We start from the raw sequence: 72089 nt of genomic DNA on the forward strand, positions 1-72089 counted from the left end.
TGAGGAGGTCAGTCGGACACCATGGAGGGACTTACGGTGGGGCAGGGAGGGAGGGAGGGGGAGGTGTAGGGTGGAGAGATCTAAAATGTAATGTATAGATAAATGTAGGAAAGTATACAATTCAATTAATAAAATTAATTTTTTAGTGTACACAGCATCGCATTTTGGAATGCAGTGCACACTGCACAATTCATTTTAATAATTAAATTATGTATTTACTGCAAATTATCTATATGCTGGTTTTTAGGTCCCTCCACCCTAGACCTCCCCCTCCTCGTCTTTCTGCCCCACCATAATTCCTTCCACGAGTCGCGGCTGAATATGGTTTCATATGGTTAGGATGAAATGTTTTCCATTAGATGAAATTCACATGTTGAGTATGCTGTTAAAGGTAAAAGCAACTGCCTCTGTGGGAAGTAGCAATCTGTTTAGTGAATGTTTAATTGGTATATTGTGAGTCACTCCTTCAGTTTGCATATAGTTTGAATCACAGTTTGTAGTGGTGAAGTTAGAAAATAGATCTCTACAATTAAATTAGAAAGTGTATACATTTTCCAGCACAATTTCAATTAAAGAAATTAAAAGTGATAGTGTTAATGTCTAGGATCAAAGTATCAGTTTCTTTCTAAAATAAAGAGGAAGGTCCTATATTAATCAATGTAGTTAATGTCTTAAAAAGTATCAAAATGTATGTAGTTCAAAGATTACTTAAGGTAATTTTTGGTTAACTTATCATAAAAAAGATGTAATTTAGTCTTTATATTTTTTTAAAAGGACACAGAAGATAGAAAATAAAAAATAAAATGGAAGATTACTCAGTAAATATGAATGTCCATTTTGAAATGGCAACTGAACTGATTGAAGAATTAATAGAAGGACTATTTGAAGAGGAAAATACAACAGAAAATGAGGAGTTTTTGAACTGCACTTTTGATAGTGCATATTTAGAAATGGTGGAAGAAGAAGAGAATTTGGAAGAGGAAAATAATAATGAAGTATCTGATGAAATGATGCTACATGTGCTTCTGGAACATGAATTATTAAATGAATAAAATTATTTTTGTTTAAAAAAAACAACCTTGAAAACATTATTGTTGTACTATTAATCGGTATTCTCTTTTTTGAGAATGACAGTACAAGTTGTGATGAGGTGCATAAAAGATTAAAGTTATAAAAATAAAAAGCATTAGGAACAACTACAATGCTTGAAAGTTAGAATAGTAATTATATGCCTGAAAAATTACATTCATACAATACATGTGTAATGATAACACAGATATGGAGTGTCATAAATTTAGAAACAATATTCACTATAGGATCTTCTACTCTGACTAGAGACTGTTTCTTTGTCTTTATTCAAGTTATAAAATCAAGCAGTGGTTATAATTTATATGTTATATAGTAGTTGGGGTCTATAATATTTTTTAACTTTTTTTCCAAACAGATTGTCATTTATATCACAAACATCAATCACTATGCCAACGAGAAATGAAAAAAGAAAGCTGTATAAAAAGACATACAATTTGAAGAGAAAAGAGGCACAAAATTTACCAAATCAACAAAGGACGGAGAAAACCAAAAGTGCTCCTGGTAAGAGCAGCAAGGATTTTTTTTAAAAATTGTGTCAAAGGAAAAGTCAATTGGATAATGTTGAAAAGGAAAAACAGTTTTCAGTATCTACAAGGAGAAATGGAAGAAAAAAGAAAACTGTGTCTGAAAACAGTGGTGAGGAAAGTATGTACAGTAAAAGACGTACAAATCAGTTTGCGGAAATAAGGAAACGTATGTTTCATAAGAGAGTTGTTATGAATTTATTACAAAAGGAAAACATTTCTAGAAGGAAATCTGCTTTTTATAAGAAAAAGAAATATATAGAGGAAGTTGTGGATGATGCGTTCGAGACAAAAAAAAATTGTTTATTTTAGTGCTTAAAAGAATAAATACACTAAATAAGGCAATCAGAGTTTTAAAAGCTAAGAGTAAATGGAAGAGACACATAAATAGAACTAATTTTTGTAAAAAATAATTCTTGTAAATGGATGCATACTTCAAATTCTGAGTCATTTTGTAATGAAGAGAGTTACTTTCAAAGTAACGATTTGTTGCATGCAGTTGACACCAGTGGTCGAGCGTATGAAGTGAAGGATGGCTGTCCTATTGAGAAAGAGAAAATTGAGGTCAGAAATACAGAAGGGGAAATAGGTGGAGAAGTTTTACAGGGACGTGTTCATGCTCCTGTTTATTGTTGGAATTGTAGCAGTATTTGCAGTGTACGACATGATTCAATTGATTTCTTTCGCAATTTCTTACGTAAGTACAGTAAGGAAAGTCTAAAAAAAATTATAATGTTGCAAGAATTAGATCATTGCAAAGTGAGAGAAAAAATGGTTTGCAAGGCCATTCTCTGGCTTGTCTGTCAAAACAAATATGCCAGAGTGTTTTTCATCACTTTAGGATGTTAGCAGTGCATCATACCAAAATGTGAAAATTAGTCAGAAATATGTATTATGCAAAAAGTCCAGCACCTAAACTTAAAGAGTTAAATAGTGCTCTTTTGCATGGATGTGCATTAGATGTGAAGAATATTTGTGCAGAAATTGAGGTAAGTTATTTTGGTCGAGATGAAGAGAATGTAGAAACTGATATAGTTATAGAAGGAAATGTGTTAGAATATGTTGGACATTTTAATACTGAAGAATTTGAACAGGAAATAACAAAATTTAAGGTGATTGCAGGTGAAAAACCAAATTTAACTTGTGTGTGTTGTCGACGCATTTATTACAAAAGTCAAACTAGGTTAGTTGATTTATATTTAAAAAGTGAAGATGAAGATGATACTCAGTGGAGAGAGTTTGCAACTTATTTGCTGGTAGAAAAGTATTTTGATTTGGGTTTTGAGCAACGTATTTGTAAATATTGTTATAATAAATTAAATGAAAATAAAATGCCTGCTAGAGCTGTTCATAATAATCTTGAGTTGATAAATATTCCATCGGAACTGAAGGATTTAAATACTTATGAGACTATTTTGATTCAATGTGTACATCCTTTTCAGGCTATTGTTCGTATGGAGCCTAAGACTGGGAAATTAAATCCTACAGATTTACAAAGAGGATTAAAGGGTAGAGTTGTATATTTGCCACTTGATTTAAAAAAAATATGGAGACAATTGGTATTGAAAATGTAGAAGAGGAACCTCTTGTTATTCTAGTTAATGGTGTACCTACAAAGAGTAAGAAAATCTGGCAAGATTTAGTGGATGTTAGGAAAGTGAAAAAAGCAATGTTGTATTTAGTCAAAAATAATAAATACTATAAAAATGTGTATGTAGAAGAAGAAGATGTAAGTGATGAAGAGGATAATGATTTGTCTATTGGACAAATTGAAAAAGTCGACATGTCCAGAACTGAAGAAATTTATTAACATTACAGTGTTCATCCACTGCATTCAAAAGAAGAAATGGGGAATGCTATTGAGTTATTTCAGATGAAAAAAGCAGGAAGGAAGTCCTATTAGTGTATGGGAAAAAAGTTTGGAAGGTCGTTGTTTCCCACAGTTATTCCCAACAGGTGAAGGTGCGCGATATGATGATCGACCTATGCAGATTCCTGCATCTGAGTACCGGACAACAAGATTATATGCAGAAGATCCCAGATTTCGTCAATGTATTCCATATTTGTTTCATCTTCTGTTTGAGAGTGACATATCTGGTCTTTCTTATGCAGTAAACCATATCTTAAAAAGTGGAGTGCATCTGCAAAATGTTTCAGCAAAGGATTTTATGGATAAAGTGCAACAGAAAGATAGTGTTTTGGATTCTCACCTAATTAATTTAATGGCATGTCAGCGGGGTACTAATGAATATTGGTACCGTCGTCATGGAGATTTAAAATGCATGCTAAGAAACTTGGGAGCACCAACATGGTTTTTAACTCTAAGCTGTGCAGAGTATGCCTGGGAAGATTTACTTGAATATCTTCGAGAGGCGAATGTAAATATTGAAAATATAAACTACAAGACACCAGTAGAATTGTGTTCGTTGGATCCGGTTAATGTTTGCAGATATTTTAATCATAGATTTGAAGCAATGATGTCGTTTATTACAAACAAGAAGAATCCGCCGCTTGGTGCTCCTCATATTCATATGTTACTATGGATCAAGGATGTTCCCAAATTTGGAAAAGACTCCGATGACACTGTACTGTCTTTTATTGAACAATATGCCACTTGTGACATACCTAACAGTACAACTGATAAAGACTTAAAAGGAAAAGTGTTACGGTTTCAAAGACATCGTTGTGGAAAATATTGTCTGCGAAAATTCAAATCAAAGTATAAGTTCTATACAAAATGTCGTTTTGGATTTGCACGACCGGTGCTTTCAAAAGGAAGAGTCAACAATTTGATGTCATCTTTGCGACATAATAGCACAAGAAGATCACCCAAAAATACATACAATTTAAGAAGAGGAGAAGAGTCCATATATATAAATGACTACAACCCTGTCATTTTGACCATATGGAATGCTAACATGGATATACAATATGTTGCGGACAACTCTATTGCTGTGGCTCGATATGTAACGTCTTACATCACGAAATCTGAAAAGACGGAACTGAAGGAGATGTGGGAAGATATTTCTCATGAAAAGAGCCTAAGCAAGAAATTGTATACATACAGTTTGAAGATGTTATCACATCGAGAAATTGGAGCATATGAATGTTGTGATCGATTATCATCAGCAAGTCTTTATGCGAAATCTCGAAGTATCCTGTGGGTGAGTTTAGGTCTAGCAGGAACACGAAACCATGTTTTGAAAACTGTGCAAGAAATTGAATATTTAGCACAGAAAGAACCAAACAGTACAGACATTCTGAAAACAAATATGTTGGATACATACTATCCAAATAGAAGTACTCTGATTGAAAATATTTGTCTGTATGAAGTACTTGAAAAATACACTTTTAAAAGGAATATTAGAGAGAATGTTGAAAAAGGTATATACGCTGTAATTGGACAGGAAGGATGTCTGGTGAAACAAACAAAAGGACACTTGATTAATCACCGAAAACTGAGTTGCGAAAATCCAGACAAAAGAGAATTTTACTGTTTAGCTCTTTTGCAACTCTTTAAACCATGGCGTACTGAAGAGGAACCACTTGGAGACTTTGTTAGTTATGAAGATTCCTTTAAAGCATCTAAGAGTAGTATAGAATGTCCTGTTTTTAGTAATTATCTCAAAATGTTGAACGACGAAATAGAGCAAGAAGCAACAATTGCAGCGGAGATTGCTAGAGAAAGTTCACAAGACACTCAAAGTTCAGCATCGTTGAGTCAGGATCCACTGGGAGAACCAATTATCCGAAATGAAGCAGCCCCTGCCATGGATGAGGTGGAAAGAGCAATGCAGCAAGCTCAAGAGGATATAATAAACTTAGAAGAATTGGAGAAGGAATTTAATCTTGAGCAAAGACAGATATATGACGAAGTGACAGAGCATATTGAGCATGGTTTTCGTCATGACAAAAAGGAATGCTCATGTATGTCATTTGAACCTATTCGACTATATGTAAGTGGAGAAGCTGAAACAGGGAAAAGTTTTCTTATAAAAGGAATTACTACATATCTACAGCAAAGAACTCAGTCACCATTGTCTGGTGTTGTAACAGCACCAACTGGATTGGCAGCACATAATATTAAAGGTATTACTTTACATCGTTTACTGATGCTGCCAGTTGAACATGAAAATAAATTACAATATCACAAGCTATCCGGAGACGCTTGTTATGAAGTTTCTAGAGTTCTTAAAGAAATTAAACTTCTTATTATTGATGAAGTAAGCATGGTATCCAATTTAATGCTTGCTTTTGTACATTTAAGAATGCAGCAGATACTTAAAACTGACTATGATGTTTTATTTGGAGGGAAACATGTCATAGTTTTTGAAGATCTACTGCAACTAACTCCTGTGAAAGGACAATCTGTATTTGAAACTGTTACACATGAAGACACCAGAAAGCGCCTTGGCAGTATTGGAAATGTTAATATATGGTCACATTTCAAATATACTGAACTGATACAAAATATGCGACAGGCAAAGGATACTAAATATGGAAATATTCTTCAAGATATAAGGATTGGAAGACTAACTGAAGATGCAAAAGAAACTCTACAAACTCGAATACTTTGTAAGTTGTTTCCCAATGAAGATAATGTACCAGAGAAAATATATAGTAAAGAGGTAAAAGATAAGTCAGTCATATGCTTGATGCCAACTCTAAAAGAATGCTCAGTTTTCAATGAGAAAATTTTGAAGTTGGAAAATGAAGAAATTAAGAAACTGGAAGCAAAAGATAAAATAGAGCATGAAGGAAGTACTATTGTTTTGTCTGATAAATTAAAGTTAAAATTGGATAGTCTACAGAAATCTATATCTAAAACTGCTGGTTTAGAGAAGAATCTGTATGTATGTTTAAATTGTCAGATTATTTTACGCAGAAATTTACTTGTAGAAAGAGGTCTGGTGAATGGAGCAATGGGTAATGTTGTTGGTTTTGTAAATTAACCAAATAGATATGAGATTGAATTTTTACGAATAAAATTTGATGGAATTGAGGAAGTTCAACAAATCAGTCGCTGCTCAAGTCGTTTTTTACTTGTGAAAGACTTGTATGTCCGTCGGAAACAATTTCCAATTTGTTTGGCATATGCAGTGACTATTCACAAATCGCAAGGTTTAAGTGTAGATTGTGCTTTGGTCAATATTGGAAATAGTGTATTCAAAGAGGGTATGGGATATGTTGCTTTATCACGAGTTAGAACTTTATCTGGGCTTTATCTAATTGATTTTGATGAGACAAAGATCAGTGCAGATTTAAAATGTGTGAAGGAGTATAATAGGTTAAGAAGAGAATATGCTCCAAGTTTACTTCAATATCCTTTAATTAAAAAGAGTATAGTTGGTCAGAAAAGGAGAAATGAGGAACAATGTACTGAAGTAGTAGAGAAACAAAGAAAAAAAGATGAGACTGTCATTGGTAGGAGTAAGAAAAAGGTTAGTACTACAGAGATTGTTGGATTTAAATTTGAAAATAGGTCTGGTGTCAACTGCTATGCAAATGTAGTGGTTAATGTGTTTTTTTTCTAAAAAGTTTACAGCAACAGATTAGAGAAAATCAGGAGCAAACATTTTGTTGTTCTTTAAATTCTGTGTTTGAAAAATGTACCAGTGGTAATAGTGAAGTAGGAAGTGTTTCAGAAGTAAGGAATGTTTTAGACATATGTGCAGGACTAAATCAATTTTCTCAGAATATTCAGCAGGATTGACAGGAATTGATTATGTATATGCTTACAGTTTTGGAAGAAGAAGGTGTAGGTATTGATAGTCTTTTTGGCCTTTCTTATAAATAGGAACATATTTGCGATAATTGCTCATGTACAAGTAGTACTGACATACACACAGAAAGATTTCTATATTAACATTAGCTGATTGTAAAACAGTGTCCTTTAATAAACTAGTTAAAGATGCGTATCAGAACATGGTTTGTTCTCAATGTAATTCAGAAATGTTATCAACCTTATTTATCCATAGATATGGACAGTATGTAATTTTAATGCTTCAACGATGCAGAGCTGATGGAAGTAAATTGTCAACTTTAATTAAAAATTATGTGGCTTCTCAAATATCTATTTCTAGAAGAACATTTGTAACTGTAGCAATTATTTTTCCTGAAGGGCCAGCAATATCATCAGGACATTACATAGCTTATTTGAAGTGTCCAACTGGTTGGACGCTCTGCAATGATAGTCAATTAAGTTTTAAGAATCGTTTGCCTTCTGAGTTAAGAAATTCTTATCTGATATTTTTGCAACCAAAATTTCAGTGAAATTACTTGGTCTAGTCAGAGTAATACTGTAAAGATATGAAAATGTGTTGTTTAGAAATATCATGTGTTTAAGGGTGTTCAAATATAGTAATGAAACTTTTATGTGCCAAAGTGATAGCATCAGGTAAGGTTTCCTTAATGTTGATAGTACAGGACATGTTGGAATTAACTTATACTATTTGGCCACGCGGAAAACAATGAGATATGAAAATGTGGACTTAAGATAAATGTTTTTAGGGTATACTTACTTGGAAGTTTGTTGAGAGGTACTCAAAAAAAACGAATTAGCTCATACTATTTGGCCATGCGGAAAAGTATGAGATATCTAAATCTGGACTTGAGATAAATGCTTCTAGAACATACTTACTCGCAAGTTTGTTGAGAGGTACTCAAAAAATAGCGACTTAACTCATAGTATTTGGCCATGCGGAAAAAAATGAGATATCAAAATGTTGACTTGAGATAAATGTTTTAAGAACATAGTTGCACGGTTATTTGTGGAGAGGTATTTAAAAGTAACTGGTATACTTTAATTAGTTTGTAATTGTGGAGTATGTGCTGTGCTTACTCAAGAAATTGCGATTTAGAGAAAAACATTTTAGACATGTTTTTTTCTAGGTATTTATAGTATGTATAGAGATCTTGTACGGGTTTTTAAAATACAATCATTTTGATTGTGTTTTTTTTCCCCGCTGTCACATGATGATCACTATTGAAATCACTGTTTATAGTGAAAATCTATTTATCTGAGGACAGCAAAAATAAACCAGTAAATATGTTGTCTAAGTTATTTTGTTACATTGGATTTAGAAATATGTATTATAACAGATTTCTTTATTGTCTTCCACAGATATTACATTTTTAAGGTAAGAACAACTAATCATATCTGAGAGTTTCGTGTACCTGTGTCTTATCCTTATTTTTTCATCCTCTTCCTTTGTTAGTGGTGTTTAGATATGGTTATTCCCTTTAACTCATGCTTTTTCTCTTACATCTTTTCTATTAGTATTCTATTCAGTCTTTCCTACTCTTCAGTTTGTTACTTACGTTGCTTTATAGAGAGTCACTTTTATTGATCCTTTATCACCTTTGTTTCCTGAACGTTAACTTCTTTGTCTTACTGTACCTTACAATTTGTTCCCTTACTCTGCTTTCTTTAATTATACTCAATTTCCAAACTAAAATCTATAGTTTAGTTCTCTCACCCTACTTCTTTTCCCTTTACCTGTCTCTCTTACACTCCATGTCTGTTTGTATTCCATTCATCTTCTGTTACTCAACCTTTTTCACTCTTTTTCTCTTAGTGTTGTTTCTTTATTGTATCTATCTCTTTAAGACATTTAGGTACTCTTAGTCTGTTTAGTTCACAGACTGTTTGTTTCGTGTATTATCACTGATCATACTCTCATTTTGTCTCTCACTTTACTTTCCTTTAGACAGTCATTCTTTGAGTGCTATTATTTCTTTCAAATTATTCTGTCTCAGTCTTTTTCTGTCCCTCAGTCTTCTTTTCTTTCACTTTCTGTTTCATTCACTTCTACTTTGTTTTGTTTTATAAAATAACACCATAACCATATTTTTACTTTTCTTCCACAGATACCATGTTTTTTAAAGATTTTAAGTTTTTCTTTATTACTATTTCTTAGGTAAGTATAAATAATAAAAATACTTTTTCAACACTGTGTCATTTCTTTGAGTATCCTGGTAATACTAGTGTTGTGTTTTATGTGAGCACTTCCATGGAGGATTGGCTGCATGGTCACAAGGAGCCTCTTAAAAATTAATTTAAGAAATCAGCAACATTTCAGTGAGTTAGTTCACTAATGCAGATGTGTCAAAACATTGCAGGTAAATGATATGTGTTACAGAACTTTGGAGCATATTATCAATGGGGTTTTATTCTGCAATTTTGAATTTAAAAGCCAAGATAGCGGAGATAAAATTATCTCTCTAGTATGTAGCAGATGCTAACACCAGTTAGCGACATCTAATAACAGATAATGCCTATATTGGGATTTGCTTTGTTTGTCTGTGAAATTTAATATACTTGACATACAAAGTTAGCATTGCAAGATGTTAGTGACTGGAAACAGTTCCTAACATTGCTATCTGCTTTTACCCACTTTGGAACATATTTGTGCCATGTTCCAAAATCTCAAAAGTCTAATAGCTGCCCCTGAGCAGTTCTTACGTATGTCATGTAATGGTAGGTAGATAACATGACTAAGACAAATAGCTTGGTAATGGATGAATATTGCTGACTTTACAACAATATTTATTTATTTGGACCGATTTTTATCACTTAGGACAGTGGTTCGCATACAATGTTCACCTGTGGGTTTCTTGACCTACTCAGCAGTTTACAGTGGTTCCACACCCTTTTATCTAAGAGTTGGTAGGTGCTTTGTACATCCTGTTACCTTTATTAAAGTAATTGGGACACTTTCTATCACTCATTCAATCATCTGTTCACTGATCCAGCAATCCGCTCTCTTAACTATCCACCCTTTTACTTCACTGATGTATCTATGTTTTTGTCCATCTACCCCCTTTCACTTACTAATTAATCTTTATAATCACCCTTTCAGTTAACCATTCTTTTACCTTTTCACATATCAATTTATCTATCAACGCATTTACTTCACCATCATCTACCTTTTCATTTATTTATCTATGTATCCTTTCACACATCCATTCACTAAATCACTGATCCATCACGTGCTCTTTTACTCATGCATCCATCCTTTAACATATCTATCCATCCTTCTAGCCATTCAAGCAGCCTTCCAGCCATACATCCATCTATTTATCTTTTCTCTGATCTATACTTGCTCTCATTCATTTATTCATCCATGTTTTCTGAGATTATATAACTATTCTCTTTTCATTCATCCTTTCAGTAATCGATCCAGCCATTTAGACATTCCAAACTTATTTACTCACCCACCTTTGTACTTTATGACTAAGCATGGGCGGATCTCGCGTACGCGAACTTGCGGATTTACGGATTCGCAATCCGCAAAGATCCGCGAACTCTAGCGGATTTGCGGATTTTCCCGTTTTTTGTGTTGGCGCGCGTTCGCGCCGATTTTGGGACAAGTTCGCAATTGCGAACTTACTTTTCGGCTCGCAACGGCCGCGACTATGTTGTTTCTACGTCTGGTTTATCATCACAGGTTCACAGCACCCTCTGTTTCACCACTGCCACCCTCTGGGACACCCATGCCACCCTCTGGTACATCCTCACTGCCACCCATTAGGTTTATTTATCACTGTAGATTATGGTGGTTGAAAAAAGCAAGCACACCTGCCCTTCTTCAACTGCCATCAATTAATTTGTGTTTCATTAATGTGTCAGTAATTTTGAAAGTTCCAGTCTGGCTGGCACCTGCTTCCTTCCTTATCTGTAATTTGCTTTTTGTTGCAGTGAATTTTTTTTTTCACAGGACCTTTATGGTGTACTTGTAGCTATTCTATGAGCCTGCTGTTTGGGTCATAGCAGGGTCATAGAATAGTTGCAAACTCTGGAGGGGCCCATCAGGAAGCACTACCTTGAATGTTACTAATGTTAAGTTTGAACTTTTGCACCTGCTCATTGCTTTCAGTTTAGCTAAAATCGTTTTTTTCTGCAATTTCGCGCGTTTTTTGGGGCGCGAATCCGTGCGAGATCGATTTCGGAAGCCGCGAATACGTGCGAATACAAACTTGGTTTTTTTGCGACGTGTATGTTCGCGTGATCTTGCGCGTGTTCGCGAGGCGCTTCTAGCTATACATTTGCCAAGTTACCCTATCGGTCGTACACGGGCGCGGCCATCTTGTTGGCGTGACGTAATTCCGTTTCCGCCCGCTATGTGTAATCTCGCAAAGTGTGCTGCTCGCTAGTACAATTTCGCGCGTACTCGCAAGGAAAATCTCGTGCGAACTTACCCACGCGGTCGTGAACGGGCGCGGCCATCTTGTTTCTCATTCATTGCTATGGTTCTGGGCATGCTTTCTCTATCCTCTCTCAATCTCTGCCATCCTTTGCTTGTTTGAAGTTTTTTTGATCTAATTTTACTTATTATCTATCCCTCTATTTTTCTAGCTCTATATTTTTGTGTTTTCTGCAGCTTTTAGTTACTTTTAAACTACTTTTTTAAACTCTTTTCTTTTCTTCTTCACTATTCTATTTCTTGTTTATCATTTAACTCTATTTCTGCCCAGACCATGGTAAAGGGAGCCGGGAAGCACCCTGAGAAGGGGAAGGGTCCCGCACCCCGTGCCCGGCTCCCGTGTGGGCGTTTAAGGGGGGAGCAAGTGGTCCCGAGGGAGATCTTCAGCGCGGAGGAAGTGGCGGCACTGATCTTCCACGTCCAGCGCCGCCTCCCCAAGACGATCCTGGGAGGTGGCAAGATCGCGACTGGCTATGGCATCCGGGAGCGTCGCAAGCGGTGGGAGAAGGTGTGCCGGGCAATGTACAAGATCTCTGGGGTCCGGCGCACATATAACCAGGCCACCCACCGCTGGACCGATGTCATGGACCGGGAGCGGGACTTGCTGGACGCGCTCGGCGTAGAGGTCCCCGGGCTTGGTGAGTAGTAGTAGTAGTACATTTACTACTCTGTTTTATCCTGCTCTGTTATTTGCAAATCTTTGTTCTTTACCAAGAGCAATAATGCTGCCGATTACATTGAGGTAAATTATATTTCAAAATCTTCTATGCATTTCAGGTGCACTGCTCTCCTTCTCAGTAGCCTTGCTTGCTACTATGCTTCTTTGTTTTGTATGTTGTGTTCAGAAGCATTTCATTGGCCTGAGAAATTATGTATGAGTGTAGTGTAAAGAAAAGAACTGCGTAATGCTAGACAGTAAGGGTCATATTTTCAATTACCGGCGCATCCCTGCAAAGTAGCAGGGATGCGGCAGTAATTGTGTGCCATGCCACCACCACCCATTGGCCCAAAACGTCACAGAAGCCTTACGCATCTGTGCCGTAAAGGCAGCGCATTGCTGGAGTTGCGTGCCAACGATGGCGCAGCTCCAGCAATGCTCTGGGGTACCCTATCTCCCCAATGCTGCATCAAGCCGTACGTCGGCTTCAAGCGCGCAGGGTTTGAGTCATGCATCATTGTCCTAAAAGTGACTGATTGATATCTTGTAGATTTCCCTCAGCCACTTTTAGGATTCGTTCCTGCGCAGGTACGCCCTCCCTTGCGCCGGAACGCCCCCTGATGGCGCAGGGCTTTACAACGTGATGCATCGCCCATATGCCCATATGTGGTTTTTTTTTATATATACGCCACACCAACACCATGGCGAGTCTTTTGTTCTGCCGCTGCGTCACAAAAGGCACGCAACAATGGAGGAAAATGAGCCGCAACTTCCGCAAGGGACTTCTAAATCAGCCCCAACAGACTGAAGTCCAGTCCTTCCTTTAGACACATGGCTATAAGAAGAAATAGTGGCGGTGGTGGCGGGTGGATTGATAGTTTGAGTATTCACTGATCTGCAAGCAGGATGGACTTTGTCTGTCACTTCGCGTGCTGCGCACTGCTGCCTGCAGTGCCAGGCCTAGGCAAACCTCTTTAGTAGTCTGTTTATTGAGTTACATAGGAACTTTCTAAGTCAACGTTCCGCAAATCAGGCAATACGAATAACGTAGTATACCACATGAGATAGATCCCGTGGAATAGTGGTCTATCTATTTGCTATTTTTCCAAAATATTTTGTTATTGTTCTTTTGAAATGTTTGATTTGGTTGAAAAATCTCATCCATGTTTTCTGGTTTTTCTTTCTTTCATGTTGTACATCAGCTCCCCCCAAGGGCAAGAGGACACAGGAGGAGGGTGCTGAGGATGCAGGCCAGGATCGGGCAGGCGAGGGCTCCTTTGCTGGCCCCAGTAAGTTTACATTTTAATAAACAGTACCTATTTTTTCCTAGCGTTCCTCATTCGATTTTTTCTAAATCGTCTTTGATCTTCTTGTAGACTGGATATAAATTCTTATCCTGCCTCGAATATGACTCCCTGTGGTATTACTAGACTATTCTTATTAGTCTGTCTGTGTAGCTAACTAAGATTGGACATTTGGCAATTCCATTGGACTCCCATTATATTCAGCAATACCTCTATGCACTGTCTCCTTACTGACTAGATAGTGTGGCAGAGTCATTCAGCTCCCGAAGTCACCGATTATAGATCCCCAATGATCTCTAGATTATCGTACGCAGGACAAGAGAGTAGTACGGAGTCACAGCACAGTCAAGAAGTGTCAGAGGCACTCATGCTTGCAAAAATTCCAAAACCTTTAGCTCATCCACTCTAGTCTAGAGGAACAAAAACCACAGAGTCTATTTAAGTTTAAAAGCTTTATTAAAAGTAAACACATTTATTAAAATCTACTTTGTCATAAAACTATTTAACTGAAAACGGAAAAGTGGTTAGTGCTGACGATTAATTGGACACATTTCTTGTGGTCGAGCCGAGCTCTCACCTTGTTTGAACTTGATCCTGGTCGTGTTCTTAGGAGTCAAGCTTCTGTCTGTTAGGAGAAAAAGTGGTGCGTGTTAAAAATCAAAAGCAAGCATTCATCAGTTGTGCATAAAAGTGCAGCAAGACAACAGCCTTCCCTGGAAAATGGGACATTTTTACTATGGAGTAGACAGTCACAAATTATTACATTGTATTCTGTTTTTTTAACATTTCTCCTCGACCAAATATTATATAGTAGTGAGTGGTGTATTCTAACATTCTTAAATGTACTTTGTAGGTGTAACATCTGGTGACGGGGCCAGCGCGGAGGTGGCTGTGTTGGGCGAGGACTCGGAGGCCTCTGGGGAGGAGGCGGTGCAAGAGCCGGCGGACGGTCCTGTGGGGGATCAAACGGTGGTGGCGGAAACAGGTAAGCTATATATTCCTTACTTATTGAGATTGAAGACTGCATAGTGTGCTTTCTGCACGGGTGTATTACAAATCAACCAGGTAGTAGCCTCCTCGAAATGTACTCCGACTTAGCTGTGAAGTTTTTGGTGAGAAGAATCCCAATAAGTTCTTAGACGAACGTGATGGATGGGATGAACGAAAAGCGAAAGAAGGGTGTAAGTAAGTGGGACGCGAACTTGTATGATGGCTGGCAAAGAAGAACGATATGTGTTTGCTTGGCCCCCGAGGGGGCTGGGAAGGAAAGAATATGGTATGGTGCATGGCTGGGTCAATGATGAAGCAAGGATGGGTGGAAGGACAGCAGCCTGGGTGGGTGAAACAGAAACTGTATGTGTGCGTATACTTTGACTGAATGGATGCCTGGAGCATGGTATTCTCTGACTCTTAGATAGCACATGTGTATCTAGAGAGAGTAGATGGTCGCCAGGTGAAGTAAGTGTTACCTTGAAGAGCATGTACCACCGCACCTGCACGTCCGTTCCAGTGCAGGGAAGGCAAGGAAAAGAAATTGTAAATGTGTCCAATACTACCATGAATAGTAGCAGTACTTTGTATTGCGTTTGCAATCACAGCATATATCTGGTTATTACGGTGGACACTCCGTACCTCTCTTAATAACTTTAGTTTACTTGTAGTACGTCATTCATGTGTGGGTGTATCACTGTTCACTCAATATTAAGCAAAGCACCTAAAGTCATCTCATCTGTCATTAAATACGTCCCATGTGAAGTGATAGATAATCAAATTAGTTAGCTTCTTCATTTTCCTTTTCTAGTACTCATTTGCACTGTAGGGTGAAAGGTAAATTAATTAAGCAGTAGCCCTTGTAACAGAGTATTCTCAGTCCCACCCGTGATAGAAAAGTAATAGCTTCACCACCTGCATGTACTGGACCGGTACAGTAACGCAAGTCTGTCTCACTCATCATGGTGTGCAACTTTTTTTCTCGGGTGCAAGTTCACTGTGCTGTCCATGTCATTCTGCTGGCTTGCATAAGATAACGTACCAATTTCCCTAAACAAGAGAGAAGAAGAAGAATAAGACTGGTGTACTGTCATAGTCGACTGTAATGGAAGTCCATAGTGGTCGTAGAATTTGTTCATTAAACTACCACTAATAATAGAGCAAGGATGCAGAAGTGGGAGGTTACATAGATACTGTCCTCAATAGTTATGTACTGTGCTTTCAATTTGCTACTCGTACTCTGTGACCCAACTTTCGGCTCAATCACTTTGTGTTATTAATAAGGAGCATTGGTTACAGACTATGTCTTTCTTTCTTCATATAGTTGCTCCTTCCAAATCAACAACAAGGAGGGAGCAGGCTAGATTGGCCCGGCAACGGAGGCTGGAGGCCACTGTCGCCGAATATCGGTGGCTGGTGGCCCTGGAGGAGGAGGAGGACACGCAGTCGAGCGGGGCAACAACGACATCCTCGACTGTGACCACTGCATCCTCCTCCGTGACTAAGCCAGTGGGACCGAGCCGGGCTAAGAAAGACGACCGCCACCGCCAAGCAACCGAAATACCAGCTGCCCCCCACAGGAGCTGCAAGGACCGCCAACGCCGCCTACGAGTCCGCATGTCCAACCTGGAGCAGGAGGTCCTGAGGTATAAGAACTTGGTTAAGGGCCTCCGCTCCGAGCTTGCCACCCTCCGCAAGGAGTATGATGCCCATGCCGCATCATGCACCAGCACCAGCACCCTCCAGTAGTGGAGTGTCCCTTGCCCTTTTTTTATAGACTTTTGGGGGATGGGATTTGGGAGTTGGGATCGTTTTGGGACGTTTCAAAGACAATCGTTGGGGTTAGGGTGGGTGAGGGAGATTATTTTGTTAGGGCTAAATAAATATATTTTTAAACTTTATCTGACCATACCTGTTTTTTACTGCTTTTCAGTCTGGTGGGTGGGGGGCGGGGGTGTAACAGTAACTTTGTTTTCCTGAACAGTCGTAGGACTTTAGTAGTACAACCGTCAATCTCTTGTCTACTCCGAAATAATACTCCATTATACTACCTCCCACCAAACGCTTATCTTACCTGTAATTTGTGTTAGAAATTAGGGCTAGGCCCAGGGCTGGCTCCAGGTGAAATGGGGATTAACGTTGTCAATCCTGGGCGGGTGACATTTCCTCATTGCGGTGGTACTAGTGGTGTGACACAGTGGCAGTTGCATGCCTATGGAAAAAAAGAAAACGAAACCTTGTTTGTCCTCCTTACTGTAGCATTACAACGGTTACGGTACGATCGAGAAAATAGCAGGTGACAGTACACTAGAACAGTGCCATAATGTAGCCTAACAAATGGTAAAGTATTTGCTTGCAAGTATAACTAGTACTTGCGTTGAATTTATTTGACATTGGCTACTACTACTAGAAGATATAGTACTGAAGCTGAGTAGGTCTAGAAGATATCCTCGTATTCCTTCACCAGCCTGTTGCTATGACCTTATCCTCCCCAGCAAGTGTGTGGAATTATTGATGTCATTTTAGTCAGACATCAAGCAAAACAACACAGCCCGGGGGAAGAGGGTTAGGGTTTGTAAAATGGATGGGAATGGGGGTTTCTTTTTGGGTAGGTTTTGTTGAGAGAAGAAAAAAAAAGCAGAGCATGGACAAACAATAATTGAAGATACAGACAATCTTTGGTTACAAACTAAAGGTAAGCACATGCAGTCACACTCATAGAATAAAAGACAACAATGGATACTGTATCTGTATTGCGTATGTTGTTGGAGTTGTCCTGTTGAATTTGGTAAGTAAGTTGCATGCAGCAAACAATTCCTCTTATTGGCGGCACTCCTCCATTCCAGCTGACGCTTCGTCCATCAATGTGGTGACCACTGACAGAAGACACCCTGTCCACTGCCTGCCTGGCGGATGTTGACTGAAACCCGGCCTGTAATTATTGAACGGAAAACAGGAAGTGCTATTACAATACCACTGATAAATAAATAAAAGGTATGTACGCTGTGTGGTTCAAAAAGTGACACTTTGATTTCCCTAATAGACAGTACAATATTTTTGAAATTGCGTGCTCTGTCTGAGTCACCTTTTTAAGGATCAATAAGTATGGCCAAAATATTATAGCGGATCTTTCCCCTCAAGGTAGGTGTACTACTGTGTTTTAGAACAAAATTTGACCTTCCCAGCAATGCTCCCACCAAGACCCTTACTAAAGCCAGTCGCAAAAATGTAGAAGAACCCCAATCATATCTCCAAAAACGATGCCTAGCAGAAAAAAGGTTACAAAACGTACTTTGAAAGTAACAGTAGGCCCAAATACAGACCGTGGATTGTATTCAAACCACTTGCAAGCAAGCAAAAGTATCCATAGCCAGCATCGCTCCAACAGTGCTCTACAACAACAGAACTGCGTTGCAATAGAACCCCCCGAAACACATGCAATCCTGCTGCTAGGGCTAACCCTAACGAACCCTAACTTACAAAACGTGCCAAAACTGGTGTTTCCTTATGGATTTTGTCCAACAAACTTCTAGCCGGTATTAGACCTTCCCAGGAATGCCCCAGGCAAGACCCGCCAACCCACCCGCAAAAAAACACCCGACACAACACCCCCAAACAGCGAAAAAGCTAAATCTCATACTTGCAATGTCTCTCGGCCTTCGGTCCAAATGCGGCGCTGTGCAGCTAGGTCATCATCATCATCAATCATCATAACTCCTGTTTTCCACCACGGATTTCCTGAAAAGCAAATGCAATCAAGATTAGACTGTCGCAGCAGTGCTTCGACAGAGACCCCGGCCGCAACCCACCCACGAACAGCAGGAAGCCCCCCAAAACGTTACATTGAGCAAGATGTCAGAAGAAATAGCAAAAAAAAGGCTGTTCCTTATGGATTTTGTCCAAAACACTTCTATCCGGTATTAGACCTTCCCAGGAATGCCCCAGGCAAGACCCGCCAACCCACCCGCAAAAAAACACCCGACAACACCCCCAAACAGCGAAAAAGCTAAATCTCATACTTACAATGTCTCTCGGCCTTCGGTCCAAACGCGGCGCTGTGCAGCTAGGTCATCATCATCATCAATCATCATAACTCCTGTTCTCCACCACGGATTTCCTGAAAAGCAAATGCAATCAAGATTAGACTGTCGCAGCAGTGCTTCGACAGAGACCCCAGCCGCAACCCACCCACGAACAGCAGAAAGCCCCCCAAAACGCTACATTGAGCAAGATGTCAGAAGAAATAGCAAAAAAAAGGCTGTTCCTTATGGATTTTGTCCAAAACACTTCTATCCGGTATTAGACCTTCCCAGGAATGCCCCAGGCAAGACCCGCCAACCCACCCGCAAAAAACGACCCGACAACACCCCCAAACAGCGAAAAAGCTAAATCTCATACTTACAATATCTCTCGGCCTTCGTTCCAAATGCGGCGCTGTTCAGCTAGGTCATCATCATCAATCATCATAACTCCTGTTTTCCACCACGGATTTCCTGAAAAGCAAATGCAATCAAGATTAGACTGTCGCAGCAGTGCTTCGACAGACACCAAAAATTACCCACAAACACACGGAACCCCGCCAAAGAGCACCTCAAAGGCAAGCAAGTCAGCAAAAACGGCAAGAAATTTCCACCTCATATTTGGTCCAAAACACTTTTGTCCATTATTAGAGCTTCACAGCAATGGGCCCAAATCCGTCAACTCACCCGCAAAGAAGTACAACACCCCCACAAGTGCTGAGTCTTTCTTCATTGGGCGTAATCCAGCACTCTGCTTGGAGGGAAATCGCAGTCTGGAGGAGGAGGATAGAGGAGCATGTTCTTCAGAACTTGTGAACCTGAGGAATGTAGACTGCGGCACCTTCAAATCAATAAGCAAACAAGTGAAGACAGTTCTGATGATGGTCTTGTTTTTGGGATTAGGTGATTAAAGTTTGAATTAAATTAACTGTGCAAAACAAAGAAAGAGAGACACAAAGCACACAGGAATAAAAGTGAATAAGGACGAAAAAGAAAGTTCTTGATTGATTGTCTCATTTTCAGGGCTCGGTGTCAGGGAATAAGAACAAGATTTCGTCATCATACTCTGCGAATTCAGGCTGGATGAGGTCAGTGCCACCGAACAGAGAAAAAATCCCCTCATCTACGTTGCTGTCCTCCTCGTCTTCATGCGGCGTGCTTTCTCGTACTTTGTAATCTGGTGGTATGAGGTGCTGATTCATCTTGATCATTGTCAGCCGCTCCACATTTTTGGGCGAGAGGCGGCTCCGTTTGGGAGTTACAATGCCACCAGCAGCACTGAAAACACGTTCAGAAGACACACTTGCGAGTGGGCAAGACAAATAGTTTATAGCAGGTTGAAGAGCTGTGGCCACAATTGTTTTTTGCCATGCCAATACTGCAATGGCTCATCATTAAGGAAGACCTCTGTTGAGTCATTCAGATAGTCCTGCACCATCGACTCAAGGTCATCAACTGTTCCTCCACTTTGCTTACTTTTTGCTGTGCCTGTGACATTTTTTCGAGAACCATACCCCATCAAACTTAGCCAATCCTCCTCCGCAGCCACTGTTAGTGTTGTCATTGTGTGTGGTGCAGATGATCCAGTTGCCGGTGTCTTTAACGGCTGAGAGGTCACTTGTGCCCCAGCCACAGGTGCAGAAGTGGATTCTTGTGACTGCGGATGGCCTGCTGATGCTGATGCTGATGTACTGGCTTCTCCTTCAATAACCTGCCGTTCTTTTTCAAACCTCTTGGCTGACCAGGCTAACCAATGTTTGTACTTTTGAACATCTGCATCAGCAAAAGGAAAGAATGCTTCGCCTGCCAGCGCCTTTTTGTAGCGTGGATCCAGAATAGTAGCACAAATGTAATGCTGATCTGACTTGATGTTTTGAAGACGTTCATCACCACGTAGGCGATCTAATAATTTCTCAGACAAAATGAAATTTTTTTTTTTTTTTCATCTTTTTCAAACTCAGAAGACACCGCCATCAGTTGGTGCTCCAGCATGCACAACAATGGGATAGCTTTTCCCAAATTACAGTCCTCCTGGCTGACTGCACGCGTGAAGAACTCAAAAGGACGAAGCATGTCTGTCAGGCTTTTAACTATGTCCCATTGCGCCGCACTCATCCGCAGGTCCTCCTTCTGAGATGTAGCCTCTGTGAAGAAATAGTGATCGAGTACCGTATACTGCTCATACAGACGCTCAAGCATGTAGAAGGTTGAGTTCCAACGTGTTGCCACCTCCTGGATGAGTGCTTTCACTGGCATTCTACGTTGAAGTAGCAGTCTCCGCAGATGCTTCCGGGCCTTAAAAGAATGGCTAAAATGGTTGCACATTTTGCGGCAGGTGGCCATTACCTCGAACGCTGGACTCTGTTTATCACTCAAGAATTTTTGAACTACCAGGTTGATACAGTGCGCCAAACACGGCACTCTAACATGGTCACCCATGAACATGGCCTTAACTACATTGGCGCCATTATCCGTGGAAACATAACCAATCTTGCGTTTTAGGGGGGATAGCATTGTCAAGACCTTTTTGTTAAACTCTTCCAAAAGGTTTTCTGCTGTGTGACTTTTCTCCAAGCCAAACATGGCTAGTGTTGCATGTTTCCGAGCAGCTTTGAAAACTTGGTCCGGGTCAACACCTGCGTTTAGCTTTGCTTTAACACCTGAAAAAGAGACCCAGTGTGCAGTGATGCACATGTAATCATCGCCTGGGCCACTGGTCCACATGTCTGTTGTCAGATGTATTGTGTGAAAAGCACTCTTCTGCAAAGCTGCCCCAATCGCCTGCAGCACATCTTCATGTAGTGCTGGAACCGCAACTCTGGCAAAATAGAACCGGCTCGGAACCTTCCATTTAGGGCAGAGCGTTGCCACTAATTCAAGAAAACCTACCGCTTCTACAAAAGAAAAAGGTAGAAGGTCCACAGATAGCATTTTAGCCAGCTTAGTGTTATACAGACGCGTCAGTGGGTGGTTGCGTTCATATGGCACGTCTGAAGTAAGCATTGTTCTAATGTTGCCCTGGACCAAGCATTTACGGGCTGATAATGACTTCGTTGACCCAATTTTGCTCGCTGGTGAACTTTTGTGCGTTTGTGTCTCACTCGCTCCAACACTCTTAGTGTGCCTCACATTGGGTGTGCTGCTGACAGGGGTACTGGGTGTAAGGGAAGTCTTTGACACGTCTTCTTCCTCCTCGTCATCATCAGATGAAACATCAACGTTTCCTTGAATTTGCCCTTTCTTGATCGCATCTAGGTGCGCAAACCATCTGACAGTGTGCTTTCTCTCAAGATGACCTCTCTGGCCGCCGGTACCATAGTTGGTACCTGACTTACCACGACTAACTGCAAGCTTACAAAGGGTACAAATGGCAAACTTTGGATTTTTTGGACAAACAGTAAAGAAGTCCCAAACTGGGGACTTGAAGTGTCTGTGGGACCTGGAGGAGGCGGCGATACTGGTGGTGGTGGTCATGAAGCTAATGCCAGATGAAGTGGAGGATCTGGATTGCCCAACTTTTGTACGTTTTGCACTTTCACCGCCACTAATTAAGGTCGAGGTTGACGGAGGTCTCTTCTTGCCAGAAAGAAATATGGAAGCGGGACGAGTTGGTGTACTACTTAACTCCAATGATTGTGGTGTTTCCACTGCCTCCTCATCGACAACATCATCATCATCATCACGCTGAGTAGCTCTTCGGGCTAGGGTCAAAATGTCTGTTTGCTGCATGCCCGCTGGGGCTGCAGTGACCTTTATGATGACTGGGTCGTCGTTGGCAGAGTCTTCATCAGCAGCAGTATCCGCCACTTCTTGTTGAGCCTCATCACACTCCATAACTCTGAGACTTTAGACGAGCTTCCTTTTACGCTTAACTACCTTTGTTGGATCATGGTGTGCCTCACTCTCAGACGGCTGTGGTGCTGGTTCCCAAGTTTGATCCGTATCATCAGAAGGAGGTGTGCTTGAAGAGGATGTAGACACCACCCTTGATCTCTTCCTTGCTAGGGGTGCGGAAGACAATGAAGGATCATCAGGAGGAGTGGCTTCCTCAAATGATACCTCGCCTTGATTGTCGATTTCCTGATGTGCCCCTACTTCGGGAGGAACAACTATTGTGGGCACTTGTGACCCTCCATGCACCTCTGCTTGCGCATCTCCTTGCGCTGCCTCTCCTTCCACATGTACTTGGGCTTGTACTTGCACATGTGATTGTTGTTGCGGCTGTGGTTGTTCAACACTCGTCAGATGAGCTACAACAACCTGTGTTGATTGAGGGACATTGCTGCTGCTTTCTTGCGATGAGCCAACATCACTGGTCGATGGTGATTGAAGAACTATACTGGCTGCCTCTGCAGCACTCAAGGGCTTGGACTTAAGTTGGCGTGGTGGTGGTGGTGGCACTGAGCCCAATGGAGCGGGGGTGCTGCTGCCAGCTTGGTCCGCAGCAGATCCCGCTGCTGCAGGCATACTTTTTTTTTTACTCCCAAAAAAAGGGGCGGGCGGCACACCAGTGTCCTTGGTAACTTGCTTCTTCTGCTCCTTACTGGCACCTTTCTTGCTAGAGGAGCTACGGGTTACTTTTTTTGGGGCCATCTTCTTCAGAGCAGGTCAGCAGGCAGCAGTTGCACGAGTTGCAGAGGGTTCTGTGTCCAGACGTGACGTCGCGTGACGTTATGCTGCACACACCGCTGCAGGACTTCTTCCTGGCACTGGTGGTTCTCTTGAGTCTTCTTGTGCACCTAAAAGCAATGGAAGACAGAGGAACATCAGTTCAGTTATACACCCCAAAAAATCGACAAAACACAGAAAAATTAGCACAATCCCATGCCATCCATGATGTTTACATTGAAGACACCCCACAGAAAGACTAGGGACATGCAAGTATGCAACACTCACTACCCCTGGGCATAATGGATGAAAAGTAGGCAAAATAAGTGCAGGCCTCAGACACTGCCTCTCCTCAAAATGGCCCCTTACACCCCAAGCACATGTTGCCTGTTCCAGCCAGCACTCAAGATGGCCACCACCACCACCCACATGGCCAGTCCACATCAACAGTACACCCCCAAAAAACAGAAAACCAGCCAGAAATCACCACAATCCAATGCCATCCATGATGTTTACATTAAAGAGAGTGAGACCACACCACAGGCACACTCAGTCCATGCACCACCACCCCTGGGCAAAAGGCCACACCAGCAGCCCCCCAAAAACGACAAAAAACAATACAATAAGCACAATCCCAGCCCATCCATGGCCTCAATTATGTTTAAATTCAAGAAGACACCCCACAGAAAGACTAGGCCCATGCAACACTCACCACCCCTGGGCAAAGGGCCCCACCAGCAGGCCCAAAAAAACGACAAAAAACAATAAAATCAGCACAATCCCAGGCCATCCATGGCCTCAATGGTGTTTAAATTCAAGAAGACACCCCTCAGAAACACTAGGCCCATGCAACACTCACTACCCCTGGGCATAATGGATGAAAAGTAGGCAAAATAAGTGCAGGCCTCAGACACTGCCTCTCCTCAAAATGGCCCCTTACACCCCAAGCACATGTTGCCTGTACCAGCCAGCACTCAAGATGGCCACCACCACCACCCACATGGCCAGTCCACATCAACAGAACACCCCCAAAAACAGAAAAACAGCCAGAAATCACCACAATCCAATGCCATCCATGATGTTTACATCAAAGAGAGTGAGACCACACCACAGGCACACTCAGTCCATGCACCACCACCACCCCTGGGCAAGCAAAAGGCCACACCAGCAGCCCCCCAAAAACGACAAAAAACAATAAAATAAGCACAATCCCAGCCCATCCATGGCCTCAATTATGTTTAAATTCAAGAAGACACCCCACAGAAAGACTAGGCCCATGCAACACTCACCACCCCTGGGCAAAGGGCCACACCAGCAGGCCCAAAAAAACGACAAAAAACAATAAAATCTGCACAATCCCAGCCCATCCATGGCCTCAATGGTGTTTAAATTCAAGAAGACACCCCTCAGAAACACTAGGCCCATGCAACACTCACTACCCCTGGGCATAAGGGATGAAAAGTAGGCAAAATAAGTGCAGGCCTCAGACACTGCCTCTCCTCAAAATGGCCCCCTTACACCCCAAGCACATGTTGCCTGTACCAGCCAGCACTCAAGATGGCCACCACCACCACCCACATGGCCAGTCCACATCAACAGTACACCCCCAAAAAACAGAAAAACAGCCAGAAATCACCACAATCCAATGCCATCCATGATGTTTACATCAAAGAGAGTGAGACCACACCACAGGCACACTCAGTCCATGCACCACCACCACCCCTGGGCAAGCAAAAGGCCACACCAGCAGCCCCCCAAAAACGACAACAAACAATAAAATAAGCACAATCCCAGCCCATCCATGGCCTCAATTATGTTTAAATTCAAGAAGACACCCCACAGAAAGACTAGGCCCATGCAACACTCACCACCCCTGGGCAAAGGGCCACACCAGCAGGCCCAAAAAAACGACAAAAAACTATAAAATCTGCACAATCCCAGCCCATCCATGGCCTCAATGGTGTTTAAATTCAAGAAGACACCCCTCAGAAACACTAGGCCCATGCAACACTCACTACCCCTGGGCATAAGGGATGAAAAGTAGGCAAAATAAGTGCAGGCCTCAGACACTGCCTCTCCTCAAAATGGCCCCCTTACACCCCAAGCACATGTTGCCTGTACCAGCCAGCACTCAAGATGGCCACCACCACCACCCACATGGCCAGTCCACATCAACAGTACACCCCCAAAAAACCGAAAAACAGCCAGAAATCACCACAATCCAATGCCATCCATGATGTTTACATCAAAGAGAGTGAGACCACACCACAGGCACACTCAGTCCATGCACCACCACCACCCCTGGGCAAGCAAAAGGCCACACCAGCAGCCCCCCAAAAACGACAAAAAACAATAAAATAAGCACAATCCCAGCCCATCCATGGCCTCAATTATGTTTAAATTCAAGAAGACACCCCACAGAAAGACTAGGCCCATGCAACACTCACCACCCCTGGGCAAAGGGCCACACCAGCAGGCCCAAAAAAACGACAAAAAACAATACAATCTGCACAATCCCAGCCCATCCATGGCCTCAATGGTGTTTAAATTCAAGAAGACACCCCTCAGAAACACTAGGCCCATGCAACACTCACTACCCCTGGGCATAAGGGATGAAAAGTAGGCAAAATAAGTGCAGGCCTCAGACACTGCCTCTCCTCAAAATGGCCCCCTTACACCCCAAGCACATGTTGCCTGTACCAGCCAGCACTCAAGATGGCCACCACCACCACCCACATGGCCAGTCCACATCAACAGTACACCCACAAAAAACAGAAAAACAGCCAGAAATCACCACAATCCAATGCCATCCATGATGTTTACATCAAAGAGAGTGAGACCACACCACAGGCACACTCAGTCCATGCACCACCACCACCCCTGGGCAAGCAAAAGGCCACACCAGCAGCCCCCCAAAAACGACAAAAAACAATAAAATAAGCACAATCCCAGCCCATCCATGGCCTCAATTATGTTTAAATTCAAGAAGACACCCCACAGAAAGACTAGGCCCATGCAACACTCACCACCCCTGGGCAAAGGGCCACACCAGCAGGCCCAAAAAAACGACAAAAAAACAATAAAATCTGCACAATCCCAGCCCATCCATGGCCTCAATGGTGTTTAAATTCAACAAAACAGTTGTATCATGCACCCATAACCAACCCTGGTCCTACTGGATACTGTGGCTACCCACAATATAATTCATTTAATTTTCTGAAAAAGTTCAAAAATTGTACTTGCAGCAACTGTAATGCCCCAAACAAACTTACTTGTGAAAGTTGATTTCTAATCCAAAAGTGATCCAAAGACAGTCAAAAAGGCCTCAAATCCAAATATCCAGCAGCACCCACAAAAAGTAATCCTTCCAGCTCCAGATCCAAATGAAAGTGACCAGGAGATGGACAAAGCACTGGGAGGAGCCTGCTGGACAGGAACAGGAAGTTGGAGACTGTGGGGCACTTCCTTCCTCCCCCCCCCAAAATGGACTCCTTGCAAAAAAAAAGGCCATGCAAATGTCAACCTGAGGAGTGATTCTGATAAAAATCATAATTTTCTGAAGGTTTATCCTGTTTGCTGGTGATTTTCTTGTGCGAAATTGCAAAATCTCTATTTCGCAAGTGCGAGATTGTTCCTTTCCGCCGCAACTACGTGTTCGCAATTGCGAACTCTCGCGAGGTGTGCTGTGCAAGGTGGCAAGCCGCGAGTACGTATTCGCGGGCGACAAACTCCCGCGGGAACACGCAGCAAGATCTAAAATGGCGCGTCACTCGCAAAGAAAAACAACTCGGCAAACGCTAAAATGACGGAAAGTGAACGCCGTGCACCACACCGCGCGCCGCAACCAAGCAAAAAATCCGCCGCGAGCGGATTCACGGATTTTCGACAAATTCGCGAGCGTTCGCGGATTGCGAATTTGCCGAAAATCCGAAAAATCCGCGAGCGGAGCGGATTTTACGCCCATGCTTATTTATGACCTGAGTGTTTCTCTGTAGAGTTGTAGGAAGAAGAGGCCTGTGAAGAACAACCTACAGCAAAGGGTGGGGTGCGGTGGGTGAGAGTTTACAATACTTCCTTACATAGGCAGACTGAAAACGTAGAAGTTATCAGTTATACATGATGTTCAGTAACAGGATGTGAGGTTACTGTTAAATGGTGTTGTTTCCATGGCTTTAAGGACTGTTTAAAAAAAGGGAGGGGTCTTTTCAAAGGAGGTGTTGGATGTAATTCTGTGGGCACATTAAAGCACCTAAACTACAAATATGCGTCTAGCATAGTGTGGTGCTCGACTGGTGGTATGGTGTATGTCAGATTGCATGCAGATATGTAGAACAGCAAATACCTTCACACAAACAACAAGCAAAGACTATTGGCTTTGAGATTAGGTGCTAGTTCCTTTAAGTACAAAAGCAGTAACCATGGCATTGTTGAATATGTTAATAAAAATACTGCTGTTCAAAATTCATGACAGAATGAAAGAACATTAATCTGTTTTTTGAATTTTCTTTCATAGTCTTCTTTAAAGAAAGTGTTTCTTAATATGGCATGCTGGTGGTTTTACTTTTTTTATCTAAGGCAATGCCTTCTGTTCGTTGAGGCAGAAAGCTCCTTTGAGAATTCAAATGTGCGGGCGGGGTGCTTCTGGTGCAGTAAAATCCAAGGCCGTTCTAGCATGGGCTGTCAGCCTTATCACAGGGGAGGAGTGCGCAGCTCTCTGAGATGGATACAGTTACACATAACAGGGTAGTGAAGTCTGTGGAATTTACGGACGGTTGGTCACCCTAGTGTGCACCGTGCCCTTGGCACCTCATTACGGCGGACTGGGGAGCCGCGGTGCACAGTTTGGGAATCACTAGTTTTAGAAATAAACTTTGATAATTGTAACACTCCTAAGCGTTAAAAATCGCCGCTGGTTGACGAAAAATTATTGGAAGTAAGCCAACATAGTGATAATTATTGCTAGTTGTTTACGGTAAGTAGATTTCTAAACGCAAAAAATGGGACATTAAATAAAAATAGAAGGACTATGATTTTACTTTTAGTGATGAGAGTGCATGTTAACATTACCGCATGAAAACAAGCGTTGTTTTTATGCACTAATGTGTGCTTTGTAATTAGGAGAGGGGGTTGATTTAGTTTTATATTCTACACCTCCATGTTAACGCTGCCAAATGCTTCATCAAAGCAGCCCGTGGCACTCGTACGATAAACAAGTTTATTTAAACTGTTTTCCTAACAATAGCCGTGTATGTGATAGTATTTTCGCCTTCAAAGAGATTTTGCTTGTAGTTTAACATACGCCTACTATGCATGTCATTAACTGTCTGTGCTGCACACATGCAAAGTGCTTTTACAGCAGGCGGTGTTATGACGTTCTAACAAAGGTGTTCAGGAACATTTTTAAGGATACGGAAGACTTTATCGCTGTCTTGAACGGCAGGAAGTTGCCGATATAGGAGTGAAAACGGCGTCCATATTATGCTTTAAAAATTGCAGTCGAACGTTATGTTAGATATAAAGGCATATAACATACGTTTCAATTCGAATTTTGTAGAAAATAGGGGCATATTATCAAGGACGGTCGATACATTTTCGCCGCTTTTATCGACAGGAAATTGCCGATAAAGCGGCGATAATGGGTTTGATAATATGCCGTATGGAAATCCTATCGAAGCCCATGTGAGATGTGAAAACATCTAATATGGGCTTTGATAGGAATTCTATACAGCATATTATCAAGTCCATTATCGCCGTTTTATCGGTAGTTTCCTGCCGATAGAAGCGGCGATATTGTATTGTCCGTCCTTGATAATACGGCTCATATTATGAAGACGATTAATGGCGCTTTTGTTACTGCGTTCTGCCGATAAAAGCGACGATAAATTATCACGTCTTCTTCATAATATGCCCGAAGTATTGCCGCATTCTTTAATTATTGTTCTGAAAATGCGTCGATACTTTAGCTTATGAATAGAGCTCTTTTTGGTACAATGAGGTAGTTCTGAAAAGAAATGGGTTTTTTTAAAGTTTTTTTTTTTTTTTTTTAAAGTTTTTTATTCTTCATAATTTGTAAAACTGGAACCAAATTTTTGAACTGTAAAACAGGAACATAAGAAGTTGTTAAAAAATTAGCTGCATTCGAATCTTACATGGTCATTATATCTTCTTTCAACAAGAGTGAGGCTCTGCTCCCCGTACACAATCTATCCTTTACACTTGTTGCATGTTATATGCACATTCGACAAAAATGGTTTCAACTCCATCTGTGCAGTAGATGGAGATGTAGGTTGTCTGGTCGATGAAGTACTGGCCTCAGCTGGTGGTAGTTCTGTTGCCAGAGCTCTTGTCGCTACCTGTGCATATTGCACATGGTGGACTTGGCTCATATGTCTCTTCATGGTATGAATTGAAAAGGAATATTTTTTGGAAGGATTTCCTCTTGAAAGTACTGAGCTACAAATTGTGCAAGTTACTTTCGGAGCATTTACTTTTTTTGATCCTGAGGAAAGGTAAAAAATTGCCAGATGAAAGATTCCTTTTTTTTTTTTTTAAAGGAAGATGAACATTTTCTTCAGATTCCGAAGATGAATTGCGTGCGGCAGCCATTTCAGCAAAGTCTCCGGAAAGATGAAAAAGGTTGTTGTCCCTTCAGCGCCAAATAGATAGTGAGGGAAGTTGGTGGTTTCTGGAAAATTGCAGAATAGAAACTACTATGAACCAATAGGAAGTGTTCTTTTCAAGTCACATGATTTGACATGCGCGTATTAGGACGTATACGCGGTGACGGAATCCGGACACGTACGTCAATTAGAAGTATCGGTCTAATTTAATGAAGTTTTAAAATGTGAAAAGGAGGAAAGGTATACATTCTCAAATGTTAAATACCTTCATATGGGGTCACAAGAACAATGCCGATAAAGTATCAAACCTTTTTTATTCTTTCAAAATACCGGGGTGCGCTCACTCGGTCGCGCACCACAGTACGTTTTTCAACATTTAGTGACAAGTCTGAAAACGGTAAAATGAAGGTAAGGTAAAGACTTTGTAAACCTTTTGAGACTTACAAGGAGTCCCTAAGCAATTCTGACAGTGAAGAAAAGTTTGTAATACTATGAAAACATTTCTCGAAAATCTATGATAAAACTATAGAATACATTAAAAAAATATTTTATATTTCGCAATTAAAAAAACCAATGAAATATAATGAAAAAATATAAGTTATAAACAGCTTATAGTTAGGAAGTAGCCTTTAAAAAACCTATGAAATTCACTGAAAAAACCCATAGGTTTTACACACGTTATAGTTAGGAAGTAGCAATTAAAAAACCTATGAAATTCACTGAAAAAACCATAGGTTTTACACACGTTATAGTTAGGAAGTAGCATTTAAAAAACCTATGAAATTCACTGAAAAAACCATAGGTTTTACACACGTTATAGTTAGGAAGTAGCAATTAAAAAACCTATGAAATTCACTGAAAAAACCATAGGTTTTACACACGTTATAGTTAGGAAGTAGCATTTAAAAAACCTATGAAATTCACTGAAAAAAACATAGGTTTTATACCAGTTATAGTTAGCTCGAAGTTTTACACACACAAAACCATTGAAATTCCCACGTTATAGTTAGTTGGATTCACTATAACTTGCGCGTGCAATGCACTGCTGATGACATCACATATTACATCACTCATGACATGGTCAGTGACATCACTCACGACATCACTCATGACACCATCCAGTGAATGTGTGTCTTTTTGAAAAATAAATATTAGTGAGTAATGTTTAAATATTTAAATATATGTATTAGTGTTTCACTTTGTGTAAAAGTGGCTGCATGGGTTGGTGAGTAGCTACATGTGTATGTATATAGGTAATTAGATATTTTTCTTATATCAGTATGAGTGTTTTTATGGTTTGGTGGGGGTATTACTTAGTACATAGATGCATGAATGACTGACTCTTTGTTTGTATGTGTTTTGAAGACAGCATATGTGCAGGACTGTATGAGTGAATGAGTGTGTATATGTGTGTGTTAGTGTGTGAATGACTGTCTCACTAGTGTCTTTATCAGTAACTACATATGTTTTAATTTAGTATATGTGAATATTGATGTGTATAAGTGAGTATATGTGAGAGTGAGGGATTGTAAGAGTTCCTGTTTAAATTAGTATGTGTTTCTATAAGTGATTGTTTAAGAGAATAAATATGTGTAAATTTCCTTAGAAGTAAGGTGGTAGTGTGAGTATAGCTCTATATGCAAATAAATGGATGTTCAATAGTTTATTTGCATGTGTGAGTATATGTGTGAGTAACTTTTGGATGACTGACGGTGTGTGACAGGATGTATAGGTGTATCACTACATATGATGAGTGAGTATATGTATGAGTGACTATATAGAACTGTTTGTGAATGAGTGGATGTGTATATAGTTGATGGAATTACTGAATTGGTTGTTGTAACTGGTTTGGTTATCTCCATTTTTTTGAAAATTTTAGTTTCTATTTTTGAATATGTGTTTCAAGGGTTACATTACAATGAAAGGAGGTCTGTCACTCTGTCACAAGGATGGTGTCATCAGTGATGTCATGAGTGATGTCACTGACCATGTCATGAGTGATGTAATGTGTGACGTCCTCAGCAGTTCATTGCACGCGCACGTTATAGTGATTCCAACTAACTATAACTAGGGAATTTCAATGGTTTTATGTGTGTTAAACTTCGAGCTAACTATAACTGGTGTAAAACCTATGGTTTTTTCAGTGAATTTCATAGGTTTTTTAAATGCTACTTCCTAACTATAACGTGTGTAAAACCTATGGTTTTTTCAAGGAACTTCATTGGTTTTTTAATTGCTACTTCCTAACTATAACGTGTGTAAAACTTATGGTTTTTTCAGTGAATATATATATATATATATTACCTACTGGCGGTCGCCAGTAGGTATATATAGTTAGGATTTTTTCTCTATGGGTTTTTTGAAAATTCTATGTCTAATAACTTTGGCGTTTGTGGACGGAATTGGCTGAAATTTTCTGGAAAATGGAACATTTTGTTTCTGAGCAGCCACTGGAAATTTGGGGGGAGTTGGTCCAGGGGGGGCCGAGAAAAAAGGGGGGTCCCAAAACGTGTTTTTAACATTGAGTTTTCCATAGGGCGGTTAGCCTCACTTTTAGCCCGAACGGCTGAATGGATTTGCACGAAACTTGGCAAATTTGTAGGGACTGGTAGCCCGATGTGCCTTTTGTAGGTCTCAATATATGTGCTGCAGTGGATTTTGAGAAAATAACGTTCAAAAAAAGATATATATCTGTAAGCGCGGACCAGGCAGCGCCCCGGTACGCGTACTTGACGCGTAACGGAACTTCGCGTAGCGAAGTTGATTGGCTCTCCGGTGTCTGTCAACATTCTAAACAGTCCGGAGCGGCCGCCATCTTGTCTCTCGGTAGGATCGAGAGACAAGAGGAGGTCAAAAGCGAAGGGGCAAATGACCTTAAGGGGGCATAGTAGATACTCCCTGACCCCCTAGGTTTGATGTGGAGGCTTTAAAGGGGCCCCGCTAAGCAAAAAAAAAAAAAAATTTTTTTTGTTTTTTTTCGTGGTTAGCGCCCGGTACGCGAACCGGGAAGCGTACTGGGGAGCGTATCACAATAAAAAATGAATGATAGACTTTTCAAATGCTGTATGTTAATTGATTGTTGGTTTTGTTGATTATTTTTTTTTTTTTTAATTTTTTTTATTGTGTTTCATAATTTATTAAACTTTCTAACATTTCATTGTCAGAAATTTCATAATCATGGAATATAGATTGTAGTCTCTGAGGTTGTAAAATGTCCTCATTTGCAAGGAGGTTATCTACTGCTTGCACACATTGCAGTAGTTCTTGGTCCCATGTTTCATCCATAAATTCAATCTCATTTGGATCAATGATTTCTGTGTTGGACTCTGGAAGGACAATTTCAAATGAAATGTTTTGTTCACTTTCCATTTTTCCTGAAATTTGCATAAAAAAAATATATATTAGTAGAGGTAGGGCACTGTTGGGATTAATTTTAGATAGGCAGTTTTTATCAGAGAATTTATCTTTGGGCAGTGTATAGTATCAGAGTGGAAGTAGGAATATAAAAAAGTGTATCTAAATTTATAAGTACTACAGAGGGATAGTATATAACTAACAGAAAAAGTTTGCCATATTAACTTAAAGTGCACAATATACTTCAGTTTTAAAAATAACAACTTACCTTTAAAAAGAAGTTGAAGTTATTAATGAAAATCCAAATGAAATGTACACCAGGAAGTAGTAGTCAAAATGGCTGTGTTTCCTTCTCTTCCTTTATATATATTCGGGTACATAACCAATCAAATATCATGTAAAAAAAGTAGAAAATGAAAGTAACATTTTAATTGGTTGTCAATTCCAACACTTCAGATGTGTTTTGTGAAGTAATTTACCTCACGGTATTTAGAGAGGACTACAGGCTAAATGGCTAAATGGAATTCCAATCAAATTTGTGAAAATGGTAGGGATTGGTATGTAGTATGAGTTATTCTATATTTGGTGAAATTGTCTCCAGTGGCTTTTCTGTGAACTACTTTCCCACCTTTTTTGATGGTGCGCTTCCCAGGAAGCGACCCGGTACGCGAACCGGTGAGCTCCCTGGTACGCGAACCTTAAGCGTAACGGGAGTTCACCATTTTGTGTTTCGGTCGAATTATGATACAAGATGGAGGGCAAATAATGTTCAGAATGGGTAGAAGGGGGCACGGTAGACTTATCTTGACCCCCTAGGTTTTGTGAGGGTGGCTGAGGAGGCCCATATGTGCGGAAAAAGAAACATTTTTTTTAAAAATTTCGCGAGGTTAGCTCCCGGTACGCGTACCGGGTAGCGCACCAGGGAGCGTATTTTGTTGAAAATTAGTGAAAATAGTTAGAGTAAAATAATAATTGTGAGTGATCAGATGTAGGGTAGCTCTGAGAAGAGCTTTTGGGTTTATGGTACATTTAGGTACTTATAAGTAGGTACCAATGCACATTCTTAAATTCAGAGTGAAAACTCTGTTGCCCTCATCTGAGAAGTGAACTCCATCTCCTCTGTAGATATCTTGCATGTAGTAACGCAAGTTATTGTTGTACAAGGAGCCCATTCCATGGTCTCTCATGTAAGCTGAAACAGATTTGTTTACATGCTTCCTCGACTTCTCAATTTGTGGACAAAATTGGTTTGACCACCTCCATTTCTGTCTTTGGCATATATTTGAATATACCAAGGCAGTCTGAGGAAAAAGTGCCATTAATTGCTCAAAGGTGTCCTTTAAAAGCATTTCCAGACCTACACCAGTCAAAGTGCCCAAGTCATTACCTCCACAGTGCACAATTAACAGGTCAGGTTTTGGCAAATGCATAAAGGTTTTCACCAATGGTATCAATTGGTGACATTTTAATCCTCTCTGGCCAAACCACTTAATTTCCACATCTTGTAAATTGAGGTTAGGTAAATTCCTGCTTTCAACGTACCTTTGAGCCCAGTGAATATAACTATGACCAACAATCCAGACAGAAAACATGGTGAGAGAAGGTTCTCCTGCAGTCAGATGAAGTGTGGCAATGAAATGGCAGTTGAAAAAATGTGAGTTTGAAATGAAAAAAACTGTGGAGTTTCTGTGTTCATGAAGTAGTAACAGTGATTGGTGGATTTTGATTGATGAAAACAGAAAGTTAGGGTGTAGAGATGTGTTCTTTGAAAGATGTATTTTGAGTGGTCAATAAAAAATCATTAAATGAAAGAAAGCACTGGATATGCAGGTGCACTGAGAGTTCAGAGTTCAATTGCAACATTGTTGTGTGAATTTGCAAACACCAGAGTTTCTCCAAGAGGTGGTTGCTATGGAAAATAGGCAGAAAGGGCAGAGGGGGAAGGGTTTTCATTTGAAAAAAAGTGAGGGAAGAGTTTTGATTGGGTGACATGAGAAATATGTGTGAAGAATTACAGCATTTCTGTGCTTTTGATAGCTGCAGACTCTGGAGTGCATACCTTTTGCTCTGCTGAAGACAAATTGGTGTGTTTCTGAGACTGTTTTCAAACTCAAAGTATTTGCTAAGGTGAGAAAATATTTCTTTACTTTAGATAGAGAATAGTGTGCTTTAAGGAGAAAATTATGATTTATGTGGCGCAATTTGCTAGTAAATATGCTCTCACATGTGCATGGAAATTTTTGATTTTGAATGTTTCTGTTATATAGCCATGTTAAAAGTGACTCAACCATGCTGGAAAGTCAATCAAAAAATGATTTCATGTACTTTAATGACATTTTAAGTCATTTTCTGATGTGCAGTGTTTAGAAATTATGATTTGAAAATCGTTTTTGTGGAAAAGGAATTGTTTTTAAAATCATGACAAGGAAATAATGGTGTATGGTTATTTATAAGGCAATTGACTGTCCTTGATGTTATTTTTCTCATTTTATTGTAAGACCTTTCTCTGTGGCGCAAATTGCTTGTAAATATGCTCTTACATGTGCATGAAAATTTTAATTATCAATGTTTGTGTTACATAGCCATGATAAAAGTGAACCAACCATGCAGGAAAGCCAATAAAAAAACGCTTTCATGTGTTTCAATGACATTTTAAGTCATTTTCTCATGTGCAGTTTTTTGAAATTATGATCTGAAAATCGTTTTTGGGAAAAAGGAATTGTTTTTAAATTCAAGAGAAGGACATAATGGTGTATGGTTCTTTATAAGGCAATTGACTGTCCCTGATGTTATTTTTCCCATTTTAATGTCAGACCTTTCTTTGTGGCGCAAATTGCTTGTAAATATGCTCCCACCTGTACATTGAAAATTTTGATTTTGAATGTTTATGTTACATAGCCATGTTTAAAGTGACCCTACCATGCAGGAAAGCCAATCAAAATACGCTTTTATGTGTCTTAAGGACAATTTAAGTAATTTTCCCATGTGTAGTGTTTTGAAGTTATGATTTGAAAATCGTTTTTGAGGTAAAGGAATGTTGTTAAAATTTATGTTCGCCATATGCCCCCAAATTTCTTTCTCAGGGTTGCAGCAGGGTGCTCTTGAGACACCCCTGCACTTTTGGAATAAATTCCTAATTTGTGATGAGCAAATTGTTAATCGCAAATTGCACCTTCATTTATATGAGCCTCCTAGCCCATGGAAATGAATGGGTAATTTGCAATTAGCAATTTTCTCATCGCAAATTTGGAATGGTAAAGAATCGCTATTTATTCCTTAAAATTCGCTTTTTTGGAAATGCAAAATAGTTATATGATACATATGGCGGTTGATGTCTAACAAGATAAGAAGCTTATGGATACATTTATGATGACTGGTGCAATGAAGTAGAAATCACTTACTTCATTGGTAGGCCTTTACAATAAATTATCTCCTCTGTATTCTTCATCAAGCATAACTTTAATCTGCAATCCTGAGTAGGCCTCACCTTAAACAAACCTCTGGATAGGCCACATCTTATTGTCATCCTGATTTAATCAATTATAATTCTAGGGACAGATTTATGATAGGTGTATACCTCTTTTGTGCCACTTAGAAAACATTGTCCATGGGGAAATGAATTAAAATGTCATTAAGACACATGAATGTGTTTTTTTTAAACGTTTGCAATTTTTTTGGGTCACTTTCAACATGGCTATGTGTCTGAAACAGTCAAAATCTAAATTTGCAATGCACTGGTGGGAGCATATTTACAAGGAATGTGCTTCATGGGGAAAGGTCTTATAATGTAATATGGGAAAAATGACATTAGAGATACTGAAATGCCTTATAGAGAAGCATACACCATTATGTCCTTGTCATAAATTTGCAAACCATTACTTTTCCCCAAAAACGATTTTCAAATTATATTTAGAAAACAGTGCACATGTGGAAATTACTTAAAATGTCAATAATTCAAAAATTGTGATTCCTTAAATGCAATGTATAAAAAAAAAATATGTAAAAAATGATATTAAGGATTTGGAAACTACCACCAACTTGTAGTTTGTGGTAATTTGCGAATTCTTTTCAAAAAGAATTTTTTTTTTTTAAAAAAAAAGGTCCCATATGACGCCCATACATGCCATTAGGGCATGTAGGTGTGCCATGTGCTCCCAAATTTCTTTTTCAGGGGTGCAGCAGGTTGTTCTTGAGATACCCCTGCACGCTTGAAAAAAATCCTATTTTGTGATGAGCTAATTGCTAATCACAACTTGCAACATTAATTCCTATGAGCCTCCTAGCCTATGGAAATGAATGGGTAATTTGCAATTAGCAATTTGCTCATTGCAAATTAGGAATAGTAAAGAATCGCTATTTATTCCTTAAAATTTGCTATTTATAATATGTAAAATATTTTGATGATACATATGGCAGTTCATCTGTAACAAGATAAGAAGCTTAGGGATAGATTTATGATGAGTGGCGCATCCCCAGGGATGTGACAGTCATCCTGCGCCACTGTTCCGCCACCCATGGTGTGCTGCATTTACAATGCGGCGCAGCATGGGGCAAAAAAGGCACAGATGTGTGACGCATCTGTGCTGTAAAGGTGGCGCATTGCTGGAGTTGTATCGTAAGTGCGATGCAGCTCCAGCAAGGATCAGGGGTGCCCCATCTATACAATGCTGCGTCAAGACCTATGCCAGCTTCAAGCAGGTGCAGGGTTTTGAAGCAGCTTTCTCCTATCTGATTGTAAATGCGGCACACCATGGGTGGTAAAGCAGTGGTGCACATTAACTGGTGCATGCCTGGGGATGTGCCATTTAATATAAATCTGCACTTTAACATTTGAGTATGTGCAGGGGACATAGAGTCGTTGAGGCTTATCCAAGGTTAAGAACAGATGAGTCCTGTTCAGTGAAAAATTAGACATAGGCTTCACCTGCTCAGCATCGCTGGACATGGCTAAATAATAGCTGCAAAATGTTACTCTTGTTAAATAATTTTACTATTATAATCTGTGAGATTTGTCTCTTACTCTGCAACATCTCATTGTTGTTGTCTTTCTTTAAAGATAAAGACAACCTCAACATGAGCGACAATCTGCAATCAGTTGATTTTGACCTCATCATTGAACTTGTAATTGAAACATCAGTGGATGTTGATCCATTGGATGATTTAAATCCTGAGGATGAAGAAGAGCGTGATGAGGATGCAGATTTGTCCGAATTATATGATATAGGATGGGAAGCTGACCTGCTTGAGCCTTTAGAATTATAAACATTTATTTTTAAAATTTATAATCAATAAAAAGTAAAAAGGTAAACCGTTTAATTTAAAAATAAAGACACCTTCAAAAACAGGTTATGTGTAGTGTCTTCAATAAAATATTAAAATATGCTCATAAAATTAGATCAGATTCACATATAAAATAGCATAGGTAACATAAATATAAATCTCATTTCTTTTCTGCTACTTCTGTATTGTAAATTTGCAAGGACTAAAAAATCTTCTATTTAAAATGTCAAGTAGTGTGTTATGTTTTTGATCACTATTACTGATTTACTGTTTGATAATATTTTTTTATTAACATTTTTATTATATTTTTCCTCAGATTCAACTATGCCTACAAAAATAAGAGAGATGAAGGCTGCAAAACGTCAAAGACAGCAGGAGAAAAAAAAAATGCAGCAGTCCTCTAACAAAAAGATTTCTCAAGCGATGAAGAAAGCACCGGGTAAGAGCTCTAAATATTTCATAAAAAATATTTCTAATAAAAAAAATATTAGTACAGAAAATGTTTCAATCCATAACAACACAAGTAAATCAAATGGAAAGAAAAGGACAAATGAAAATGTTACTGCTAGAGCAAGAGATAAATCTGTGCATGATAGTAGAAGGAAACAACAGTTTACGGAGATTCGTAAACGAATGTTCCGTAACAGGATAATTGGCAATTTGTTAAAAAATATTAAGAAAGGTCAACAGAAATTAGTTTTTTATAGGAGAAAAAAAAAAGTTGAGAAAGTTATTGATCAGGCTTTTGAAATTAAACGTAAGTTATTTATTTTGATAATCAATAGAATTAGGAAGCTAAACAAGGCAATTTTTGATTTCAAAAGAAATAGTAGATGGAAGAGAATAGTTAATCGTAGTAATTTTTGTGAAGTTTTTTCTGGAGAATGGATACATAGTTCAAGCTGTGAGGCATTTTTTAATGAAGAGAGTTATTTCCAGGATAATGATTTGGTGCATGCAGTTGACATCAGTGGTCGTGCTTATGAAGTGAAAGATGGTTGTCCAGTTGAAAAAGAAAAACTTGTGACAACAGAGGCAGAAGAGTTGTTAGGTAATGAGGTTTTAGGAAGACGTGCTAAGGGTCCTGTGTACACCTGGAAGTGTAGTAGTATTTGCAGTGTGCGACAGGATTCTATCAATTTGCTTTGTGATTTTGTACGGTCATTTAACAAGAAAAGTTTGAAGCAGAAAATGAGGTTGTTGCAAGAATTAGATCCTTGCAGAGTGAGAGAAGTGACAGGTTTGCATGGTCATTCACTGGCTTGTCTTTCCAGGAGAGTATGCCAGAGTGTTTTTCATCATTTCAGGATGCTAGCAGTGCATCATAACAAAGTGAGGAAGTTAGTTAGACTGTTGTATTATGCTAAGAGTCCAGCAATTATGCTGAAACAATTATGTGCTGCTCTTCTGCATGGTTCTGAAATAGATGTGAGGAATATATGTGAAGAAATTGAGTTTTGTTACTTTGGAAGTAAAGAGGAGAATGTTGAAATTGAGCAAGAAATAGAGGGTCATTTGGAAGATACTGTACATGTTTCCAGTACAGATAATTTCCAGAGGGAAATTGCGACGTTTGACATGAAATCAAGTGAGAGGCCTAATTTCACTTGTGTGTGTTGTCGACGCACTTATTATAAGAATCAGACTAAGTTAGTGGATTTATATGCAAAAAGTGAAAGGGAAAATAATAGTGAATGGAAGGATTTTGCAACATACTTGATGGTAGAAAATTGTTTTGATTTGGGATTGGATCAACGTGTGTGTACTTATTGTTGTAACAAATTAAAACAAAACCAGATGCCTGCTAGAGCAGTTCATAATAATCTGGAATTGGTTGAGATTCCTTCTGAATTGAAGGATTTAAATACTTATGAATCTATTTTGATTCAAAGTATCCATCCCTTTCAGGCTATTGTAAGAATGGAGCCAAAGACAGGGAAATTGCCTCCATCAGATTTACAGAGAGGATTAAAGGGAAGAGTTGTTTATTTGCCTCTAGATTTGAAGAAAAACATTAACACAATTGGAGTAGAAAAAGTGGAAGAGGAACCTCTGGTTATCTTAGTTAATGGGGTTCCGACAAAGAATAAGAAAATATGGCAAGATTTAGTAGATGTTAGGAAAGTTAAAAAGGCAACATTGTATTTGAAAAAAAATAATAAATACTATAAGAATGTATATGTTGAAGAAGAGGAAGTAAGTGAGGAAGAGGATAGCGATTTGTGTGCTGGTCAAATTGAGAAAGTAGAACCCTCTACTAGTGAGGAAATATATGAACATTATAGTGTTCATCCTTTGCATTCAAAGGAAGTCATGGGGAATGCTATTGAGTTGTTTCAAATGAAACAAGCCAAAGGGAGTCCCATTAGTGTTTGGGAGGAAAGTTTGGAAGCTCGGTGTTTCCCACAGCTTTTTCCAACAGGTCAGGGAGGAAGATATGATGAGCGACCTCATCAAATTCCTGCTTCTGAATACCGGACTTTGCGATTGTATGCAGGAGATGCTAGGTTTCGACAATGCATTCCATATTTGTTTCATCTCCTGTTTGAAAGCGATCTGTCTGGACTGTCATATGCAGTGAACCACATCTTGAAAAGTGGTATACACATGCAAAACATCTCGGCAAGTGATTTTATGGATAAAGTGAATGTCCAAGATAGTATTTTGGATTCTCACCTGATTAATCTCATGGCGTGTCAGCGTGGTACTAATGAGTACTGGTACCGTCGTCATGGTGATTTAAAATGTATGCTGAGGAACTTAGGTACTCCCACATGGTTCCTCACTCTGAGCTGTGCCGAGTATGGCTGGGAAGACTTACTTGAATTTCTACGAGAGGCAAATGCTAACGTAGAAAACATCGAATTCAAGACACCCGGAGAACTGTGCTCTTTGGATCCAGTCAATGTATGTAGGTACTTCAATCATAGATTTGAAGCTATGATGTCTTTCATCATGAATAAGAAGAATCCACCTCTTGGAGAGGTGTTGGATTTCTTCTGGAGAAAGGAGTACCAAGCAAGAGGTGCTCCTCATATACATATGTTGCTGTGGATCAAGGATGCACCTAAATTTGGAACGGATCCAGATGACTCAGTGATGAGTTTCATCCAACAGTATTCTACGTGTGCTGTTCCAAACGCAAAGGAGAAGAAAAGCCTAAGAGAAAAAGTTCTGCGTTTCCAAAGCCATCGATGTGGAAAGTACTGCCGTCGTAAATTCCGAAACAAGGACAAGTTCTACACTAAATGTCGTTTCGGCTTTCCACGACCGGTGATTTCTAAAGGAAGAGTAAACAGTTTGATGTCTTCGCTGCGACACAATGTCATGAAGAAATCACCTAAAAACACTTACAATTTGAAGAGGAACGAAGAGTCCAAGTACATCAACGACTACAACCCGGTGATTTTGTCCATGTGGAATGCTAACATGGATATACAGTTTGTGGCTGATAACTGTATGGCTGTGGCTCGGTATGTGACGTCTTACATCACCAAAAAAGAGAAGACAGAATTGAAGGATATGTGGGAGGACATTTGCCATGAAAAGAGCCTCAGCAAGAAGTTGTACAGTTTCAGTCTGAAGATGTTGTCGCATCGAGAAATCGGAGCGTACGAATGTTCTGACCGGTTGTCTTCAGCAAGTCTCTATGCCAAGTCCAGGAGTATCGTTTGGGCGAGTCTTGGTCTTGCTGCAACGCGTAATCGAGTTCTCAAACCTGTGCGGGAAATTGAGTATTTGGCGGAAAAGGAGCCAAACAGTACCGACATTTTGAAGACAAACATGTTGGATACATATTATCCAAATCGAAGCAGTCACCTAGAGAATGTTTGTCTGTATGAGGTTCTGCAAAATTACATGTTCAAGAGGAACATCAAAGAAGATACTGAGAAAGGAGTGTATGCTGTAATAGGAAGTGAGGGATGTCTGGTGAAGCAAAGAAAATGCCACTTGATAAACCATCGAAAATTGAGTGGCGAATCTCCTGAAAAAAAGGAGTTTTTCTATTTAGCACTTTTGCAACTTTTCAAGCCTTGGCGTGCAGAAGAGGAACTGCTTGGAGATTTCCTCTGTTATGAAGACTCTTTCAATGCCGCCAAGGAGACCATAGAATGTCCTGCTTTTCCCAAATATGTAGAAATGTTGAATGCGGAAATTGAGCAGGAAGCAACGATTGCAGCCGAGATTGCCAGAGACAGTTCTCAGGACAGTCAGAGTTCTGCTTCATTGAGTCAGGATCCACTAGGAGGACCTCTTATTGAAAATGAAGCTGCCACTGCTATGAATGAGGTGGAAAGAGCCATGGCACATGCTCAAGAGGATGCGGTTAACTTAGAAGAGTTGGAAAGGCAACTCAACGTTGAGCAGAGGAAAATATATGACGAAGTTACCATGCAAATTGATCATGGATTAAGTCATGATAAGAAAGAGTGCTCATGTACGTCGTTGAAGCCTGTCCGACTGTACGTGAGTGGAGAAGCGGGAACTGGAAAAAGTTTCCTCATTAAAGCAATTTCATGCTATTTGCAGGAAAGGACAGAGTCATCGCTGTCTTGTGTTGTCACTGCTCCAACTGGACTGGCAGCACATAATATTAAAGGGATTACTTTACATCGTTTACTGATGCTGCCAGTGGAGCATGACAACAAATTAGAATATCACAAGCTATCTGGAGATGCTTGTTTTGAAGTTTCAAGAATCTTGAGGAAAATGAAACTTCTTATCATTGACGAAGTAAGCATGGTTTCCAATGTCATGCTTGCCTTTGTGCATTTGAGGATGCAAGAAGTTCTCAAAACAGAGTATGATGTGTTATTTGGTGGCAAACACATCATTGTTTTCGGAGATCTTCTGCAGCTGACACCAGTGAAAGGGCAACCTGTGTTCAAAATGCTCACGCATGAAGATACCAGGAAGTGCCTAGGCAGCATTGGCAACGTCAATATATGGTTAAACTTCAATTATGCTGAACTGCATGAAAATATGCGTCAGGCAAAGGATGAAGTTTACAAGACTATTCTACAAGATGTTAGAATTGGAAAAGTGACCGAGCATGGAAAAGAAGCTTTACATGCACGATTACTGTCAAATTTATATCCAGAACAAGATGTTGTGCCTGAGAATATTTTTCAGAAAATTACTGATAAGAAATCTGGAATATGTTTGATGCCAACTCTTGCAGAATGTGCCAAATTTAACAACAAAATGTTGCATTTAGAAAAGCAAGAGATTGTGAAAGTGGAAGCTATTGATAGAGTAGAGCATATGGGATCAACAATTATTTTGTCTGAGAATCTGAAATCAAAATTGGATTCATTAGAGAAGACTATATCTAAAACTGCAGGTTTTGAAAAGACTCTGAATGTGTGCTTGAACTGCCGTATAATTTTAAGAAGGAATTTACATGTTGAAAGAGGTCTGGTAAATGGATCAATGGGTAATGTTGTTGATTTTGTGAAATACAGAAATAGAGATGGAATTGAATTTTTAAAAATTAAATTTGATGGCATTGAGGAAGTACAGCTAATTGCTCGTTGTTCTGCTAGATTTTTGCTTGTAAAAGACTTATATGTTCGCCGTAAGCAGTTCCCTGTTTGCTTGGCATATGCGGTGACAATTCATAAATCGCAAGGTTTAAGTGTAGACACTGCATTGGTGAATATTGGCAGTTCTGTGTTCAAGGAGGGTATGGCATATGTGGCATTGTCACGAGTTAGAACTTTATCGGGATTGTACTTGATTGAGTGTGATGTCAGAAACATTTGTGCAGATCTAGATTGTGTTAAGGAATACAATAGGTTAAGAAGAGAGTATGCGCCACATTTGCCTCAGTTTCCTTTGTTTGAGAAACGTCTGGTAGGCCGGAAACGAAGAAATGAGAACAATACTGGGGAGGTTGTAGCAAAAAGACAAAAAGTGAATGAACCTAAAATTACAAGCAGAAACAAAGAGGATTCTGTTGAAGATGTTGTTGGTTTTCAGTTTGAAAACAGTTCTGGTGTCAACTGCTATGCTAATGTAGTAATGAATGTTTTGTTTTCTCTAAAAAATGTAAAAGAAGAGATTGTGGTCAATTCTGATCAAAGATTTTGCAGTTTGTTGAATTCTGTGTTAGAGAAATGTAGCACAGATAGAACAAAAATAGAAAGTGTGTCTGAAATTCGAAACCTGTTAGACAGATGTTCAGGGCAAACACAATTCTCTCAAAATATTCAGCAAGATTGTCAGGAGTTTTTAATGTATATGCTTGATGTATTACATGCTGAAGGTGTAGATGTAGATCAGCTGTTTGGGCTTTCTTATCAATGGCAGCATGACTGCGAGAACTGTATGGTATCAAGTACTACTAGTGTAGACTCAGAAAGATTTATATATTTAACTTTGCCAGACAGTAAATCAGTCTCCTTTAATAAGCTAGTAAAAGCTGCTAATCACAGCATGGAGTGTAGCCAATGTAAATCTGAAATGATGTCCACATTATTTATACGAAAATATGGCCAGTACGTCATTTTAATGTTCCAACGATGTAGGCCTGATGGAACAAAATTGACAACTTTAATAAAAAATTTTGTAGCTTCGCAGTTGTCAATATCAGGAAGGACTTTTGTAACTACAGCAATTATATATCATGACGGCCCTTCAATATCATCAGGACATTACACAGCTTATTTAAAGTCTAGAAATGGCTGGTCATTCTGCAATGATTCTGTTTTAATTTTCAAAAAAAAATTGCCGTATGACCTTAAAAACTCTTACCTGGTGTTTTTAAAACCAAAATTTTAGGAAAATAATCTCGGGATATGATCTGTGGAATTTCAAGAAGTTCTAATGGCTCCTACACAATTTGGCCTTGAGGATAAGTGTAGTTCAGAGACATAACTTCTAATCAAAGGATTGGACATCATGGAGATGTATGTGCACTTTAAATGAGTTCAGAAAAATTGTTTCTTTTCATAAGCTAATTGAAGCAGCCAATCAAAACATGGAGTAGAGGGAATGTAAGTCTGCAATGCTGTCTACTGTTTTACATTGCTTTGTGATTAAAAGTGATGTAGAGAATTAAATAATTGTAGTACTCATAGAGGTAGTGTAAGTCTGCTTCATATTAAGCAGTATCAGTGTCATAGGAAATGTAGAACATGACTGACCAAGAAGGGGAAGATATTACTATTCCAGGATTGTGAAAATGATCTTCAACATTTTAATTCTGAAAGTTGCGGAAATGCCAAATGATGGGATTGGCTTACAAGAAATCCAAGAGTTATAAATATCTCTGACTAGATTTGGCCTTGTGGAAAATAGTGGTAGAGAGCAAGAAGTCATTTATTGCATGTAACGTGTTTTTAAAAACGATGGAGGTTTTCTTTCAGAAAGTGGCGGGCTGAAAGTAATAACAGCACAAAAGAGTGTAAGCTGTTCATAGGACATCCTTGGACGTCATGGAAAGTAAGTTAACTTTAAGGAGTTCTGAATTTTATTTTCTGATGTTGTATGGGTTTTTTAAACACAATCATTTTGATTGTGTTTTTTTTTCCCCGCTGTTACATGATGAATACCTTCAAGTCACTGTTTTTAGTGAATTTTGATACATTCTGAGAACAGCAAAAATAAACCATTTAACATGTATAATTAATTCTGTACTGTTTGCATTTATGATGTATATGTAGAACTGTGTAGGAGGCATGGAGAAGGTGAGTTTTCTGTAAGTGTTAAATTTATTGTATGCAGTGCTGCACTTCTACGTAATCTTTCATATGCTGGACTACATCTGCACAATGAGATACCTAAGCAAAGGAAACACAAGTGATGTGATTGTGAAATGAGCAAAATAAATTGCACATATTTCAATTACAACACTTGAGTTTCCTATCATTACGTATCACATTGTGCAGATCAAGTTTAGGTCTGTCCAGGGAAACATAGGAGGTTTCTACTTTGTTGAAGAGTGCAGTGGACATGACTCACTTCATTAGTAGACTTTCACAGATATTATCTCCTCTGTACACTTCAACAAGTGTAAATCTCATCTTGAACTCTGAGTAGGCCTCACCTCAAACAAATCTCTGGATAGGAGACATGTTATTGGCATACTGAAGCGACACTTTTCTGAAACAAGAGCAATGCAAAAGATGCACCATGTTTTAAGATAGTCCTCACTTCATCTGCATCAAGATACTGTTAGTTTAAAATGTATATCTTTAGCATTGTGTAGAGGACCTGGAGAAGCAGAAGCTTCTGTCAGTGTCAAAGTTGTTGAAAAACTATTTGTCCTTCAATATTTTCCCTTGTCTTTTGTAATTTTTAAATACATATTTTAATTTTTTTTTAAATGTTGGTTCTCTCTTTCACAGATTGAAAGTATAGAAATAAAATGTGATTAATTTAACAGCAATTACAAGGTAAATAGTTGTACTCTTTTCGTTACATTTCTATCACATTCACCTACTATTAGATCCACTGCTTCACTTCTTTAATCCTCAGTTTCCTGCCTTTGCTACTTTCCTCATTCCTTTCTCTATTACCTATTTACTCAACTCCTTCCACTCTTTTTCTCAGTCCCTCTGTTCTCATAGTTCCTCAGTCTTGTTCACTCACTCCATCTCTATTACTCTTAGTGTCTGTGAATTACTTTCCCAACTTTTTTTTTTTGGGGACCGCTTCCTGGGAAGTTGCCCGGTTCGCAAACCAGCAGCGTTATGGCAGTCCACCATTTTGTGTTTCGTTCGAATCAAGATACAAGATGGAGGGCAAATAATGTTCAGAATAGGTAGAAGGGGGCACGGTAGATGTATCTTGACCCCCTTGGTTTTCTGAGGGTGGCTCAGGAGGACCATAGTTCTTCACTCTTGTTCACTCTCTCTGTTTCTATTAATGTCACTGTTTATGACTGATCAAAAAAATGTTTTTTAAAAAAGAACAGTAACTATAAGGGAAGGAAATAGACAGTTATGTTAAAAGAAAGACAGCTAAAGGGAGTAAACTAACGATACTGTTACCTACAATCCACTGCTGTTGATGTTACTGACCATGTCATGAATGATGTAATATGTGAAATCATCAACAGTGGATTGTAGGTAACAGTATCCTTATTTTACTCCCTAGAGCTGTCTTTCTTTTAACATAACTGTGTATTTCCTTCCCTTATAGTTACTGTTCTTTTTTAAAAAATATTTTTTTGGTTAGCTTCCGGTACGCGTACCGGGTAGCGCTCCGGGAGCGAACTAAGAGAAATACAGGTTGGCAGAGTTCCAAATTTTCTACCAATTTTTTTATAATGGGGAGTTAGTTCTGAAAAGAACTTTTTTTTTATGTTTTTGTTGTTTTATATTTTTTTTAGTATTTTTTGAACATTTTTTTACTTTTTTTGTATTTTCTGAACGTTTTTAAAATTTTTTTGGTTTTTTTGGGGGGGGGGGAAACAAAAACGATCCATTATAAAGGGCTCAACAGGAGCAAAAAAAAAAAAAGAATTTATTTTTTGGTGCGTTTTGTGCAAACATTAATATGATTTTGAATTGCTCGCAAAATCAAAGTGATGCTACTTTCTCTGTAGCAGATGAAAGCGCCACATTCCACGCACACTTGTTTTACGTGACCAAACAACATTTGGATGTTTGGAATCACCTCCCTCGCCTCTGGTCCCGACACCTCTGGAACCACCGATCTTCTTGCCATTTGGAGGGGATGTTGTTGTTGGTCACGTAGCTGGGCAGCACTATAGTTATTTGGGTGCCACCTACTCATATGCCGATGCATAGTATGATTCCCATAACTATATTTTTTATCGGTGCCCCTTGACAATCTGTCACCGCATATGCGGCAAAACACGTAACGAGCATTCACTTTCTTTTGCCTCTCAGGAATTCTGTAGAATTGCCAGATATAATTCTCCTGTCGATTGTACCTCCTGGGCTCCTCTGGCAAAAACTCATGCTCTTCCTCCTCTTCCTCCTCTTCCTGTTCTTCCTCTTCTTGCAGAATTACTTCTGCAGGTGGTCCTCTCTTTCTTGGATTTGGTGGAGGTGGTGGGCTAGCACCAGCTGAAGCTACTAATGAAGCCATCACAAAGTCTCAATAAAGGGTCTTTCTCTCACCAAGATGAAAGTCAGAGTGATGAAAGAAGGAGGGGTTTTCATCATTTGGGAAAAACAAAAGTTCTAAACCAATGAAAAGTGTCCATTTTAGATCACATGACCTTGTATTACATCATTAGGAAACCAAAAGTGAAATGAACCAATGAAAAGTGTTATTATCGAGTCACATGACCTGCTATGTTTACATTACGCGGTCGGCGCCGCGCCGCGGATCGCTTCCGGTTCGCGTACCGGTGCGCTTCCGGGTACGCTAACGTAGTACGTAATATGACGTATTACGCGAGAACGCGAAACGTCATGCTGACGCGAAGCGTCGCGATGTTGTTTTGTAACGCGAGAGGTGCGCTAAAGGAACGTTTACCAGTTCGCGTACCGGGTCGCGCCTCCGGATTGAGCTAACGGGAAGCTAACCGGTACGCGTACTGGGAGCGAAACAAAAAAAAATAAAAAAAAAATTGTATAAAAAACATGTAAAAAATATTTTTCTTTTTAAAGAATAATACATTGTAAAGGTTTTGATATTAGCTATTAAAAAACCAATGAAATTCACTGAAAAAACCATAGGTTATAGACCATATATAGTTAGGAATTAGCATTTACAAAACCTTAAAAATTCACTGAAAAAACCATAGGTTATAGACCATATATAGTTAGGGATTAGCATTTAAAAAACCTTATTTTACTCACACAAAACCATTGAAATTCCATATATAGTTAGTTGCACTAACTATATATTGCGCACCCGCAATCCACTGCTGATGATGTCACATATTACATCATTCATGACATGGTCAGTGACATCACTGATGACATCACTGATGACATCTCAAATGACATCACTGATGACATCACTGATGACAACATCCAGTGACTATGTTTCTGTAAAGTTAAAATATGTCTTACATATTGAAGAATGAGTGGATGTATAAGTGTCTGGACGAAGGATTTAGTAGGTGCATGACTGAATGTATGAGTGAGTGATTAAATGTGTCTCACTGAGTGCATGGGTTAGTGACTAAACTGTCTTAATTTGTGCATCATTATGTCTGTTGTTCTGTAAACTGCTGCATGTGTTGATCAGTAGCTATATGAGTAACTATATGGGTTATTGATTGATTGCCCAAGTATTTGCATGGGAGACTGAGTGTGTGTGTGGCTGGATGGGAGGTGTGTGACTCTGTACAGATCAATGTGTACTTGTATCAATGATTGTATAAGAGAGTAAGTATGTGTTAGTATATGGTTGAAAACGTAAGGTGCTCTATGTTTAACTGTATAGAGTAGAAAATGGAAGTGTGATTGATTCTTTACAGGACTGACTAGGTGTGTGAGTAACTCCATGGATGAGTGGCAGAGTGTGAGTGTCTGTATAGGTGTATGAGTGCATATGATTGTGTTGTAAACATGAGTGATTGTATGTATGAATGATTGTATGGGTGAAGGAGTGAATGTGTGTGTAGACGTAGGAATCAGTGAGTACGTATGTAGTAACTAGTATTGGTGTGTCAATGGTTTCAAAAATTATACTCTGTTTTTAACACTGGGTGAAACAGAGGTTATATTAAAATGTGAGGAGATGCATTGTATTGTCACATGAATGATATCATCAGTGATGTGATCATTGATGTCAAGTGAGATGTCATCAGTGATGTCATCAGTGATGTCATTTGAGATGTCATCAGTGATGTCATCAGTGATGTCACTGACCATGTCATGAATGATGTAATATGTGACATCATCAGCAGTGGATTGCGGGTGCGCAATATATAGTTAGTGCAACTAACTATATATGGAATTTCAATGGTTTTGTGTGAGTAAAATAAGGTTTTTTAAATGCTAATCCCTAACTATATATGGTCTATAACCTATGGTTTTTTCAGTGAATATATATATATATATATATATATTCACTGAAAAAACCATAGGTTATAGACCATATATAGTTAGGAATTAGCATTTACAAAACCTTAAAAATTCACTGACAAAAACCATAGGTTATACACCATATATAGTTAGGAATTAGCATTTAAAAAACCTTATTTTACTCACACAAAACCAATGAAATTCCATATATAGTTAGTTGTACTAACTATATATCACGCACCCGCAATCCACTGCTGATGATGTCACATATTACATCATTCATGACATGGTCAGTGACATCACTGATGACATCACTGATGACATCTCAAATGACATCACTGATGACATCACTGATGACATCTCAAATGACATTACTGATGACATCACTGATAAAATCATTCATGTGATAATACGATGAACCTCTTCAGACTCTAATATAACCTTAGATACACTCAGTGTAAACACAGACTCACAGATTGTCACTCATCCATGAAGTTACACACACACCTAGACAGTCATGCAAACAATCAATCACACCTCCGTTTCCTTAACTATACAGTTAAACACACCTTACTTATTCAAACATATACTAAAACATATTTACTCACTTATACAATCCTGGATACAAGTTCACAATGATCCATACAGCCACTCACACATTCACTGGCTCTTATGCACAGTTATTTATATATGTCAACTCTCACATGTACTGTATTTTACATATGTACCTAATTTGACATGTAGCACTGAGATATCTATTCACTCACCAATACAGTCATGCACACAGTCAACCGCCCATACAGCTGTTTCCAACATGCACTTTTGAATCCATACATCTATGCACAGAGTCATACACTTCCCAGCCACCCACACACACACTCAGTCTCCCATACAAATGCTTGGGCAACCAATCAATAACCTATATAGTTACTCATATAGCTACTGATCAACACATGCAGCAGTTTACAGAACAACAGACATAATGATGCACAAATTAAGACAGTTTAGTCACTACCCCATGCACTCAGTGAGACACATTTAATCACTCACTCATACATTCAGTCATGCACCTACTAAATCCTTCGTCCAGACACTTATACATCGATTCATTCATAAATATGTAAGACATATTTTAACTTTACAGAAAAATACAGTCACTGGATTTTGTCATCAGTGATGTCATCAGTGATGTCATTTGAGATGTCATCAGTGATGTCATCAGTGATGTCACTGACCATGTCATGAATGATGTAATATGTGACATCATCAGCAGTGGATTGCGGGTGCGTGATATATAGTTAGTACAACTAACTATATATGGAATTTCATTGGTTTTGTGTGAGTAAAATAAGGTTTTTTAAATGCTAATTCCTAACTATATATGGTGTATAACCTATGGTTTTTGTCAGTGAATTTTTAAGGTTTTGTAAATGCTAATTCCTAACTATATATGGTCTATAACCTATGGTTTTTTCAGTGAATTTCATTGGTTTTTTAATAGCTAATATCAAAACCTTTACAATGTATTATTCTTTAAAAAGAAAAATATTTTTTACATGTTTTTTATACAATTTTTTTTTTATTTTTTTTTGTTTCGCTCCCAGTACGCGTACCGGTTAGCTTCCCGTTAGCTCAATCCGGAGGCGCGACCCGGTACGCGAACTGGTAAACGTTCCTTTTGCGCACCTCTCGCGTTACAAAACAACATCGTGACGCTTCGCGTCAGCATGACGTTTCGCGTTCTCGCGTAATACGTCATATTACGTGCTACGTTCGCGTACCCGGAAGCACAGCGGTACGCGAACCGGAAGCGATCCGCGGCGCGGCGCCGACCGCGTAACGTAAACATAGCAGGTCATGTGACTCGGTAATAACACTTTTCATTGGTTCATTTCACTTTTGGTTTCCTAATGATGTAATACAAGGTCATGTGATCTAAAATGGACACTTTTCATTGGTTTAGAACTTTTGTTTTTCCCAAATGATGAAAACCCCTCCTTCTTTCATCACTCTGACTTTCATCTTGGTGAGAGAAAGACCCTTTATTGAGACTTTGAGATGGCTTCATTAGTAGCTTCAGCTGGTGCTAGCCCACCACCTCCACCAAATCCAAGAAAGAGAGGACCACCTGCAGAAGTAATTTTGCAAGAAGAGGAAGAACAGGAAGAGGAGGAAGAGGAGGAAGAGCATGAGTTTTTGCCAGAGGAGCCCAGGAGGTACAATCGAAAGGAGAATTACATCTGGCAATTCTACAGAATTCCTGAGGGGCAAAAGAAAGTGAATGCACGTTACGTGTTTTGCCGCATATGCGGTGATAGATTGTCAAGGGGCACTGATAAAAAATACAGTTATGGCAATCATACTATGCATCGGCATATGAGTAGGTGGCACCCAAATAATTATAGTGCTGCCCAGCTACGTGACGAACAACAAAATCCCCTCCCAATGGCAAGAAGATCGGTGGTTCCAGAGGTGTCGGGACCAGAGGCGAGGGAGATGATCGCAAACATCCAAATGTTGTTTGGGCACGTAAAGCAAGTGTGCGTGGAATGTGGCACTTTCATCTGCTACAGAGAAAGTAGCATCACTTTGATTTTGCGAGCAATTCAAAATCATATTAATGTTTGTACGAAACGCACCAAAAAATAAATTCTTTTTTTTTTTTTTGCTCCTGTTGAGCCCTTTATAATGGATCGTTTTTGTTTCCCCCCCCCCCAAAAAAACCAAAAAAAATTTAAAAACGTTCAGAAAATACAAAAAAAGTAAAAAAATGTTCAAAAAATACTAAAAAAAATATAAAACAACAAAAACATTAAAAAAAAGTTCTTTTCAGAACTAACTCTCCATTATAAAAAAATTGGTAGAATATTTGGAACTCTGCCAACCTCTATTTCTCTTAGTTCGCTCCCGGAGCGCTACCCGGTACGCGTACCGGAAGCTAACCAAAAAAAATATTTTTTTAAAAAAAGAACAGTAAGTATAAGGTAAGCAAACAGACAGTTATGTTAAAAGAAAGACAGCTCTAGGGAGTAAACTAAGGATACTGTTACCTACAATCCACTGCTGATGATGTCACATATTACATCATTCATGACATGGTCAGTAACATCAACAGCAGTGGATTGTAGGTAACAGTATCCTTAGTTTACTCCCTATAGCTGTCTTTCTTTTAACATAACTGTCTATTTCCTTCCCTTATAGTTACTGTTCTTTTTTAAAAAACATTTTTTTGATCAGTCATAAACAGTGACATTAATAGAAACAGAGAGAGTGAACAAGAGTGAAGAACTATGGTCCTCCTCAGCCACCCTCAGAAAACCAAGGGGGTCAAGATACATCTACCGTGCCCCCTTCTACCCATTCTGAACATTATTTGCCCTCCATCTTGTATCTTGATTCGACCGAAACACAAAATGGTGGACTGCCATAACGCTGCTGGTTTGCGAACCGGGCAACTTCCCGGGAAGCGGTCCAAAAAAAAAAAATTTGGGAAAGTAATTCACAGACACTAAGAGTAATAGAGATGGAGTGAGTGAACAAGACTGAGGAACTATGAGAACAGAGGGACTGAGAAAAAGAGTGGAAGGAGTTGAGTAAATAGGTAATAGAGAAAGGAATGAGGAAAGTAGCAAAGGCAGGAAACTGAGGATTAAAGAAGTGAAGCAGTGGATCTAATAGTAGGTGAATGTGATAGAAATGTAACGAAAAGAGTACAACTATTTACCTTGTAATTGCCGTTAAATTAATCACATTTTATTTCTATACTTTCAATCTGTGAAAGAGAGAACCAACATTTGAAAAAAATTAAAATATGTATTTAAAAATTACAAAAGACAAGGGAAAATATTGAAGGACAAATAGTTTTTCAACAACTTTGACACTGACAGAAGCTTCTGCTTCTCCAGGTCCTCTACACAATCCTAAAGATATACATTTTAAACTAACAGTATCTTGATGCAGATGAAGTGAGGCCTATCTTAAAACATGGTGCATCTTTTGCATTGCTCTTGTTTCAGAAAAGTGTCGCTTCAGTATGCCAATAACATGTCTCCTATCCAGAGATTTGTTTGAGGTGAGGCCTACTCAGAGTTCAAGATGAGATTTACACTTGTTGAAGTGTACAGAGGAGATAATATCTGTGAAAGTCTACTAATGAAGTGAGTCATGTCCACTGCACTCTTCAACAAAGTAGAAACCTCCTATGTTTCCCTGGACAGACCTAAACTTTATCTGCACAATGTGATTCGTAATGATAGGAAACACAGGTGATGTAATTGAAATATGTGCAATTTATTTTGCTCATTTCACAATCACATCACTTGTGTTTCCTTTGCTTAGGTATCTCATTGTGCAGATGTAGTCCAGCATATGAAAGAATACGTAGAAGTGCAGCACTGCATACAATAAATTTAACACTTACAGAAAACTCACCTTCTCCATGCCTCCTACACAGTTCTACATATACATCATAAATGCAAACAGTACAGAATTAATTATACATGTTAAATGGTTTATTTTTGCTGTTCTCAGAATGTATCAAAATTCACTAAAAACAGTGACTTGAAGGTATTCATCATGTAACAGCGGGGAAAAAAAACCACAATCAAAATGATTGTGTTTAAAAAACCCATACAACATCAGAAATTAAAATTCAGAACTCCTTAAAGTTAACTTACTTTCCATGACGTCCAAGGATGTCCTATGAACAGCTTACACTCTTTTGTGCTGTTATTACTTTCAGCCCGCCACTTTCTGAAAGAAAACCTCCATCGTTTTTAAAAACACGTTACATGCAATAAATGACTTCTTGCTCTCTACCACTATTTTCCACAAGGCCAAATCTAGTCAGAGATATTTATAACTCTTGGATTTCTTGTAAGCCAATCCCATCATTTGGCATTTCCGCAACTTTCAGAATTAAAATGTTGAAGATCATTTTCACAATCCTGGAATAGTAATATCTTCCCCTTCTTGCTCAGTCATGTTCTACATTTCCTATGACACTGATACTGCTTAATATGAAGCAGACTTACACTACCTCTATGAGTACTACAATTATTTAATTCTCTACATCACTTTTAATCACAAAGCAATGTAAAACAGTAGACAGCATTGCAGACTTACATTCCCTCTACTCCATGTTTTGATTGGCTGCTTCAATTAGCTTATGAAAAGAAACAGTTTTTCTGAACTCATTTAAAGTGCACATACATCTCCATGATGTCCAATCCTATGATTAGAAGTTATGTCTCTGAACTACACTTATCCTCAAGGCCAAATTGTGTAGGAGCCATTAGAACTTCTTGAAATTCCACAGATCATATCCCGAGATTATTTTCCTAAAATATTGGTTTTAAAAACACCAGGTAAGAGTTTTTAAGGTCATACGGCAATTTTTTTTTGAAAATTAAAACAGAATCATTGCAGAATGACCAGCCATTTCTAGACTTTAAATAAGCTGTGTAATGTCCTGATGATATTGAAGGGCCGTCATGATATATAATTGCTGTAGTTACAAAAGTCCTTCCTGATATTGACAACTGCGAAGCTACAACATTTTTTATTAAAGTTGTCAATTTTGTCTCATCAGGCCTACATCGTTGGAACATTAAAATGACGTACTGGCCATATGTTCGTATAAATAATGTGGACATCATTTCAGATTTACATTGGCTACACTCCATGTTGTGATTAGCAGCTTTTACTAGCTTATTAAAGGAGACTGATTTACTGTCTGGCAAAGTTAAATATATAAATCTTTCTGAGTCTACACTAGTAGTACTTGATACCATACAGTTCTCGCAGTCATGCTGCCATTGATAAGAAAGCCCAAACAGCTGATCTACATCTACACCTTCAGCATGTAATACATCAAGCATATACATTAAAAACTCCTGACAATCTTGCTGAATATTTTGAGAGAATTGTGTTTGGCCTGAACATCTATCTAACAGATTTCTAATTTCAGACACACTTTCTATGTTTCTTCTATCAGTGGTACATTTCTCTAACACAGAATTTAACAAACTGCAAAATCTTTGATCAGAATTGACCACAATCTCTTCTTTTACATTTTTTAGAGAAAACAAAACATTAATTACTACATTAGCATAGCAGTTGACACCAGAACTGTTTTCAAACTGAAAACCAACAACATCTTCAACAGAATCCTCTTTGTTTCTGCTTGTAATTTTAGGTTCATTCACTTTTTGTCTTTTTGCTACAACCTCCCCAGTATTGTTCTCATTTCTTCGTTTCCGGCCTACCAGACGTTTCTCAAACAAAGGAAACTGAGGCAAATGTGGCGCATACTCTCTTCTTAACCTATTGTATTCCTTAACACAATCTAGATCTGCACAAATGTTTCTGACATCACACTCAATCAAGTACAATCCCGATAAAGTTCTAACTCGTGACAATGCCACATATGCCATACCCTCCTTGAACACAGAACTGCCAATATTCACCAATGCAGTGTCTACACTTAAACCTTGCGATTTATGAATTGTCACCGCATATGCCAAGCAAACAGGGAACTGCTTACGGCGAACATATAAGTCTTTTACAAGCAAAAATCTAGCAGAACAACGAGCAATTAGCTGTACTTCCTCAATGCCATCAAATTTAATTTTTAAAAATTCAATTCCATCTCTATTTCTGTATTTCACAAAATCAACAACATTACCCATTGATCCATTTACCAGACCTCTTTCAACATGTAAATTCCTTCTTAAAATTATACGGCAGTTCAAGCACACATTCAGAGTCTTTTCAAAACCTGCAGTTTTAGATATACTCTTCTCTAATGAATCCAATTTTGTTTTCAGATTCTCAGACAAAATAATTGTTGATCCCATATGCTCTACTCTATCAATAGCTTCCACTTTCACAATCTCTTGCTTTTCTAAATGCAACATTTTGTTGTTAAATTTGGCACATTCTGCAAGAGTTGGCATCAAACATATTCCAGATTTCTTATCAGTAATTTTCTGAAAAATATTCTCAGGCACAACATCTTGTTCTGGATATAAATTTGACAGTAATCGTGCATGTAAAGCTTCTTTCCCATGCTCGGTCACTTTTCCAATTCTAACATCTTGTAGAATAGTCTTGTAAACTTCATCCTTTGCCTGACGCATATTTTCATGCAGTTCAGCATAATTGAAGTTTAACCATATATTGACGTTGCCAATGCTGCCTAGGCACTTCCTGGTATCTTCATGCGTGAGCATTTTGAACACAGGTTGCCCTTTCACTGGTGTCAGCTGCAGAAGATCTCCGAAAACAATGATGTGTTTGCCACCAAATAACACATCATACTCTGTTTTGAGAACTTCTTGCATCCTCAAATGCACAAAGGCAAGCATGACATTGGAAACCATGCTTACTTCGTCAATGATAAGAAGTTTCATTTTCCTCAAGATTCTTGAAACTTCAAAACAAGCATCTCCAGATAGCTTGTGATATTCTAATTTGTTGTCATGCTCCACTGGCAGCATCAGTAAACGATGTAAAGTAATCCCTTTAATATTATGTGCTGCCAGTCCAGTTGGAGCAGTGACAACACAAGACAGCGATGACTCTGTCCTTTCCTGCAAATAGCATGAAATTGCTTTAATGAGGAAACTTTTTCCAGTTCCCGCTTCTCCACTCACGTACAGTCGGACAGGCTTCAACGACGTACATGAGCACTCTTTCTTATCATGACTTAATCCATGATCAATTTGCATGGTAACTTCGTCATATATTTTCCTCTGCTCAACGTTGAGTTGCCTTTCCAACTCTTCTAAGTTAACCGCATCCTCTTGAGCATGTGCCATGGCTCTTTCCACCTCATTCATAGCAGTGGCAGCTTCATTTTCAATAAGAGGTCCTCCTAGTGGATCCTGACTCAATGAAGCAGAACTCTGACTGTCCTGAGAACTGTCTCTGGCAATCTCGGCTGCAATCGTTGCTTCCTGCTCAATTTCCGCATTCAACATTTCTACATATTTGGGAAAAGCAGGACATTCTATGGTCTCCTTGGCGGCATTGAAAGAGTCTTCGTAACAGAGGAAATCTCCAAGCAGTTCCTCTTCTGCACGCCAAGGCTTGAAAAGTTGCAAAAGTGCTAAATAGAAAAACTCCTTTTTTTCAGGAGATTCGCCACTCAATTTTCGACGGTTTATCAAGTGGCATTTTCTTTGCTTGACCAGACATCCCTCACTTCCTATTACAGCATACACTCCTTTCTCAGTATCTTCTTTGATGTTCCTCTTGAACATGTAATTTTGCAGAACCTCATACAGACAAACATTCTCTAGGTGACTGCTTCGATTTGGATAATATGTATCCAACATGTTTGTCTTCAAAATGTCGGTACTGTTTGGCTCCTTTTCCGCCAAATACTCAATTTCCCGCACAGGTTTGAGAACTCGATTACGCGTTGCAGCAAGACCAAGACTCGCCCAAACGATACTCCTGGACTTGGCATAGAGACTTGCTGAAGACAACCGGTCAGAACATTCGTACGCTCCGATTTCTCGACATCTTCAGACTGAAACTGTACAACTTCTTGCTGAGGCTCTTTTCATGGGAAATGTCCTCCCACATATCCTTCAATTCTGTCTTCTCTTTTTTGGTGATGTAAGACGTCACATACCGAGCCACAGCCATACAGTTATCAGCCACAAACTGTATATCCATGTTAGCATTCCACATGGACAAAATCACCGGGTTGTAGTCGTTGATGTACTTGGACTCTTCGTTCCTCTTCAAATTGTAAGTGTTTTTAGGTGATTTCTTCATCACATTATGTCGCAGCGAAGACATCAAACTGTTTACTCTTCCTTTAGAAATCACCGGTCGTGGAAAGCCGAAACGACATTTGGTGTAGAACTTGTCTTTGTTTCGGAATTTACGACGGCAGTACTTTCCACATCGATGGCTTTGAACACGCAGAACTTTTTCTCTTAGGCTTTTCTGCTCCTTTGCGTTTGGAACAGCACACGTAGAATACTGTTGGATGAAACTCATCACTGAGTCTTCTGGATCCGTTCCAAATTTAGGTGCATCCTTGATCCACAGCAACATATGTATATGAGGAGCACCTCTTGCTTGGTACTCCTTTCTCCAGAAGAAATCCAACACCTCTCCAAGAGGTGGATTCTTCTTATTCATGATGAAAGACATCATAGCTTCAAATCTATGATTGAAGTACCTACATACATTGACTGGATCCAAAGAGCACAGTTCTCCGGGTGTCTTGAATTCGATGTTTTCTACGTTAGCATTTGCCTCTCGTAGAAATTGAAGTAAGTCTTCCCAGCCATACTCGGCACAACTCAGAGTGAGGAACCATGTGGGAGTACCTAAGTTCCTCAGCATACATTTTAAATCACCATGACGACGGTACCAGTACTAATTAGTACCACGCTGACACGCCATGAGATTAATCAGGTGAGAATCCAAAATACTATCTTGGACATTCACTTTATCCATAAAATCACTTGCCGAGATGTTTTGCATGTGTATACCACTTTTCAAGATGTGGTTCACTGCATATGACAGTCCAGACAGATCGCTTTCAAACAGGAGATGAAACAAATAAGGAATGCATTGTCGAAACCTAGCATCTCCTGCATACAATCGCAAAGTCCGGTATTCAGAAGCAGGAATCTGATGAGGTCGCTCATCATATCTTCCTCCCTGACCTGTTGGAAAAAGCTGTGGGAAACACCGAGCTTCCAAACTTTCCTCCCAAACACTAATGGGACTCCCTTTGGCTTGTTTCATTTGAAACAACTCAATAGCATTCCCCATGACTTCCTTTGAATGCAAAGGATGAACACTATAATGTTCATATATTTCCTCACTAGTAGAGGGTTCTACTTTCTCAATTTGACCAGCACACAAATCGCTATCCTCTTCCTCACTTACTTCCTCTTCTGCAACATATACATTCTTATAGTATTTATTATTTTTTTTCAAATACAATGTTGCCTTTTTAACTTTCCTAACATCTACTAAATCTTGCCATATTTTCTTATTCTTTGTCGGAACCCCATTAACTAAGATAACCAGAGGTTCCTCTTCCACTTTTTCTACTCCAATTGTGTTAATGTTTTTCTTGAAATCTAGAGGCAAATAAACAACTCTTCCCTTTAATCCTCTCTGTAAATCTGATGGAGGCAATTTCCCTGTCTTTGGCTCCATTCTTACAATAGCCTGAAAGGGATGGATACTTTGAATCAAAATAGATTCATAAGTATTTAAGTCCTTCAATTCAGAAGGAATCTCAACCAATTCCAGATTATTATGAACTGCTCTAGCAGGCATCTGGTTTTGTTTTAATTTGTTACAACAATAAGTACACACACGTTGATCCAATCCCAAATCAAAACAATTTTCTACCATCAAGTATGTTGCAAAATCCTTCCATTCACTATTATTTTCCCTTTCACTTTTTGCATATAAATCCACTAACTTAGTCTGATTCTTATAATAAGTGCGTCTACAACACACACAAGTGAAATTAGGCCTCTCACTTGATTTCATGTCAAACGTCGCAATTTCCCTCTGGAAATTATCTGTACTGGAAACATGTACACTATCTTCCAAATGACCCTCTACTTCTTGCTCAATTTCAACATTCTCCTCTTTACTTCCAAAGTAACAAAACTCAATTTCTTCACATATATTCTTCACATCTATTTCAGAACCATGCAAAAGAGCAGCGCATAATTGTTTCAGCATAATTGCTGGACTCTTAGCATAATACAACAGTCTAACAAACTTCCTCACTTTGTTATGATGCACTGCTAGCATCCTGAAATGATGAAAAACACTCTGGCATACTCTCCTGGAAAGACAAGCCAGTGAATGACCATGCAAACCTGTCACTTCTCTCACTCTGCAAGGATCTAATTCTTGCAACAACCTTATTTTCTGCTTCAAACTTTTCTTGTTAAATGTCCGTACAAAATCACAAAGCAAATTGATGGAATCCTGTCGCACACTGCAAATACTACTACACTTCCAGGTGTACACAGGACCCTTAGCACGTCTTCCTAAAACCTCATTACCTAACAACTCTTCTGCCTCTGTTGTCACAAGTTTTTCTTTTTCAACTGGACAACCATCTTTCACTTCATAAGCACGACCACTGATGTCAACTGCATGCACCAAATCATTATCCTGGAAATAACTCTCTTCATTAAAAAATGCCTCACAGCTTGAACTATGTATCCATTCTCCAGAAAAAACTTCACAAAAATTACTACGATTAACTATTCTCTTCCATCTACTATTTCTTTTGAAATCAAAAATTGCCTTGTTTAGCTTCCTAATTCTATTGATTATCAAAATAAATAACTTACGTTTAATTTCAAAAGCCTGATCAATAACTTTCTCAACTTTTTGTTTCTCCTATAAAAAACTAATTTCTGTTGACCTTTCTTAATATTTTTTAACAAATTGCCAATTATCCTGTTACGGAACATTCGTTTACGAATCTCCCTAAACTGTTGTTTCCTTCTACTATCATGCACAGATTTATCTCTTGCTCTAGCAGTAACATTTTCATTTGTCCTTTTCTTTCCATTTGATTTACTTCTCATGTTATGGATTGAAACATTTTCTGTACTAATATTTTTTTTATTAGAAATATTTCTTATGAAATATTTAGAGCTCTTACCCGGTGCTTTCTTCATGGCTTGAGAAATCTTTTTGTTAGAGGACTGCTGCGTTTTTTTTTCTCCTGCTGTCTTTGACGTTTTGCAGCCTTTATCTCTCTTATTTTTGTAGGCATATTGAAATCTTGAAATGATCTGCAGTTGAATCTGAGGAAAAATATAATAAAAAATGTTATTAAACATTATTATCAAACAGTAAATCAGTAATAGTGATCAAAAACATAACACACTACTTGACATTTTAATTTGAAGATTTTTTAGTCATTGCCATTTTTACAATACAGAAATACCAGAAAAGAAATGACATTTATATTTATGTTACCTATGCTATTTTATATGTGAATCTGATCTAATTTTATGAGCATATTTTAATATTTTATTGAAGACACTACACATAACCTGTTTTTGAAGGTGTCTTTATTTTTAAATTAAACGGTTTACCTTTTTACTTTTTATTGATTATACATTTTAAAAATAAATGTTTATAATTCCAAAGGCTCAAGCAGGTCAGCTTCCCATCCTATATCATATAATTCGGACAAATCTGCATCCTCATCACGCTCTTCTTCATCCTCAGGATTTAAATCATCCAATGGATCAACATCCACTGATGTTTCAATTACAAGTTCAATGATGAGGTCAAAATCAACTGATTGCAGATTGTCGCTCATGTTGAGGTTGTCTTTATCTTTAAAGAAAGATAACAACAATGAGATGTTGCAGAGTAAGAGACAAATCTCACAGATTATAATAGTAAAATTATTTAACAAGAGTAACATTTTGCAGCTATTATTTAGCCATGTCCAGCGATGCTGAGCAGGTGAAGCCTATGTCTAATTTTTCACTGAACAGGACTCATCTGTTCTTAACCTTGGATAAGCCTCAACGACTCTGTGTCCCCTGCACATACTCAAATGTTAAAGTGCAGATTTATATTAAATGGCACATCCCCAGGCATGCACCAGTTAATGTGCACCACTGCTTTACCACCCATGGTGTGCCGCATTTACAATCAGATAGGAGAAAGCTGCTTCAAAACCCTGCGCCTGCTTGAAGCTGGCATAGGTCTTGACGCAGCATTGTAGAGATGGGGCACCCCTGAGCCTTGCTGGAGCTGCATCGCACTTACGATACAACTCCAGCAATGCGCCACCTTTACGGCACAGATGCGTCACGCATCTGTGCCGTTTTTGCCCCATGCTGCGCCGCATTGTAAATGCAGCACAACATGGGTGGCGGAACAGTGGCGCAGGATGACTGTCACATCCCTGGTGATGCGCCACTCATCATAAATCTATCCCTAAGCTTCTTATCTTGTTACAGATGAACTGCCATATGTATCATCAAAATATTTTACATATTATAAATAGCAAATTTTAAGGAATAAATAGCGATTCTTTACTATTCCTAATTTGCAATGAGCAAATTGCTAATTGCAAATTACCCATTCATTTCCATAGGCTAGGAGGCTCATAAGAATTAATGTTGCAAGTTGTGATTAGCAATTAGCTCATCACAAAATAGGATTTTTTTCAAGCGTGCAGGGGTATCTCAAGAACACCCTGCTGCACCCCTGAAAAAGAAATTTGGGAGCACATGGCACACCTACATGCCCTAATGGCATGTATGGGCGTCATATGGGACCTTTTTTTTTTTAAAAAAAAAATGCTTTTTGAAAAGAATTCGCAAATTATCACAAACTAGAAGTTGGTGGTAGTTTCCAAATCCTTAATATCATTTTTTACATATTTTTTTTTGATACATTGCATTTAAGGAATCACAAATCACAAAAAATTGGGGAAAAGTAATGGTTTGCAAATTTATGACAAGGACATAATGGTGTATGCTTCTCTATAAGGCATTTCAGTGTCTCTGATGTCATTTTTCCCATATTACATTATAAGACCTTTCCCCATGAAGCACATTCCTTGTAAATATGCTCCCACCTGTGCATTGCAAATTTAGATTTTGACTGTTTCAGACACATAGCCATGTTGAAAGTGACCCAAAAAAATTGCAAACGTTTTAAAAAAAAACATTCATGTGTCTTAATGACATTTTAAGTCATTTCCCCATGGACAATGTTTTCTAAGTGGCACAAAAGAGGTATACACCTATCATAAATCTGTCCCTAGCATTATAAATGATTAAATCAGGATGACAATAAGATGTGGCCTATCCAGAGGTTTGTTTAAGGTGAGGCCTACTCAGGATTGCAGATTAAAGTTACGCTTGATGAAGAATACAGAGGAGATAATTTATTGTAAAGGCCTACCAATGAAGTAAGTGATTTCTACTTCATTGCACCAGTCATCATAAATGTATCCATAAGCTTCTTATCTTGTTAGACATCAACCGCCATATGTATCATATAACTATTTTGCATTTCCAAAAAAGCGAATTTTAAGGAATAAATAGCGATTCTTTACCATTCCAAATTTGTTTGAGAAAATTGCTAATTGCAAATTACCCATTCATTTCCATGGGCTAGGAGGCTCATATAAATGAAGGTGCAATTTGCGATTAACAATTTGCTCATCACAAATTAGGAATTTATTCCAAAGGTGCAGGGGTGTCTCAAGAACACCCTGCTGCAACCCTGAAAAAGAAATTTGGGGGCATATGGCGAACATAAATTTTAACAACATTCCTTTACCTCAAAAACGATTTTCAAATCATAACTTCAAAACACTACACATGGGAAAATTACTTAAATTGTCCTTAAGACACATAAAAGCGTTTTTTGATTGGCTTTCCTGCATGGTAGGGTCACTTTTAACATGGCTATGTAACATAAACATTCAAAATCAAAATTTTCCATGTACAGGTGGGAGCATATTTACAAGCAATTTGCGCCACAAAGAAAGGTCTGACATTAAAATGGGAAAAATAACATCAGGGACAGTCAATTGCCTTATAAAGAACCATACACCATTATGTCCTTCTCATGAATTTAAAAACAATTCCTTTTTCCCAAAAACGATTTTCAAATCATAATTTCAAAAAACTGCACATGAGAAAATGACTTAAAATGTCATTGAAACACATGAAAGCGTTTTTTGATTGGCTTTCCTGCATGGTTGGTTCACTTTTATCATGGCTATGTAACACAAACATTGATAATTAAAATTTTCATGCACATGTAAGAGCATATTTACAAGCAATTTGCGCCACAGAGAAAGGTCTTACACTAAAATGAGAAAAATAACATCAGGAACAGTCAATTGCCTTATAAAGAACCATACACCATTATGTCCTTGTCATGATTTTATAAACAATTCCTTTTCCCCAAAAACGATTTTAAAATCATAATTTCTAAACACTGCACATGGGAAAATGACTTAAAATGTCATTAAAACACATGAAAGCGTTTTTTGATTGCCTTCCCAGCATGGTTTGGTCACTTTTAACATGGCTATTTAACACAAACATTCAAAATCTAAATTTTCCATGCACATGTGAGAGCATATTTACAAGCAATTTGCGCCACATAAATCATAATTTTCTCCTTAAAGCACACTATTCTCTATCTAAAGTAAAGAAATATTTTCTCACCTTAGCAAATACTTTGAGTTTGAAAACAGTCTAAGAAACACACCAATTTGTCTTCAGCAGAGCAAAAGGTATGCACTCCAGAGTCTGCAGCTATCAAAAGCACAGAAATGGTGTAATTCTTCACACATATTTCTCATGTCACCCAATCAAAACTCTTCCCTCACTTTTTTTCAAATGAAAACCCTTCCCCCTCTGCCCTTTCTGCCTATTTTCCATAGCAACCACCTCTTGGAGAAACTCTGGTGTTTGCAAATTCACACAACAATGTTGCAATTGAACTCTGAACTCTCAGTGCACCTGCATATCCAGTGCTTTCTTTCATTTAATGATTTTTTATTGACCACTCAAAATACATCTTTCAAACAACACATCTGTACACCCTAACTTTCTGTTTTCATCAATCAAAATCCACCAATCACTGTTACTACTTCATGAACACAGAAACTCCACAGTTTTTTTCATTTCAAACTCACATTTTTTCAACTGCCATTTCATTGCCACACTTCATCTGACTGCAGCAGAACCTTCTCTCACCATGTTTTCTGTCTGGATTGTTGGTCATAGTTATATTCACTGGGCTCAAAGGTACGTTGAAAGCAGGAATTTACCTAACCTCAATTTACAAGATGTGGAAATTAAGTGGTTTGGCCACAGAGGATTAAAATGTCACCAATTGATACCATTGGTGAAAACCTTTATGCATTTGCCAAAACCTGACCTGTTAATTGTGCACTGTGGAGGTAATGACTTGGGCACTTTGACTGGTGTAGGTCTGGAAATGCTTTTAAAGGACACCTTTGAGCAATTAATGGCACTTTTTCCTCAGACTGCCTTGGTATATTCAAATATATGCCAAAGACAGAAATGGAGGTGGTCAAACCAATTTTGTCCACAAATTGAGAAGTCGAGGAAGCATGTAAACATATCTGTTTCAGCTTACATGAGAGACCATGGAATGGGCTCCCTGTACAACAATAACTTGCGTTACTACATGCAAGATATCTACAGAGGAGATGGAGTTCACTTCTCAGATGAGGGCAACAGAGTTTTCACTCTGAATTTAAAAATGTGCATTGGTACCTACTTATAAGTACCAAAATGTACCATAAACCCAAAAGCTCTTCTCAGAGCTACCCTACATCTAATCACTCACAATTATTATTTTACTCTAACTTTTTTCACTAATTTTCAACAAAGTACACTCCCTGGGGCGCTACCCGGTACGCGTACCGGGAGCTAACCTCGCGAAATTTTTTAAAAAAATGTTTTTTTTTCGCACATATAAACCTCCTCAGCCACCCTCAGAAAACCTAGGGGGTCAAGATAAGTCTACCGTGCCCCCTTCTACCCATTCTGAACATTATTTGCCCTCCATCTTGTATCTTAATTCGACCGAAACACAAAATGGTGGACTCCCGGAACGCTTAAGGTACGCGAACCGGGGCGCTCAACGGTTCGCGTACCGGGTCGCTCCCTGGGAAAAAAAGGTGGGAAAGTAGTTCACAGAAAAGCCACTGGAGACAATTTCACCAAATATAGATTAGCTCATACTACATACCAATCCCTACCATTTTCACAAATTTGATTGGAATTCCATTTAGCCATTTAGCCTGTAGACCTCTCTAAATACCGTGAGGTAAATTACTTCACAAAACACATCTGAAATGTTGGAATTGACAACCAATTAAAATGTTACTTTCATTTTCTACTTTTTTTACCTCACATTTGATTGGTTATGTACCCGAATATATATAAAGGAAGAGAAGGAAACACAGCCATTTTGACTACTACTTCCTGGTGTACATTTCAATAGGATTTTCATTAATAACTTCAACTTCTTTTTAAAGGTAAGTTGTTATTTTTAAAACTGAAGTATATTGTGCACTTTAAGTTAATATGGCAAACTTTTTCTGTTAGTTATATACTATCCCTCTGTAGTACTTATAAATTTAGATACACTTTTTTATATTCCTACTTCCACTCTGATACTATACACTGCCCAAAGATAAATTCTCTGTTAAAAACTGCCTATCTAAAATTAATCCCAACAGTGCCCTACCTCTACTAATATATATTTTTTTTATGCAAATTTCAGGAAAAATGGAAAGTGAACAAAACATTTCATTTGAAATTGTCCTTCCAGAGTCCAACACAGAAATCATTGATCCAAATGAGATTGAATTTATGGATGAAACTTGGGACCAAGAACTACTGCAATGTGTACAAGCAGTAGATAACCTCCTTGCAAATGAGGACATTTTACAACCTCAGAGACTACAATCTATATTCCATGATTATTATGAAATTTCTGACAATGAAATGTTAGAAAGTTTAATAAATTATGAAACACAATAAAAAAAAGCTTAAAAAAAAAAAAAAAAATAATCAACAAAACCAACAATCAATTAACATACAGCATTTGAAAAGTCTATCATTCATTTTTCATTGTGATACGCTCCCCAGAACGCTTCCCGGTTCGCGTACCGGGCGCTAACCACGAAAAAAAACAAAAAAAAATTTTTTTTTTTTGCTTAGCGGGCCCCTTTAAAGCCTCCACATCAAACCTAGGGGGTCAGGGAGGATCTACTATGCCCCCTTATGGTCATTTCCCCCTTTGTTTTGTCCTCCTCTTGTCACTCGATCCTACCGAGAGACAAGATGGCGGCCGCTCCGGACTGTTTAGAATGTTGACAGACACCGGAGAGCCAATCAACTTCGCTACGCGAAGTTCCGTTACGCGTCAAGTACGCGTACCGGGGCGCTGCCTGGTCCGCGCTTACAGATATATATCTTTTTTTGAACGTTATTTTAGGTAATATATATATTCACTGACAAAAACCATAGGTTATACACCATATATAGTTAGGAATTAGCATTTAAAAAACCTTATTTTACTCACACAAAACCAATGAAATTCCATATATAGTTAGTTGTACTAACTATATATCACGCACCCGCAATCCACTGCTGATGATGTCACATATTACATCATTCATGACATGGTCAGTGACATCACTGATGACATCACTGATGACATCTCAAATGACATCACTGATGACATCACTGATGACATCTCAAATGACATCACTGATGACATCACTGATGACATCTCAAATGACATTACTGATGACATCACTGATAAAATCATTCATGTGATAATACGATGAACCTCTTCAGACTCTAATATAACCTTAGATACACTCAGTGTAAACACAGACTCACAGATTGTCACTCATCCATGAAGTTACACACACACCTAGACAGTCATGCAAACAATCAATCACACCTCCGTTTCCTTAACTATACAGTTAAACACACCTTACTTATTCAAACATATACTAAAACATATTTACTCACTTATACAATCCTGGATACAAGTTCACAATGATCCATACAGCCACTCACACATTCACTGGCTCTTATGCACAGTTATTTATATATGTCAACTCTCACATGTACTGTATTTTACATATGTACTTAATTTGACATGTAGCACTGAGATATCTATTCACTCACCAATACAGTCATGCACACAGTCAACCGCCCATACAGCTGTTTCCAACATGCACTTTTGAATCCATACATCTATGCACAGAGTCATACACTTCCCAGCCACCCACACACACACTCAGTCTCCCATACAAATGCTTGGGCAACCAATCAATAACCTATATAGTTACTCATATAGCTACTGATCAACACATGCAGCAGTTTACAGAACAACAGATATAATGATGCACAAATTAAGACAGTTTAGTCACTAACCCATGCACTCAGTGAGACACATTTAATCACTCACTCATACATTCAGTCATGCACCTACTAAATCCTTCGTCCAGACACTTATACATCGACTCATTCATAAATATGTAAGACATATTTTAACTTTACAGAAAAATACAGTCACTGGATGTTGTCATCAGTGATGTCATCAGTGATGTCATTTGAGATGTCATCAGTGATGTCATCAGTGATGTCACTGACCATGTCATGAATGATGTAATATGTGACATCATCAGCAGTGGATTGCGGGTGCGTGATATATAGTTAGTACAACTAACTATATATGGAATTTCATTGGTTTTGTGTGAGTAAAATAAGGTTTTTTAAATGCTAATTCCTAACTATATATGGTGTATAACCTATGGTTTTTGTCAGTGAATTTTTAAGGTTTTGTAAATGCTAATTCCTAACTATATATGGTCTATAACCTATGGTTTTTTCAGTGAATTTCATTGGTTTTTTAATAGCTAATATCAAAACCTTTACAATGTATTATTCTTTAAAAAGAAAAATATTTTTTACATGTTTTTTATACAATTTTTTTTTTATTTTTTTTTGTTTCGCTCCCAGTACGCGTACCGGTTAGCTTCCCGTTAGCTCAATCCGGAGGCGCGACCCGGTACGCGAACCGGTAAACGTTCCTTTTGCGCACCTCTCGCGTTACAAAACAACATCGTGACGCTTCGCGTCAGCATGACGTTTCGCGTTCTCGCGTAATACGTCATATTACGTGCTACGTTCGCGTACCCGGAAGCGCAGCGGTACGCGAACCGGAAGCGATCCGCGGCGCGGCGCCGACCGCGTAACGTAAACATAGCAGGTCATGTGACTCGGTAATAACACTTTTCATTGGTTCATTTCACTTTTGGTTTCCTAATGATGTAATACTAGGTCATGTGATCTAAAATGAACACTTTTCATTGGTTTAGAACTTTTGTTTTTCCCAAATGATGAAAACCCCTCCTTCTTTCATCACTCTGACTTTCATCTTGGTGAGAGAAAGACCCTTTATTGAGACTTTGAGATGGCTTCATTAGTAGCTTCAGCTGGTGCTAGCCCACCACCTCCACCAAATCCAAGAAAGAGAGGACCACCTGCAGAAGTAATTTTGCAAGAAGAGGAAGAACAGGAAGAGGAGGAAGAGGAGGAAGAGCATGAGTTTTTGCCAGAGGAGCCCAGGAGGTACAATCGAAAGGAGAATTACATCTGGCAATTCTACAGAATTCCTGAGGGGCAAAAGAAAGTGAATGCACGCTACGTGTTTTGCCGTATATGCGGTGATAGATTGTCAAGGGGCACTGATAAAAAATACAGTTATGGCAATCATACTATGCATCGGCATATGAGTAGGTGGCACCCAAATAATTATAGTGCTGCCCAGCTACGTGACGAACAACAAAATCCCCTCCCAATGGCAAGAAGATCGGTGGTTCCAGAGGTGTCGGGACCAGAGGCGAGGGAGATGATCGCAAACATCCAAATGTTGTTTGGGCACGTAAAGCAAGTGTGCGTGGAATGTGGCACTTTCATCTGCTACAGAGAAAGTAGCATCACTTTGATTTTGCGAGCAATTCAAAATCATATTAATGTTTGTACGAAACGCACCAAAAAATAAATTCTTTTTTTTTTTTTGCTCCTGTTGAGCCCTTTATAATGGATCGTTTTTGTTTCCCCCCCCCCCAAAAAAACCAAAAAAAATTTACAAACGTTCAGAAAATACAAAAAAAGTAAAAAAATGTTCAAAAAATACTAAAAAAAATATAAAACAACAAAAACATAAAAAAAAAAGTTCTTTTCAGAACTAACTCCCCATTATAAAAAAATTGGTAGAATATTTGGAACTCTGCCAACCTCTATTTCTCTTAGTTCGCTCCCGGAGCGCTACCCGGTACGCGTACCGGAAGCTAACCAAAAAAAATATTTTTTAAAAAAAAGAACAGTAAGTATAAGGTAAGCAAACAGACAGTTATGTTAAAAGAAAGACAGCTCTAGGGAGTAAACTAAGGATACTGTTACCTACAATCCACTGCTGATGATGTCACATATTACATCATTCATGACATGGTCAGTAACATCAACAGCAGTGGATTGTAGGTAACAGTATCCTTAGTTTACTCCCTATAGCTGTCTTTCTTTTAACATAACTGTCTCTTTCCTTCCCTTATAGTTACTGTTCTTTTTTAAAAAACATTTTTTTGATCAGTCATAAACAGTGACATTAATAGAAACAGAGAGAGTGAACAAGAGTGAAGAACTATGGTCCTCCTCAGCCACCCTCAGAAAACCAAGGGGGTCAAGATACATCTACCGTGCCCCCTTCTACCCATTCTGAACATTATTTGCCCTCCATCTTGTATCTTGATTCGACCGAAACACAAAATGGTGGACTGCCATAACGCTGCTGGTTTGCGAACCGGGCAACTTCCCGGGAAGCGGTCCAAAAAAAAAAAAGTTGGGAAAGTAATTCACAG

This window comes from Lissotriton helveticus, chromosome 8 (genome assembly GCF_964261635.1).
Source record: "Lissotriton helveticus chromosome 8, aLisHel1.1, whole genome shotgun sequence".
Taxonomy (NCBI): domain Eukaryota; kingdom Metazoa; phylum Chordata; class Amphibia; order Caudata; family Salamandridae; genus Lissotriton; species Lissotriton helveticus.